The 72,089-nt window shown below is 39.4% G+C and overlaps 1 protein-coding gene and 1 pseudogene across 1 annotated transcript; both read right to left on the bottom strand.

The window, feature by feature from the left end:
- Positions 1 to 27,539: 27,539 nt before the first annotated feature.
- LOC147609063 (galacturonosyltransferase 8 pseudogene) lies at positions 27,540 to 30,371 on the bottom strand (annotated as a pseudogene).
- A 20,348-nt stretch (positions 30,372 to 50,719) lies between these two features.
- LOC147609062 (protein DMP7-like) lies at positions 50,720 to 51,557 on the bottom strand. The gene has a single exon (XM_086788439.1). The coding sequence runs from the start codon at positions 51,525 to 51,527 to the stop codon at positions 50,853 to 50,855; it is 675 nt and encodes a 224-aa protein (XP_086644565.1). The 5' UTR covers positions 51,528 to 51,557; the 3' UTR covers positions 50,720 to 50,852.
- Positions 51,558 to 72,089: the final 20,532 nt, after the last annotated feature.

The raw sequence follows: 72,089 nt of genomic DNA, 5'->3' as shown, positions 1-72,089 counted from the left end.
ACATGCGTGTTGTTGTTGTTATTGATTCTGGGACTGTTGTTGTTGCTGCTGTCTGCTGGCCATAATTCTGATTACTTGTTCGGCCACCTCCTTGACCGCGTCCACGGCCTCCTCTACCTTGTCCTCTTCCTGAACTCGTGTAGAAGGCCTCTTGCTCTGAACTGTGTTTGCTTTGTGAAGACTGTTGGTCTTCACCCAAGCTCTTCTCTTCGATAATCAGCATAGACGCCAAATTTGTATAGTTGGTGATGTTTTCTCGAGTCTGAATGGACGTCTTGAACGCCTTGTATTGTGGCCCAAGACCACGTAGACAGACTTCCACCTTGTCATCATCATCTACTGACACACTAATAGATGCAAGGGATTCCACAATACCCTTTATCTTCAGCGCATAGTCATTCACAGACATGCTCTTTTTCTCCACAGTATGAAGTTCATTCTTCAACTGTATCTTACGTGCCTTGATATTTGTTTCATAGAGCTTTACCAAGGTGTCCCATGCCTCCTTGGGGGACTTGGCATCCTGAATGTGCCCAATCATGGTGTCCTGTGTATACTAATGGATAGCCAATACATAACCTTCCTGGCTCCTTGGTTCCAGTCTTTAAACTCTTTCACATCTGCAGCAGTCGGATTTATATCCGGTATCTCTAGTGCCTCGTCATGCTCACCTTCTATGTAGTCCCAATAGCCTTTTCCCACCATCAGAAAATTTGTCAACCTGAACCTCCAAGCATGGAAGTTATTCTTATCAAGCTTCACCACAATCTGAGTTATCCCATCATTTGACATCTTGTCAAACACACAATTTTACCAGAAACTGCACTCTGGTTTTTCTGCACAAACTGTTGTATTTTCTACACAGCGGTACTGTAGTACTCTCAAATGTCACAACCAATGACTTCAATGTGCATACATACACCCAATGGCAACTGTAGACCTCTTTGCAACACCCACAGTGTCTGCACAGTCAATCTGTCTTCCTGCAGTTCTTAAAACAGAGTTCTGCAGAGAATCGATGACTTACCCGCAATGCTCGAAATCGCCTGCTTTCTGAAAATTGGAGGTCCAGATGCGCCCGAAACGCATTTTCGGCCCAGAAAATCCTATCCGATAGGACCATATAGTTGCCCTATAGCTTTACTCCCGCGAAGAAAGCTCCTCAATCAGAGATCGTTGCCGGTGCCTCCCGTAGAGCTCTCGACAAGGGTGTAGTCACCAACACAAATAGGGAAGAGTAGTTGAAGCTCTTACCCTCGTACCGCTTCCTGTGGTTCTCTTGCTTGTAGCTCAGCCCTTAGCACAAACCAGGCTCTGATACCATGAAAAGATGCAGGGGGAAGAGAGCTTGAGCTCTTGCAAACAAGCACACACACACACACTCACAAAACCCTAATAGAGGACATACAAGGTGAGAGGCTGAAAATCTTCTTCTTCTCTACTCAACACTCAACACACCATATACAAGAATAAGAGTACTCATAATATGAAAGGTACTCAACCAATACATACACGGGTTCTCTATAGTGTGAACTCGACTAAATGAGCTGGCGCTATAACTATGCCAGTCTCTAGAATAGTCTCTAGAATGGCTGTCACACAGCTTGTCATCCCACTGGCCGCATATCACCCAAGATCTAACCAACCATGCCAGTGGTGTAAGTGTGGGGCCTATCCCCCAGGCGGGTCATCAGTGGCCACCGCCTCACTAGACGAGCTCGATATCTCAACAAAGAGTGGATGCAACACTTGGGAGATTGAAAGAGTGGATGCCAACACCTAGGAGATTAGAAGAGAAGCCCCTAGAGGTGATGGTTATAACCAAGTGACAAGGGCATGTGTTGAAAAAGTCAAGAGAAACCAGAACCAAAGAAGCTAGAATGTGTGGGACATCAAAGGGTTTGAACTGAGGTCGCAGAGCTGGTTCTCTCAAAGAAGATCAACAATGGAACCCAAAAATGGAATTAAGTGGCATTGCTCACAAAAAAAAAGAGCAAGAGGAAAAGGAAAAGATTAGCAAGACCTTCCAGGAGTAGGAGAATAGTATCACAAAGAAAAAGAATATGTAGTAGGATACGAGCTTTGGGAAATGAATCTCAAAATTGCTTTGGATCGATTCTTGTTTCTAGTTCCGAATTACAGGCGAAAACTGCTACTTACCTAAAGAGAAGGTAGTAATATGAAGCTCAAAATCAACTTGGATTGATTCTTGTTTCTAGTGCCGAATTACAGTCAAACACTGCTACCCAAAGAGTAGTAAAATAAATCTCAAAATCACTAGAATATGGAGTCAAAAGCTGATGGCTGACTGTACATGATGGGAGAAGGGTGCAGACTATGATACAGCTATGCCAGAAGTGACGGTCAAGATGAAAGGAGAGGTCATACCTCATGTGATGATGGATGGAGGATCAAGGGTCAAGATACTACCAAAAAGTTTGGCCAAAAGAATGGCAAATGCGCCAGCAAGTCAAAATGGCAAACGTGAGGAGAGAGTGGCCAAAAGGGATAGTTAAAAGAAGAAATAGAGATGGAAGGATGTGTTTCTAGTGGCATCCATTGTAATAAAAATTAAGGATGTGTGTTTCTAGTGGCATTCATTGTATCAAAAATGAAGGAGGTGTGTTTCTCGTGGCATTCATTGTATCAAAAATGAAGGAGGTGTGTTTCTCGTGGCATTCATTATATTAAATGAAGGAAATAGCAGGACCCTACCCAAATGTTGTTGGGAAGGAAAGACCATGGTGAAGGAGTGGCAAGATCAACAAGCATAACTAGGAGATAGATTAGATTATGTTCCAAAAAGAAAAAAATAGAGTCTAGTCTCTATGATCAAAGCCAAGGATAAGCTAAATCTAGCTAGCAAACCACTCCATGCAGAAGGGTTAAATTGTCTGGAAGGTGTGGAAGATGACAAAAAGAAGAGAAAATCTTGAGGGAGAATCCCAACCTGATCTCATTATTTGACCTGAATATGGATTGGATCATGAGAGGTGTGATCCAAAAATCGCAACAATTTACAATTGGAAAAGAATCTTAGGAAACCGGATCTAGAAGATGAAGGAAAAAAAAATGGTAGTGAACCAAACAAAGGCAAGTCCAGACCGAACAAGAACATAAAGGATCTAGAAGCCAAGGATGCCATGTTCCTAGATTTGCAAGGTTGGGTTAGGAGGGAGGAAACTGCCAGGAAGGCTTTAGCACAAGATAAAATCTGGCTACTAATTGAGTTTACAAAACCATGGAGACCTCCCAAACAACAATGAAGCGTGCTAGTACTTGAAGGATTTGGTTGACCAATCTATGCATGCATGGCATGTGCAAACCTCCAAGAACTGGCTAGAGATCCGAGACTTCATGAATCAGCAAGAGAAGAAGCCCACATAGGGAAACCCCAAGGATCAAGTAGGATAGTCAGGTCGGGTAGTGACTTCATTCGTATAGAAACCCAAAAAAACTAGTTCTAGATCTGTCATTAGGAAATTTTTGAGCTCATTTTGGGGCCCTGTAAGGAAGTTTGACCGGAATATTCCCTCCAAAAAGGGACACTGGATAAAATTTTTGCAAACGAACTCTAAATTTGTCGGACCTCACATATTTAGATTCTACTCTTCAAAAGCTATCCATTGATACATAACACGATAGGGTTCGGAGAAGGGACAAGATAGATACCTAGAAGATTCCTTTTTTGCCTAGGAAAGATTCACGTAACACGATAGGGACAAGATAGATACCTAGAAGATTCCTTTTTTGCCTAGGAAAGATTCACGTAACGGGTTCGGAGAAGGGACAAGATAGATACCTAGAAGATTCCTTTTTTGCCTAGGAAAGATTCACGTTACGTGAATCTTTCCTAGGCAAAAAAGGAATCTTCTAGGTATCTATCTTGTCCCTTCTCCGAACCCTATCGTGTTATATATCAATGGATAGCTTCTCCGAACCCTATCGTGTTATATATCAATGGATAGCTTTTGAAGAGTAGAATATAAATATGTAAGGTCCGACAAATTTAGAGTTCGTTTGCAAAAATTTTATCCAGTGTCCCTTTTTGGAGGGAATATTCCGGTCAAAGTTCCTTACAGGGCCCCAAAATGAGCTAAAAAATTTCCTAATGATGGGGGTGCGATGTGGCATGTTGACTGTCTGGCTTGAGTGAGGAGGCAAGAGCTCACACAAAGAGAAATTTTGCTAGGGCCCCTCACTACCAACAACATTTGGTGGTGTAACAAAAGGAGAGTTGTTCTGGAGCCAACAAGAATCCTTGCATACAACAGGTGGGCATGGAGCAGGGATTTCATTAACGTCTTCACAATTTCGTGATCACGTTAACAAAACCTATTATATTAACATATTAAAACTTGTGATCACATTGTATATTCACATGACCTGAGCAATGACCTGCCAAAACCTACTAGTCCCGTAACCTCGCCGGGGTTCTTTTGCTTTCCCGGCGGGCCCACTGGGAAAACAAAAGAACCCCGACGGGGTTCTATCATGTTTATCAACTTTTGGGGAGGTAGTCCTTATTTTGGGTTGTGATATCTCTCCTCAAAGTACTTGTAGAGCTCTCGAGTTGCTAGAAGTGTCCTCTTGGTGGGAAGAACATCCTTATCTTAGGGGCTATCGTCTTTCCTTATAGGCATTCCTAAGGCTATTGAGCCACTCGCCCTTAGTTCTTTGAATTGGGGGCAGGGTGTGGTTCGTAGCTAATACTTGCAGAGATTTAGGGACAAAGTTGGTCGTTCAGCTTTGCATTTGAGCTACGTAGGTAATCTACCTCATTCTGCTTTATGAATCGTTTGATGGAGCCAAGAGTCCTGCTTAGGGGCTTGTATTGGTTCTTGATACTTGATATAGTTTAGAGTAGACAAGGGTCTATTGTCCTATACTTGATATAGTTTAGAGTAGACAAGGGTCTATTGTCCTATACTAGAGTATTGGGCAAGCATAGATCTTTGATTTTCTTTGTGAATGTTAGAGAAGGTCTATTGTCCTATACTAGAGTATTGGGCAAGCATAGATCTTTGATTGTGTAAAGTATCCTTAATTGGGTACAAAAGGCATCCTTCATTGGGGGTGCAATGTGCGTGATAGTTTTGAAGTAGTTTTGTAGTCAGACCTTGCAAGATAGTTTCGAAGTAGTTTTGTGTTATATGATGATCTTTTGTGTTATATGATGATCTTTTGTGTTTGTCAAGATAGTTTCGAACTAGTTTGTCTGCTGCTGATGTATGTTTTGTAATACGTGAGTGACTTTATTGTTTTTTCATTTGTGTATTCATTGTTATATGCTTGCTTGAATAGGTTATTTGAGATGGAGGACAATGTTGGATCCAGTGATACCTCCAATAGAGTCCAAATTACAAATAGTAGGAAAAAAAAGGCACCTGGGATAGAGTGGCAATATGCAATTAACGTCGGTGATCGATTCATAGATTGGGAGTGTAAGCTATGCCACGCAGTCAAATCAGGTGGGGCGCCTCGACTAAGAACACTTTTTAGGCAGAGCGAAGAAAAAGTCATGTACCCACCCCTCTGCACCTGCAGTGGCCAAATGCATAAGAGAAGAAATTCAAAAGAAAGATTCAAGAAAACATTACACTCCTACTGTTAATATATCAAGGCAGCAAGAACACTGTTGTTCTAATCATCAAACTCTGGCTACATCGCCTGCTTGTACTCCGAACGTCAATGTGCAACCAGAAAGTAATCTACCTAGTGCATCTTCCTGCAAGCGAAACTTTGATGTAGGAAATATACCCATGCGTCAAACTTCATTGCAAGAAATCCTACGTCAAGGTCGGCTTGATGATGCACAACTCACCCTTGTTGAAGCGATTTACTTTTCTGGGAGTGCTATGATGATGGTGGACAGTGAGCATTGGGAAGAGAGCATGGAAGAAAATTGGTGAGTTTGGACCAGGGTTTTCACTGCCTACGTACCATGCTATACGAAATGATCTATTAGAGAAATGTTATGCGCAAGTAAAAGAACGTGTACAAAGAATAATTCTTAGCAATATAGAGCTTTCTGGATGTAGTATAGTAAGTGATGGATGGTCCAATGTACAAAGAAAACCATTAATTAATATAATGGTTATTTCACCTAGAGGGGAGACTTTCATCCGTGTTGTGGATTCTACTGGGGTTAAATCAAAACTGGGGCTTACATTGCTCAAGTAATTGGCTCTGTGTTGATAGAGGAAGTGGGTGCCAAAAATGTAGTCCAAATCATCATGGACAATGCAAAGAATTGCAAGAATGCATCCAAAATCCTAAAGCGGCACTATCCACATGTTTTTCCCATAGGCTGTAATACTCATAGTTTGAATCTTGTATTAAAAGATTGGTATAAAAGTGATGATACCAAATGGTTTGCCTCAATCGTCGACACTGCTCGCTAGCTTGTGAGATTCATGCTCAAGAGACAGAGAGTGTTAGATATTTTTCGACCTCGCATGTCAGTCATGTTAAAGCTTCCAGCGGAGACTAGGTTTTGCACTCACTTTTACACTTTTGAGTCTCTTCTTCGAAATAAAGATGCAGTTTGCAAAACATTTACATGCATTTCATGACTGGGAGAGCACTCAACCTGAAAAAGTGAAAGAGAAAATCAAAGTCTTGAAGAAGGCAGCGCTTACGAGAAGAAGTTGGTGGAACAGTGTGATGGATGCATACCATGTAATGATGCCTGTTATGTATGCTGTACGAAGTCTTGATCAAAGAGTGCCTTATCTCGGGAAAGCATGGATGCAATGGTGGACTGTCCAGCGGAGTTTAGAGTGTCCTGAGAAATTAGAGCATTCAATGGTGGAAAAGCAATGGCGTGTACCATTCTCCAGTAGACAAAGAGAAGTCCTATTGAAGTACTTCCATCAGGGATTTCATTAACGTCTTCACAATTTCGTGATCACGTTAGCAAAACCTGTTTGTTAACATAAAAATTCTTGTGATCACAATGTATATTCACGGGCATTTTTTATGACCTGCAAAAACCTTCTCTGCCAGTAATCCCGTCAGGGAAATGGGATTTTCCGGCGGGCCCGCCGGGAAAACCCATTTTCCCGGCGGACAAATAAAAAAAATAAAAATAAATAAAAATAAATAAAAAAATAAAAAAAATAAAAAAAATAAAAAAAATCATGTTCACAGTCATTCTTACCATTTTTGGGCCTTCTGGACTCATTTATGATGTCAAAAGTTCAAAATTCTTGGCACAAAAAAGTTTTGTATAATTTGCTGGGCCTTAAGTTCAATTGACACACCAATTAAATCTAACTATACTTACATCAATTGACTCAATTGTCCATGACATCATTGCACTCAATTGAGCCCAATTGGACTCAATTACACTTGATTTACACTCAATTGATATTAATTGGGTGTCAATTGTGCCTAATTCGACGCAATTGAGCCTAATTTACACCAATTTGCATAAATTGGGTGTAAACTAAGTATCAATTGAGTCGAATTAGACTCAATTGATAATAATTGGATGTTAATTGATATTAATTAAGCCTAATTAACTTCAATTGGGTGTTAATTTATTACAATTAATGTCAATTAAGCTCAATTGAGCTCAGTTGACATCAATTGGGTGTCAATTGATATCAATTGGGCTCAATTGCACTCAATTGACACTCAATTGGGTGTTAATTGCATCCTATTGTGCTCAATTGAGCACAATAGGATGCAATTAACATCAATCGGGTGTCAATGGATCATAATTGATATCAATTGGGCTCAATTACAGTCAATGGATCATAATTGATATCAATTACAGTCAATTGTGTGATCGATTGTGTGTCAATTGATGTCGATTGAGCCTAATATGATACAATTGAGCTTAATTCACACCCAATTGGATGTAAATTGAGTGTCAATTGAGCCGAATCAGACTCAATTGATAGCAATTAGGTGTTAATTGATATCAATTAATATCTAATTAACATAATTAAAGTCAATTAAGTCTAATTAACTTCAATTGGATAATTTGGGTGTCAATTGAGCTCAATTGGACGTAAATGACATCAATTGGGTATCAATTAACATCAATTGAACCTTATTGACATCAATTGGGTGCCAATTAACATCAATTGGACTCAATTAACGTCAATTGGACTCAATTGACATCAGTTGCCAAATTGGATGTAATTGACATCAATTAGGTGTCAATTGATTACAACTGAGCTGAATTGGGCTTAATTGCACTCAATTGATATTAATTGGGTGTCAATTAAACCTAATTCCATGCAATTGAGCTCAATTGACATCAATTGACATGCAATTGACATCAATTGACATCAATTGACATGCAATTAAACCTAATTCCATGCAATTGATGTCAATTGACATCAATTGACATCAATTCACATCAATTGCTAATTGATATTAATTGGGTGTCAATTGATGTTAATTGAGCCTAATTCGATGCAATTGAGCTCAATTCACATCAGTTCACATCAATTGGGTGTCAATTGAGTAAAACTGAGTCTAATTGGGTGTCAATTGACATCAGTTCACGTCAATTGATGTCAATTGAGTAAAATTGAGTCTAATTGGGTGTCAATTGAGTCAAATTGAGTCTAATTGGGTGTCAATTGATATCAATTGAGCCAAATTGAGTCTAATTGAGCCCAATTAGACTTAATTAAGCTAAATTGAGTCTAATTGGGTGTCAATTGATGTCAATTGAGCCAAATTGAGTCTAATTGGGTGTCGATAGAGCCTAATTGACATCAATTGGGTGTCAATTGATGTCAATTGAGCTCAATTGAAGCTAATTGTGTATCAATTGACACACAATTGATATCAATTGGGCTTAATTGACATCAATTGGATTTAATTGACACACAATTGATGTCACATGGGCTCAATTGATATCAATTAACACCTAATTGATGTCAATTAATATCAATTGGGTGTCAATTGATTATAATTGATGCTAAATTGAATGAATTGAGTCCAATTGACATCAATTAAGTCTAATTGGGTATTAATTGATCAATTGGGCTCAATTGATATCAATTGAGCCCAATTGGGCTCAATTGGGTGTCAATTGATATCAATTGACACCCAATTGGACTCAATTGGGTGTTAACTGATGTTAATTGAGCCCAATTGACATCAATTGGGTGTTAATTGAGCTTAATTGGATACAATTAACAATAATTGGGTATGAATTGAACTCAATTGACATCAATTAGGTGTCAATTGAGCCTAATTGTATCCAATTGAACTTAATTGACATCAATTAGGTAAATTGCATCCAATTTAATTCAATTGACATCAATTAAGCCTAATTGCATCCAATTTAATCCAATTAGACTCAATTGAATCCAATTGGACTCAATTGAGATCAGTTAGGTGTCAATTGAGCCTAATTATATTTATTTGGACTTAATTGACATCAATTGGGTATCAATGAAACCCAATTGGAGTCAATTGATATCAATTGGGTGTTTATTGATGTTAATTTAGTTTAATTGACATCAATTGGGTGTTTATTGATGTCAATCGAGTCCAATTAGATGCAATTGGACTTAATTGGGTGTGAATTAGACTCAATTAATATCAATTGGGCTCAATTGATATCAATTAGGTGTGAATTGATGTCAATTGAGCCCAATTCGATGCAATTGATATCACTCGGGTGTCAATTAGACTCAATTGGCACCCAATTGATGTCAATTGAGTCCAACTGGATGTCAATTGATATCAATTGAGCCCAATTGATCAATTGACACCCAATTAGACTTAATTGATATCAATTTGACTCAATTAGGTGTTAATTGATATCAATTAGACTCAATTGGGTGCTAATTGATATTAATTGAGCTCAATTAGACTCAATTGACATCAATTAAATGCTAATTGAGTGTAATTGATGTCCATTAAGCCCAATTTAGCTTAATTGACATCAATTGGGTATCAATTGACTACAATTGATGTCAATTGAGCTCAATTGACATCAATTAGGTGTTAATTAATGTCAATCGAGTCTAATTAATATCAATTAAGTATCAATTAAGTCAAATTGATATCAATTGGGTATCAATTGAGCCCAATTCACATCAATTGGGTGTAAATTGAACCTAATTGGACTTAATTAACATCAATTAGGTGTGAATTGATGTCAATTGACTCCACTTGGATGTAATTGATATCAATTTGGTGTCAATTGGACTCAATTGGCACCCAATTGATGTCAATTGAGTCCACTTGGATGTCAATTGATATCAATTGAGCCCAATTGATCAATTGACACCCAATTAGACTTAATTGATATCAATTTGACTCAATTGGATATTAATTGATGTGAATTGAACTCAATTGGATGTTAATTGATGTTAATTGAGTCTCAATTGACATCAATTGGGTGCCAATTGAGTGTAATTGATGTCAATTAAGCCTAATTTGGCTCAATTAACATCAATTGGGTGTGAATTAACTACGATTGATGTCAATTGAGCTGAATTGAGATCAATTGGGTGTTAATTGATGTTAGTTGAGTTTAATTGACATCAATTGGATGTTAATTGATGTCACTTGAGTCCAATTAAATGTAATTAGACTCAATTGGGTTTGAATTAGACTCAATTGATATCAATTGGGTTGAGTTAATTGGGTGTCAATTGAGCCCAATTGACATCAATTGGGTGTGAATTGAACGTGATTGGACTCAATTGACATTAATTAGGTGTGAATTGATGTCAATTGAGCCCAATTGGATGCAATGGATATCAATTGGGTGTCACTTGGACTCAATTGGCACCCAATTGGATAATTGATGTCAATTGAGTCCAATTGGATGTCAATTGGTATCAATTGAGCCCAATTGATCAATTGACACCCAATTAGACTTAATTGATATCAATTTGACTCAATTAGGTATTAATTGATATCAATTAGACTTAATTAGGTGTTAATTAATATTAATTGAGTCTAATCAGACTCAATTGATATCAATTGGGTGCCAATTGAGTGCAATTGATATCAATTGATATCAATTGGGTGCCAATTGAGTGCAATTAATATCAATTAAGCTCAATTCGGCTCAATTGGCATCAATTGGGTGTCAATTGACTACGATTGATGTCAATTGAGCTCAATTGACATCAATTGGGTGTTAATTGATGTCAATTGAGTCCAATTAACATCAATTGGATGTCAATTGAGCCCAATTGACATCAATTGGGTGTGAATTGAACCGGATTGGACTCAATTGACATCAATTAGGTGTGAATTGATGTCAATTAAGCCCAATTGGATGCAATTGATATCAATTGGGTGTCACTTGGACTCAATTGGTACCCAATTGATGTCAATTGAGTCCAATTGGATGTCAATTGATATCAGTTGAGTCGAATTGATTAATTGATACCTAATTATACTTAATTGATATCAATTTGACTCAATTGGGTATTATTTGACTCAATTGGGTATTAGTTGATGTCAATTGGGTGTTAATTGATGTTAATTGAGGACTCAATTGACATCAATTGGGTACCAATTGAGTGCAATTGGTACCCAATTGAGTGCAATTGGTACCCAATTGAGTGCAATTGGTGTCAAATCGGCTCAATTGGCATCAATTGGATATCAATTGACTAGGATTGATGTCAATTGAGCTCACATCAATTGGGTGTTAATCGATATCAATTGAGTCCAATTAAGCCCAGTTGTGTCCAATTGGGTGTCAATTGATTGAATCCAATTAAGTCCAATTAAGCCCAATTGAGTCCAATGGGGTGTCAATTGATGTCAATTGAGCCCAATCGATCAATTGACACCCAATTAGACTTAATTGATACCAATTGGATATTAATATCCAATTGGACTCAATTGGATATTAATTGATGTCAATTAGACTCAATTGGAAGTATAATAAGATCTAATTGATGGTAATCGAGCTTAAGGTGATAAATTTAGAGATAACTTTTTTTGTACAAAGAATTTTGAACTTTTGACATCATAAATGAGTCCAGAAGGCCCAAAAATGGTGACTGTGAACATGAAAATATTTTGACCATTTTTTTAACTTTTTTTTTCGCCGGGAAGACAAAAAGCCCGGCGGGCTTCGGCAGGTTACCAGGTCACTGGTAACCTGCTATTTTGAGAACATGAAAACATGTGAACATGTGAATAACATGTTCACAAGTGTTATTAACAAAAAAAATCTTGTGATCACGTGAATATAAAATCATTGACTTCCATGCTAGATGGATTTGAGCGCATTCACCACTACACAGTGCTGCTTACATGCTAGATCCTGAATACTGGAATATGGATTTGATGTCCAGTGTTGAGGTGGTTCAAGATTTTTATAAAGTGGTAAACACTTTTTATAATAATGTTGATGATCGTGTAAAGTGCATAAAGGAGATGACCTCATTTCGATTGAAAGAGGGTTTATTTTCCAACTCCCTTGTTCAACAAATGGCTAAAGAGCAGCCTGCATGGAAGTGGTGGATGATGAATGGTGGTGAGCACTCTGCTTTATTGTGCAACCTTGCGATAAAGGTTCTAAGTCAGTGCTCTTCAAACTCAGGCTCAGAAAGAAACTAGAGTATGTACAAATATATTCACAGTACTATTCGCAATCGACTTCTTGCAGATCGAGCAGATAAACTTGTTTACATGTATTGCAATGAAAAGATCTTGCGAGACATTGAAAGCAAAGAGTATGAAGAAGATATGCCCAGATGGATGTACGATTGTGATGATATAGTAGACGAGAACTTTGATGTTGGACATACATCGTGCACTAGTCTTGAGATAGAAGACAACTTGGACATTGACTTAGATGAGCTTAATTTAGCAGACAAGAGGGTGAACGGTGAAAGAATTTTGGAGCAAGATACTGACATAGAGGAAGAAGCCATTTCATTAATTTCATAAAAAATACTTGTACAAATGATTGTATTTGGAGAAATTATCAATACAAAAGTAGGCTTTATGTCTTTCTTAGCTTTCATCTTAAAATAAATTACGAATTGCACTAGGAGTTGCATCTAAAGGTCCTGGTGGTTTATATTCGCTAGCCATGTCGAACACTGTATAAATACCTTGATTTATTGGGACACTGCACAATGCACATGTGGAAATAGTTTGCATTTGCCTCACTAAACATATTAAGTGGTAGTAGTGTCCACAGGGCAGTATATACTGGCCGCTCCACCCATCGAATACTTTGTAACATACAGGACATTGGGGGGTGGAGGAACTAGTAGCCTCAGCAGAAACTCCCACAAGATCAGGATGTACCAAAAAATGAGAGATGTGGTTCCCTTGGCACACAGGAGCTATACGTGAAGAGATGGTCTGTACATCTTGGCTGATCTTTGTGAGCTGCTCTTGAATCCCTCTATTGGCCGGGGGAGGAGTTGACGCTTGAGATAATCGTACAGCTTCTTTCTTCTTCTCTGCTAGCTGTGCCTCTAAGCTTTCTTTGACCTTGTTTAACTCCAATCTAGCGCCCTCCACCATGAGAGCAAGTTTCTCCCTTGTGAATGTCACTGTTTCTTCACGTATGTCGTGGGTGCTGACAGTGGCCTCTCTGGAGGCGAAGTCCACTGGAGTTTCTAGGATAAATTGTGCATATAGCATCTTAGCAAAATAGAGTGGAGCATCGGTATTATGGAGAGGATGATCGTACACCTCCAAGAAAATGCGCTCGGCATTAATTTTGATATCATTATGAGTGCAACGCCAAACCTTCCATCTTCCCTTCTTAATCTCGCCATCTGGACATGGCCATATTTCCTTTATCATCTTTGTGGTTACGCGTTTCTTTATGTCTTTCCATTGGGCATAAGTAGGATTTGTCCATTTCGACGACCTGCATGCTGTTCTCGTAGCTTCGCGGGCTGTCAGTCCATGTGCAAGGGCCTTCATTCGCTCATATGCCTTCTTGGCTAACTCTTGATGCTCGTTTGCTTGTGCTTCTGCCATATCTGCATGAACGTAAATGACTAGGATTTTAATGAACTGTAAAGATCAACGTAAGATAAATTGACCATTACCCTCAAAAACTTAAAGTTTAACAGCACGAGATGAGTTATGCATTGCAAAGACTCAATGAGAAATTCCACTTACTCAAAATATTTCAAACAATGTGCGCACATCAAATTTTGAAGAGAAAACATAAACTTAAACACCACAAGAGGAGAGAGATATTGCAAAGACTTAATGAGAAAATATACGAAACAGTGCGTACATATCAAATTTTGAAGAGACAAACAAAGAGCCATTCTTGAAACTAAATCTCCTGATTCTGTATCATTACAAAATTGGGATGAATGACACCGATAGCTCTACAAGAGGACGTTGTGCCCTCGTTGGGTCAGTATTTAGTGATCTAAAAAATTCCACTACTTATAAAACAGATTTTTTCACGGTTTTACCCATCTCACAGTTTTACCCTTTTCAGTTTTACCCATCTCACAGTTTTAACCATTTCACGGTTTTACCCATCTCACGGATTAAGCGGCTAACCCTTCTCACGGTTTTAGCCGTATATTTTGGGATGATCAATAATATTATTATTAAAGTTTATATTATTAATTTTAAAAAAAATAATTTAATATTTCTTGAAAAAATTTTATGTAGAATAAACCTTTGAATAAAAATTTTAAAAAAAATACTTTATTATCCATGGTAACTTTGTCGTAGGAACTATTGTCCATCCACAACTCTTGTACTTTCTGCCAAAAGTCATATAAAATTTGTAATAAATACCCTAAAGCAAAAACATCAGATGCAGGAGTGTATGCATCTGCCAAAAACGGATCATAAATTTCCCAGGCTAACCACGGTCGTTTATTTCGCTTTCTGTCTGCGTAGGAGACTGCCTGTGCCACCTTCTCAGGGTTCTTGCATTAGGGCCAAAAACGTCTCAAAATGGGCTGTGTAAGGAATTTCGCTAACTTGCTAATTAGTAGAATGTTGACGGTCAAAACGGCTCCAAATTTAGCCGTTTTGGGTATTTAAAGCGTATCTATCTGACTGAATACGTATCTAAGTGCATATTTTAAAATCTTAAAAAATAGATCGTTTTCATGCTACTCTTTAATGGCTCGTCTCGAAATTTGTCCTCTTTTAGTGACTACATGGCAAAATGACCATTCTCTCCAAACGCGCTCTTATCCATTCTCCAAAAAAATTTCACTCCTCTGCTTCTCTAAAAATTTCACAAGCTACATCTCATTCTCATTCTTCTGTGTCTCTCATGATCTAATAGCTCTGCTTATACTTTTTGCTCGGTTAGTAATGAGTGATACATCTAATCGAAAGTTTCATTTGAACATCAAGCTCAACCAAGAGTATGCAACTACACGGAGTGTCTACCAAAGATCCCTATCATGTGCAAATGAAGCTCAACATCTTCGCAACGAAGGAAAGAAGCATATTGACCTATGGACAGATGGAAGTCTATATCCACCGGATCCCAAAACAGGAAGGTATCCTTCTTTTCACACACCACATGATTTGATTAGATTTGTTGGTGATGGGGAGGATGGCTTACTTGGTTATAGTTCAAGACTATCTCAATCACATATTAATTATGCAGAATATACTACATATCTTCAAAATACTTCATCTTTGAATGCAACAAAAATTTTAGAACTTGAAAACGAAATAGTGTCTTTGAAACAAGAAAATGATCAATTGAAATCCTTAAAAGAAACTCCAATAGGATTAAGAGCACGAGTAAAACGAATGCGAGATGTAGTTAACTTAACAGAGAGATCTGGACAAAGAAAAAAAAGGTTAAAACTTGTAAGAGATCATGTTACTAACCTTCTAGGATTTGACATGTCTAATGCTCAGGAAAGGGTGAGATTTTTGAATGAGCTTATGAATAGGTCGGATATCTTGAAACTTTTAGAACTTCCTGAAAATCAAACTAAAAAAAAACTGGTCTTTCAACATCTATTAAAAGATATGGACTTATTAGTCCAGCCTTCTCAAATGCAAGAAGTTTGTGACACAGTGGGAGTGAGTAGAAAGGGATACAGAGCCATCTCTAAAACCTGGTTCAGGGTCCTTAAGTATTACAAAATCAAAGCTTTTGGGTTGCCTAGACCTCACAATGTTGGAAAATATAGAACTATGTTAAATGAGGAAATTTCTAAACATTTCGGAGAGTATTTCCATATTGAGGGAACAATGCCATATGAGAGACAAAAAAAAAAATCATCTTTTGAATACAACGTTTATAATAATATTTGGATGAACATTAGAAAAGTCCAATCTTTTATGGTGAGATATTACAACATAAGAGAAATAGATTGTGAAGGAAAACTTGTATTTGTTTTAAAATTAGATGAAGCTCAAATCCAAAAGTGTCAAAAAATGGAAAGAATATCTATATCCCTAATGAATAAAGCATTGGACTATAGTCAGGGTAAGCTTGATTCTCCATACCACAAAACTCAATCAGAAATGGAGCTATGGTGGATTGGATCAGCTCAGGTACCAGTAGAGAGTCATGAAACATTAAAGTGGCTCTTCTCAAAAACAGACATTCCTTCAGTTATTCAGAGCCAGAATACAGGTGAACACCTTCATGTTGATGACATAGGTGATTTCATTGTGGAATGGCATTTGAGTGCCGACCTCAAGGCGTTGAAGTGTATGTTTGGTGTATGTGGAGGAGCAAATACCAAATATCCATGTCTTTATTGCATGGCAAGCACAGGGACAAAAGAATGGCTTGCAGAAAATGAGATTGGAAAACCACCATCCAGAAATAATGTGAATATTGTCGATTATCCAACTTCTGTTAAAATATGGGATCCAATTCTACCAATACATTTGAAAAATGTGCATATATGTACACTGCATGCAGAGATAAGAATCTTGGACAAATTGCTCAGACTTCATCTGGACTATGCATATTCTATTAAGCCGACTAAACTTGCAGATGAGTGCATAGAAAAGTGCGAAGCCTTGCTCTCTCAAATGGGTTTTCATGGTGGGGAAGTGCATCTTAAAAAAGATCCTGTTCTTTCTGGAGGTACAGGTGATGTTCTGCAAGATGTTTCAATGGGAGGAGCAAAAGCGAGAAGATTTTTGAGCAACCATGACACCAAACAAGTCAACGCAATGTGGAACTGTTGGAAACAGCTGTGTGTCATCACCACAAATGTCAAAAGTAGACCAGATGTAGCCAACAAACGTATGGAAGTTTGGAAAAAACTCGACAATTTTTTCAAAGTCCTTAGACGACAAGTTGGTTCAAATACTTATGCAGATGATTTCAAAAACGCAATAAAGCTTTTGATCAAAGCTATCACAGATGCCTGGGGAGAAAAAGACATAACTTATTACTTGGTGAGTATTCAGACTTATCAAAACAGTTATATATTGGTGTGTCCAGACTTATTACTTGAAATTTCTTAAATGTACTAACAAAAATTTTCTTTGTAGCATATTCTTTACTTGCATGGACCATATTTTGCTACAGAAGGACCACTTGCAACATGGAATACACAAGGATTGGAAAAGTCTCATTATCAAGCGAGAACTTCCTTTTTTAGATGTACCCGCCGAAGAGGAGGAGGTGGACAAAGAAGAAGCAATGCACTAAACGAATTATTCAATTGGTTCTACAGGAGGCAATTACAAAGGATGAGATCAAAGACCCAGCAATCTGAAACTACACCAACACCTCAAGAAAGAGACTAATGATTACTAACACATTTGTACCTCTAACAAAAAGTTTTGCTGAAATAAAGTTGGTCCTTGCAAAATATTGTGTACATTAGTTTTTGATTCTCTTGGGACTTCTTGGCATGTCACCTCTGTATCTCAAAAATTTTCTCCTTCTATAACCTCCAAGGAGATTGATATCTGACACCTCAGCTGCATAGCTAGAGTAGCAAAGAAAGTATCCTGCTCTTGAGGCATTGAAACCTGCAGCATATCCAAAGATTCTAAGAGCAGCAGCTCTCTCTAGAAGCAAAACCTTGTTAGCATTTATTTGAAGGGGAGTATATCCCATAAACCTTGACAACATCTTGAAGGTAAATATTGGCAACTCAGCATCTTCAGAGAAGTTCATGTGGAATGCACAGAACACAGCCTTATCCAATGTAGGCAAGTAGTGCATGAGAGCAGATGAAGGCCTTCTTGACCTTGTTTCTGTAGATTTCACTCTGGTGCCTCTAGCTCTTCCCAGAAAATCATCCTTATCAAGCAATTCAATCTGCAAGACAAAAACCTCAATTAAAAAAAATTACAATCACAATAACATTTAACAAAGGATTAAATGGAAGGTACCTTCTGCAACTCATCCTCAATTACTACTTTGTCTTTCATCAAGTTGCAAGAGCCAACCCTTTCCACTTTATCAGAATCTGCCTGAAGCTTGAAATCTCTGCCAAAAGACTCAATACCTAACTCAATTAGCCTGTCCTCAAAATCCTCATCACTCAAGGAAGGTTTCCCCTCTTCCATTTTTTTAAGGCACAAGGCAAGTGCATCAGTAGTAGCAGGGATAAATGAGTTGTCAGATGTTTGCAAATCAAGTGCCAAAAACTCTTCCTTTGGCTCTACTTTTGTATCAATAAAGTCCTTGGCCACTTCACAAGCTTCTGAAATTGCTGCAATACAGTAGTCTTCTCTGATATTGAAGAGACATTGAAGATAGGAAAGAGGAATAAAATCTTTCTCATTGATATAAAAGAAAGGAAGGTTTGGAAGAGTAACAGAGGATTCAGATATACTTGCTACCTCTGAAGGCTCTTCAGTAATAGTGGAAGCCCTAAATTCTGCAACATCAAGATTTGCACTTTCTCTCTCCTCAGCTTGAACATCAATTTCTTCCTCTTCTAAAATTTCACATTTCTCTAACTTTGAAACTGTGGTGACAATTAAGTTTTCTTCCTCATTCTCTGCATCAATTTCTGGCTGTTGCTCTTTATCCTGTATTTCTGCTTTCAAAAATAGGAAGAAAAGAAAGGAGACATCCTTGGGGACAAGGTTGCAGTGTTTTTTATGGATAGGACAAGAAATGGATGAAGGGCATGTGAAAGAAGTTCTATTTGAAAATCTACTGAACCTCTTTGTTACTTTGGCTTTCTCCACAGATAGCTGTGTAAAATCTGTAAGGTGACAAAAATCATGGTCTCCGACACGAAAACAATGAGCTTGAATTGACATTTCAAATTCGTTGTACTCATCTTCAAGAATGTCCTTGAGCTTCAACAAAACATTTGAAAGAGAAAACCTTGGATTGAAAATCTCCACTGCATCAAAGTATACCTTCATATCATGACCATCTTGCAAAATAGCATTCAAGAGCTTCTCACTTGGGCTTTCTTCAACAAGCTCATGTCGACCCGCAACACCTTTACTCATTGAGATATTTGACAAAAATGCCTGAAAAATTCTGATGTGCCAGAACCAAGCGAAAATGAAAGGTCCAAAAAAATTGGAATGACTGTATCGCTTGGTGCGGGATTTACCAATTCCAAGGTCTCCAAATTAATTTTGATTTTTGCAAAATAGGGTTTGGAAGAGAAAACGGTGCACAATTTGATCTGACGCAAACGAGTGGTCCAAAACTGGGGAAAAATTTTAAAAACGCGTGACTAAAAGACATTAAATAGTGACCGTTTATGCCACGTGGCAATAATGATTACATACCACGTGTACTCAACGGTACTTTGTACGACATATCCGAGGTATAAAAACTTAATATTGTTAAAAATATTCATTTTTTTCTCCGTCACTGTATCAAGCGAAACCAGGCTACCTTTTGTTTCTCAACCCCACTTTTCCCATATCAAGCGTTCTCAATTCCCTACCCGAATCAAGCGATAACGAACATCCGATTCACTAGGATTTCCCTCATCGCTTCGTTCGGGTCTTCATTTTTTTCTCCATCCCGCATCAAGCGATAACACACATCCGAACCTCCCGGATTCTCATCATCGCTTCATTCGGGATTTTTCTTATTTTTACTTCGTGCCCGAATCAAGCGATTATCACCTTCCATAATCTTTGGAATCCCTATATCGCTTCGTTCGGGCTACTTCATTATTTTGTCCTATAATACAAATTGCTTGATCTGGTCTCCTTTTCTAGCTTCAATGGCAAGGACGAAGCAGACTGCAAGGAAAGTTTACCCACCATTGGAGACTGAAAAAGCTGAAGACATGCCAGGTCCTTCCGAACAGGAAAAGCCCCTTCCAAAGCCTCGTGCGAGGGCGACAGCAAGAAAGAGATTGAATTATCAGGTGAAGTCCTTAAGAGAGATAAGAGCAGCACAGAAATCTACAAGTCTCCTCATCCCTCGACTGCCATTTACACGGGTTGTCAGGGACATATCAGAAAGGTTGGTTGGTAAAATGAGAAACACATATCTTCAGAAAGTTCGATGGGAAACCCAAGCCCTCATGTGTCTTCAAGAGGCTGCTGAAGATTTTTTAATCGACTTTATGAATGATGGCTACATTGCTGCTGCATTTGCTCATAGGATCACTCTTATGAGCAAAGATTTTGTGCTGGTGTCCAGACTTAGATATAAGTTTGACAAAGCTTTGGAGCCTATTCCAAGTCAAGATATGAGAGCTTTTGAAATTCTTAATATCCCTCCAGCAAGGCAACCCAAGCAGTCTGTTGTTATTGAAGATATTTCTCATCCTTATGATACAAGAAAAGCTCAGGATATCAAAGAAGAAGTTGAAAAAGAGAGAGAGCAAGAGAAAATTTCAGAGGATGCACTTCTTTCTCAGCAAGCTGAGATTCTCCATTCATCCAATTCAGAGCTTATTCAGATGATAGTAGATGTGTCCATGCCTGGAGAGGATGAGGTGTATTGTGACATTGCCCCTGAGGACACAAGCATGCTTGTGAATCCTAATATTGAGATATCTGACACAGTCCTCTTCATCTGCCTGAGGTTTGTAGGGATTTGCTTTTGTTTTCTTGATGAATTTCCTAGGAACCATATTTTGTTGACATGTTTTGTTTGTGTATCCAGATGTCTTATGAGGGATCTTCATGAATCAATGGCTGTGCAAGTGACAATTCTTGATCCCCTTGTTACACAGTGCCTTTTCAATAGGCAAGGGGATCTTGCAAGTTTTCTCAAAAACTTTGATATGCTTACCTGCAATTACATTGTGTACCCTTATGTTGAAGTGTAAGACTCATTCTCAATTACCTTTTGCCTATTATAGACATGACAGTATTCATTACTAATTTCAGTGCTCATATTATCACAGAGGCCATTGGAGTCTTATTATTATCAATCTATTGGATAGAGATGTGATCTTTATGAACTCTTTGGCATCCATCCATGGGAGAAGTAAAATGTAAGAATCAATTTTGCCATGTGTTGACCCTCAAATTTCTTGCATGATTTCAATTATTTGGTTGACCCTCAAAATTTTATGTTTGCAGTGCTGCCAAACTTATCTTGAGTTTTCTAGCCTCTACCTATGTAGACTACAAACTTGAAGATTTTAAGTACTTCAATCAGGAAGTTCCCTTGGCAGAAAGACTCAACATCTTGTGGATGGATGGTTCTTGCTAATGCTTGGAGATTTCTTGAGTCAAGATTCAGAATGTTAACACTTCCTGTAAGTTCATGTATAAAAACCATTGATTGATTTAGTGAATACATTGAGTGACCTGTTTTCTTACTTTCTTATTTTCTTTTGTCTTAGTTGCATGAGTATACAGATTCTTGGGTAAGTTGGGTAAGGGAGAAGGCAGTGTCCATGGTTTTGAGCAGATCCATCAATCCATATGATCCTGATTCTCCCTTTCCACCTGGAGCCAAGGATACAACTTCAAAGAAAAGGAAAAGGGAGAAGAAGGAAAGCAAAGACAAGGATGACTCATTCAAGAAGGAAAAGACCTTTGCCAAAGAGAAGAAGAAGAGAAAGAAGAGCCCTTCCAAGAGCAAGTCTTCCAAGGGGAAAAAGAGCCATTCTAAAGAGAAGAGCCATTCTAAATTAAAGATCCCTCAGGCTACAGAGAAGATCCCTACCCCTCCTGTTAAAGAGAAGAGCCCTAGCCCACTTGCTAAAGAGAAGACCCCCAGCCCTCCTGCCAAAGAGATGAGCTCTTCACCAGCTCAAGGGAAGACACCTATCAAAGAGAAGATCCCTAGTCCTCCTACCAAAGAGAAGAGCTCTTCTCCAGCTCAAGAGAAGACACCTATCAAAGAGAAGACCCCTGTCAAAGAGAGGAGTGCTGCTAAAGGTCTTCCTTTTCACTCACCAGTGAAATTTAAAATTCAGAAGCGTCGTTTGTCCAACAAAGGTAGTAAGAGGGCAAATGTTGGCTCTCCATTTAATTTCTTGTTCAAGTTCCCCAAGAAGACTGCCAAGTCTCCAAGGCCAACCTCCAAAGAATCTTCTCCAAAACCAGACCCCACTGCCAAATCTCCCTCGCCAACACGTGAAGGTCTCAAAGAGGAGCCCAACTTACCACCATTAGGGGAATCCACTCTAAAGTCTTCCTCTCCAACACCTCAAGTGCTGAAAACTCCAGAACTTGAACCTCAATCAGCAAAATTTGATCGAAGCAAACAGAAGAGAGAAAGAATCTCTAAAGATGCAGGGTCATCTCATGCCAAAAGGAAAGTTGATTTTGCAGAGTGATTCCACATATATTGGATTTTGTTTTGTTCATTTTGTCCATATGAACACACATTTTTTGGGTTAATTTTCTGTAAAATTCTGTATCAATAATTTGATATCAATCTGTTAAACCTTGTTTTGTGTCGCGAACAATTTGTTAACCAATTTTGTGAAGAAGACGAGACGAAATCTAGCAGAATATATTGATTACATTATCATTTTCAACTATACAAACTTGCCCTTGCAAGTGGCTCAAATACAACTTTTTTTGGGGGGAGACATGTGATGCATGAGGTTACACTCTCCATCCTTGTACGGATAACAATATCATCTACTTTGAATCTATATTCAGGTGATATTTCATCCAGAAACTCAAGCGACTCTCTAACATGTTGTAGTCACCAGTTTGATGTTACTATGAGTTTCCTAGGATCTATGAATGGATGGACTATGATGTTAAATTCAAACTCTGGACAATTCTCTTCAGAGTCCAAAGGGACCCAACTACCAAGCTTGCTTTTCCATCTCCTATAGTCATAGCCCAAAACTAAGGATTGGCGACACAGTTGGTATGAGATGGACAAAGAATTTGGGCTTACTCTACAACTGATATTGTCCCCCATATGAAAAGTTTCCTTGGTACTCCATCCTTCTCCAAGTACAGTGTCCAGATCAGTCAGAGATAGTCTTCTATTAAGCCACATCGTTCTTGTCCTCTCCAATTCCATTGTTTTGAAACATGCCACAAAGACATGTATAGGCAAGAACCATTGAAGTTTAATCCTTCTTGAAATCCTTCCAGGAGACATTGCTTTAAGAATATCATCTTTGATTTTGGATTTGAAGCTTGTTATGGTATTTGGATCAGGAACTTCCCATTCTAGTGACATTATTGTGGGAATAGGTATGTCATACAATTCTCCATGAACACCTTCTCTTGATGGAACCCTGTATTCTGCAAAATACACAAATAAATCCACTGATTTGTAAAATGAAGGTGGTTTGTCTGCGTACATGACATCTGCAATCCCCTTGTGAATTGCCTTGAATGTGCCACTTAAGCTCTCAACAGGCTGCCACTCCACAGCTGTTGACGGAAAGATAACTGAAATGAAACAAACAACAAATATATCAGAAAGAGAAATATTGTGTTGTGTCAAATAGATAAAGGTTTGTTGAATTACAGTAAGAAGGGAGAATTGGATGTTCATCCAAGTTCAACACCATGTCTTTGGCCATGTAGACATGTTGAACTTTTGCAAGCCAGCCATTGTCGGTCACTTTGAATGCAAGAACACGACCTTTCCAATGGGATTTCACTTCATTTCGCTTGGTTCTTTTCACCCTGTGGGCACCTTTGCAAGAGGGAAGCATTGTTACCCAATCATTCACACGAAAAGACATGGGTTTCCAAACACCATCTTCTCTCGTGTTATGAAAATCACAAGAAGTAATATTATGAGAAGGACGACGTGAGGACGCCATAGAAGCTCACAGATAAGAGAAAAATAGTAAATCTTTTGAATAGTGAATCTTTTGAATAGTGAATCTTTTGAAAGTGCAAAGAAGAAAGAATAAACCATATGCCAAAATGAAAGGAAGGCAGAAAGTAGACGTCTGATGTTTTGTCATTAATAGCGTTGTTTTCAAGGCCTGAAAAGAGGATTTCGTATCTTAATGCTTGAATTTTTTAAAATAAAAAATGGAACAAGATGTCACTATTTTGGACCCAAACTTTAATGTTAGCCATCGTAAACGTCTAAATTTAGCCGTTTTAGCCGTTCGCCACTAAAATAGAACCGTTAAGAAGACATTTGGAGGAGACAAGAATGCCATACTTTTGTATACGTGTCAATTCACAATTGGACAATTTTTTAATCCTTGGATTAACAAACAGCCCTTTTCTAGCCGTTTTTGGCCCTAATGGTCTGCTTCAAATACAAAATTGAGAGACATCCGTTTCTTGGGCACTCTCAACAGTAACCCCCAATCGATAATACCTACGTGTGGCTTCAACTCTTTTGTAAAATCCAACACTACATTGAATGGATGTAGGTCGGTATGTACAATTCCTGCCAAATGTGCTACCGCTAGGCCTTCCACCAGGACATGCATAATATGTGGCATGGACCCATGGTTATTACTATTTGTTTTATTAAAAAGAAGGAAAAAGTTTGCCAATGTTTAGAGGGAAGCAACACAAAATTGTACACGAGAAATCCTTGCTAAGTAAGCATGCCAGTACCTCCAACACATAGCTACCCATGCCATGCATGGTGAATGCTCTCAACCATCAGGTTGGTTGGATATAAATAGATTTATGAAAGAACAGGTAGAAAAGACAATCCCATAGACCCAAGAGTAGGAAGTGACCAAAGAAGGACTGGAAGAGTTTGTCATAGACCGTGTGGGGCATAACACGTCGAAAAGACAATCCCATAGACCCAAGAGCAGGAAGTGACCAAAGTAGGATTGGAAGAGTTCATCACAGACCGTGTGGGGCATAAGCCAACTGACCTCACCCACATTCCTCGATGGAAGAGACGACACATGATCTAGAGTCGTGTAGGGGAAATGTCATGACTTGTGGACCTATGTGAGGAGGCAGAAGCCCAAGCAAAGGGGCAAACAATTTCAGTGCCACTCACCAACGGACCAGGTTGGCAGAAAGGGACAATAGAGAAGAGATGAGGTGCCACCCTAACTAGAGATATTCGGATGGTCATCCTACGGATGGGCATGGAGCACCGAAGCTAGTAGGAGAAAATCCAAGGAGCCAAAAACAACTGACTTACTACTATGATGATGCCATTGGTCCAAAATTTACAGAGCCATTACGTTTGCTCTACTGAGATGATAACAGACATGAACATGACAAGCCTTAACTTAAGTGGAACAAAGAGGCAAGAAGAGAAGGCAAGATTAGGACATGCTCCAATTAGTAGAGGCACCGAAAAGAGTACGAGCCCACATATACAGTTCAAGAACAAAGATAGAGCCCACATATACAGTTCAAGAACAAAGATAGAATTTGTATTGGTACCACCAATGTATCCATTGAATCGAGTGAGAAAGGATGGGACTAGAAATGACTCTTTCCTCATAATTATCCAGATCTACATTCTTTTTTGAAGTCAAGATTTGAAGTTCAGTGAGTGGTTCGACTGCAGTCTCACAGTGTCCACTATGTGTGCCAAGTGGGGGGTGAACATCCCCACAATGTGCTGCCCAATGGAGTTGTAGTGGCCTCACCTGTAAAAACAGACTCATCATGAGGAGTGGATCTTTCATTTTAACAACATTTTGTAATGCGTAGTACCAAGAAGAGCGAAGATGGACAAAAAGTAGCTCATAGGATAGAAGAGGGGCTTACTCCTGCTCGTAGAATAGAAGAGGGACTACCTTTTGTAACAGACTTTGTAAACGGTCTTTCATTTTAACAACATTTTGTAACCGGTAGTACTTGGATGGGCGAACATGGACAAAAAGGAGACAAAACTTGATAGTTCATAGGATAGAAGAGGGACCTACTCTTGTCCGTAGGATAGAAGAGAGACTTCCTTTTGTAAAACGAGTAGTACCCGGATGAGCAAAGATGAACAAAAAGATAGTTCATACAGTAGAAGAGGGAGTTGCTCCTTTTCCTAGGATAGAAAAGGGACTTACTCCTGTTCATAGGATATAAGAGAGACTGTCTTTTAATAAGAGGAATAAGAGAGGAAGAGTACTATACCGAGTAGTGTGCATGGTGCCATTTTGCTAATGAGACTTACTCCTATTCATAAAATAGAAGAGAGATTTACTTTTAAGAGGAATGAGAGAGAGAGTACAGTACTGAGTAGTAGGTATGTTGCCATTTTGCTAATGAGATAGGTCCTATAAGGAGTAGTAGATATGTTGCCATTTTGCTAATGAGATAGGTCCTATAAGGAGAGTTAAGGCCATGACTTATGGCTATAACTGTTTGATGTTGCCTAAGAAGGAGAAGTGGACGTTAGACTATGTATCTAGAAATAGACTCTAGTCTTTACTTAATGGATTCTATCTGTCTGTGCATAATGTAGGAGAAGTGGAGGTTAGACTAGACTGTATCTAGGAATGGACTCTGATCTTTACTTAATGAAGGATTCCGTCTATATGTGCACAGAGTTCTATCTATATGATGTCCATAGTGCAAATGTGCATCTCATGTGTGGTTTACTTTAACATTGTTGAGCTTTCATTTATGTACTGTAATAGTAATTTTGGCCGGTGAATTTGTTGATGCTTCTACTGTCTTGCTGATTGTTGTGTAGGTGCTGCCATTGCAGGTGCTAGGGTGGTTCTACAGAGTGGATGCGTGCAACTAAAGAAGAGCTTCTTGGCGGCGGCGTGATGTGGGCCTATAACCTATGTTGGTGTGAAGTGTAGAGTGGCGGAGTTGCAAGGTCTAGTGAGAAGGTGCAAGGGGCATTACGTGTGTAGACTGCAGTCTAAAGATGGTTAACACAGTCAACATAGAGATACTCAAGATTACTCACACATACGGGTGGTGCTCACAACTGCAATGTGTTAATTAATGTGCCAGAATCGATTACATAAAGAAAAACCCCTTTTGTTGGACAAAATTTCTGGTAGTCTTCCACTAGCTAACTCCACTGACTGAGTAGACTTATAATGTTTCACCTAAGTGGAAGGCTCACCAAATGGATGGTAAGATTAAACAAACTAGAAATGCACAGGCTAAAAAAACTCTCATTTCTTGTAGTAACAGAACAAAATTAATATACACAACAATTTGACACGAGAATTATGCCAGTATTGGAAGATCCTCAACATACTACCTTCAACATATAACTCCTCAGACTTCCAGAAAACTCAGAATAGTGGAGACCTGCTACCTTCAACGTACTCCTCTTCCAGAAAACTCAGAATAGTGGAGACGCTTCAGGCTATCATCTAGTGCCCAAAATTACACATCCGTACGAATACCATTTCATAATCCACATACTTCGTCCAGTAGTCCCTGTACTGTTTCATTGCAACGTCGAGCCATGGCTTCATGTTACCATTGTAGTGGATAACAGCCGCTTTCTTGATTTTCTCTGTGCTGATATTTGGGTTGTAGCCGAGCCCAAGGACATGCCAAGACTTATCCAAGGGTTTGGTGGTCTTGTAGAATGTGATCAGTCCTGGTGGGAGGGTTCCAAGTTTCCACAGAGTTCGATTTTGATTCTGCAACACTCCATAAACAAAAAGAATGGATTAATACAAGTCAAATCTGTTTTCAGCTGATTTCTTATTAGTTTTTATGGATGAGTAGTCCTACAAGGAGCCCAATCAATCGTTTCAGATAATTCCAAGGATGGGGGAGCAAAACCACTCACCCGGGTTTGCCAGTAATGATACTTCTCAGTGCACTTCTCCTTTCTCCAGGCATCCAGGTCGAACATGTTCATGCCATAAGCCCATGCACACGCGTTGGGGTTGAGCTTCTTCTTGATGAGCGGATGGGAGAAGTTCATGTAGTTGCTGTAGCGATGGAAGGACCCAAGGCAGGTCTCCACAGCCGCATTCACTTTAGCATCCATGTCAACATCCCATAGCTCTGTGAGATCCTTCTGTATTACCACATCATCATCGAGGAAGAGAATGCGGTGGAGCTTCGGGTACATTTCAGCCAGGTAGAACCGAAGGTGCTTGAGCATGGATAGGTACGTAGGGTTCTGGAACTTGATATTGTGTGCATCTAATTTGGTGGCATTCTCCATCTGATTCTCAAAATACAACCTCTGTAGATTGGCTGATTCGATCTGCTGCAGAACTGGCACATAGGAAGAGTTGAGAAATGGGTAATCCTCTATAGTCTTCACCTCGATGTGAGAGACGTTGTTGGGAGGGCTCATTTTGAACCAGACCTTCATTGTCCACAAGTTCATCTTGTCGGTGACCACATGGAAGACATGCTTTTCAGGTTGTTTCGCGTTTCTGGCAGCAGAATTCACCACCACAGAGGCGGCGAGTACGTTGTCTGAGAAGACGGCATAGTGGTAGAGGTTGGGGTTCTCAAGCGGTTCCGCGGGAGATTCAAATTTCGAATACTTGTGCTCGTTTGAAATGCGCTCTTGCAGGAGGCGCATGGAGAGGCAGTGGAGGGCTGTAGGTGTGGATTTCGCGGCTATGAGGCCGGAGAAAGCACCTTTCTTTTTGGCCCGGGTGAGCTGATCTTTGACAGAGAAGATGGTGTCTTTGAGCTTCTGGACTTTCGGCTGGGTGTCTAGAACCTCCTTGGCCTCGGCCATCAACTGTCTGGTGAGCTTGATGCGCTGCTTGAGCTCCTTCTCAAACTGATTGAGAGCTTCTTCGTCTGCCGTAGTCGAAGCTTCTAGAGCCTTGAACTGCGGACGGGAGAGGAGAGCGGCTATGGCGTCCGCCTGGCCTGTGAGGCCGCGCAACTGCTTCAATGCCTCCAGCTTTGCCCTGCGAGCGTAGGAGGCGTAGGCGTTTAGCAGCGCCGTCTGGTCCCTCGCCTGCCCAAACAGCGCCTCCACCTTGGCCCTAAGCGGATCTCCCTCCGACCTTAGCGCCTTTATCGTCCACGCCACATACGATCGCAGATGCGAGGAGCCCATCTCCTGCTTCACCGCTTTGCCCATCTGATCCCACAAAAAACGCAAAGAAAAAATGTTAACTCCGGTTTAATCTTACTGAAACCCGCCATCAAACGTGCTTCACTGCCAACGTAAACAAGAAAGAACTGTTAGATCCTGCTTGATGCCCCTTAAATCCGCCATAAAAACCCACAGAACAAGAAGGAACTCTTAATCCTTGCGTAATCCCGCTCAAAACCTGCTCCGATTCCCAAGGAACTGTTAGTTCCTGCTCGATCCCGGGCAAAGCCATAAAATCTACCCGAATGCGCCCCACTTAAACAAAAAGGAATGGTTTATGATCACTAGTTTCCATGCTCATGCACTTGCCAACGAGAAAGTAGTGTTAACCCTGCTTAACCTCGATCAAATCCTTCATTGCAGAAACAGAAAGAAACTGTAATCCCTGCCCAACCCGCCAAAAAACCGGCGTTCAAACTACTAACCAAGCAGATTTCAAGCACATTATCACTCAAATACGCCACTGTTTAAGCTTCAATTATGAAGAAACTGATCATGGTTGATTATGTCTTTCAGTTTCAATAACCTTTAGCTTAAGTACACTCTAGCCTTGATTACTTCTGCTCTCATGGCATCTAATTCTAAACCAACTATGACTCGAATTCCGCTGTTCAACTCTCTTTCCGTCTGTATTTTGCAAATTTCAATCTGGATACCACCGTTTCCATGCTTGTTAATCCGAAGCGCCGAGTTTCAGTTGACCTGGCGCCATTGAGCCTGCCAAGCCCACCCTTAAGCCTGCTCTCATGCTTCACGCCATTAAAATTGCTCCTAATTCGGCATTTCCAAGAAAATAATTGCCAAATACGGCTACGTCTGGTTCAATTAAGGTGCGGCCTGAAACGCGTTTCATGTCGAAGCTCAATTACGCTCGGAAAACACGGTCTGTTTTTGAGAGACAACACACACACACACACACACACACACTCTCTCTGTGTCTCCAAGAGAGAGAGAGACTTGTTTTACTTACGGGATGCAATACGGGCTGGGAATGAGCGATGTTGTAGAAGAGCAGCGCAGGCGCTGTGACAAAGATCAGCACGAGCATTGTGGACGCAAAGAGGCGATGCGACGAAGCCTTGCCCCTGCCGTCGCCTTCTCGACTACGCATCATCGCCATAGCCAAATGCGAAAGAGAAAACTTCTAGAGAAGCGAGCTCATTTCTTTTTTGAAAATGTCGGGATTCAGACCGAGTCCGCGGACAAGGTACCTTAAAGCCACTTGTCCGGGCATTCTTCCACAAAAGGCCGGACCCTTCAAGATGTTTCTCGTGTGTCTTCAAGAATTTTCTCATAAGGCTGTCTATAATAAGGTCATGTGTCTCTCATGTACATTTAAAATGGATAGTACCAAGGAGACGAATTCAAATAACCTAGTTAGTCTAGTCACAATGAAGTCACTTGTATTATGTTTAGAAATACCACAAGGGTATATGCATGAATAGGTGGACCAAAAACATGTCTCCCAGACATTAGGTCCTACACATTAGTTTACAATCGGTTGTGAAACACTTCTAGGCATAGTTAGAGAATCAAAACATGTTCATTAAAGCTTACTAAACATTTGAAATGTCTAAAAACAATAAATAAGTTACTAAATATGACTTATTATTCTATTATATGCACAAATAGTGGTCTTCTTCAATTAGTTGAAACCAATGAGATGAGCAACTGGTTGAAACTGTACCACCTTATCATGCTTTCACCCACAAATATTTTTCGTGAAAAATCAATCCATATATGCATATGACACTAACAAGTTGGGCAATTCATTCTTAACGTTACTATGAAGAAACATGAACAACGACACACAAAAAAATGATTTTGATTGTTCTTGAACATGAAAAATGCTATTAGACATGCAAGGGCTATAATTATAAGATAATTTTTCAAGAATAATATGTATGATCATCGATCGTTGAATGTAGATGAAACCTCACACAAAATCCTTACACAACATATTAACCAACATCGATGTTTGATTAAGTTAACCATTTTGATTGTTGAATGTAACACACACAATCCTTACACAACATATTAACCAACATCGATGTTTGATTAAGCTAACCATTTTAACTACAAGAACAATTCTCTATGCATGTGTGTGAAAAAATATCATACATAAGGTATGGTGGAGAGATGACACAATTCTCTCCTCAATGGAGGAATGTGCCCTTTCCCCATTTAGAAAAATCACTTTCAGTGTTAAAAGTGTAGAGAATGGATTCTCCACAGCGCTACATAACATGGAGCATTATACTTATGTTGTATAATCTTGCACTTGTTGTTTTTTATGCCTTTTATTTTCCATGTAGTCCCTTCTTCTTGTCTCGGCGGATGCTTAAAGATGTTGAATTACAAAAAAATAATCTTGCACTTGTTGTTTTTTATGCCTTTTATTTTCCATGTAGTCCCTTCTTCTTGTCTCGACGGATGCTTAAAGATGTTGAATTACAAAAAAATATAATAAAATTAAAGGAAGAGATTTTTAGACTAATTGTAAATTATGGATCCTAAAGCTAAAGTAGTAGAAGATTAGAAACACATAGTGCGGCATGGTGTATTTACATCACATGAAAATCCACCTTTACCTATTTACATAAAATAAAGTGCATGTATACATGTGTAACCAAATGAGACACACATTCTACATGAACAATCCTAAGGATGTTCATGAAAATCCACCACTACCTATATACATGGACCACGTACAAAGTGCAAGTATATATGTGCAACCAAATGAGACACATTCTACATGAATATTCCTAAGAATGATGAGTGTCATGAATTAAAATCATAGGGTCACGCTAGTGTCGTGCACATAGTAGGAATTTGGTGCAAGTACAGTGCAACCATTTTATGGCAATATGCTAGGGCTGGGAACCCATCAAATACAATGCCATCCACCCATGAGATCGTACAAAATGAAAACATAAAACCATGTGGGCACAAGAATGTCCACACTCCACTGGCACAAGACACGGGGTAGGCCTAACACTGCCCACCATCAAAAAGATATGTCGATGAAGCTCCAGCATTTGCTACATGCTAATGTACTCGAAATGGCACAACACCTCAAGAACTCGAAATGATGAACATGGCACATTATCTCCACACTACTTAGATTGAGACATTCACATTAGTGCCATGTTTGTGCATTAATATGTGTGCGATATTGCTTACATAACCAATTTGACTACAATAACAAACAAAGGACAAACATTAATACATGTGTGTGTGTGTGTGTGTGTGTGTGCATTAGTGCTTATACATAAGTTCTTAGACGTTTCGGTTCTGCGTTTCGTTTTGTCTTTGTGACGGGGTGAAACGTTTCATACCAAAACTTTATGTTTTGACATGAAATGTTTCGCGGTGACGTTGGTGTATCCACATTAATACATGAAGACAATAACACACAAAGGATGTGAAGACAATAACAAACAAAGCACAAACATTAATACATGTGTGTATGTGTGTGCATTAGTGCTTAGACACATTAGGAACTCAATGGAGTCTTCTTGGGCCCTTTAATTTGGACGTTTAGTGAAATGCTTAAAATGCTAATCCATCTTTGACCAAGCCTAGAGGCCTAGTCCTAAAAGCATATATTTGATTTTTCACAAAAAAAAAAAAAAAAAAGGAGATATTCCTAGATCTGGCCACCTAGGTGACTTTAAAGCTTTGTAATGGGCTGTCAGTCAGTAATCATAGCCTGCAGCAACCTTTTCGAACTCCAAACATTCCAAAAATTTGTCACTTTCTTCCCCCCTTTTTTGTGTGTACACCAGATCTCTTTCTCTCTCTAAATCTTCTCTCTAAAATGCCCTGCACTCCTTCTCCATGGAAAAAAGCGTCTTTCTCTACTCCAAAAGCCATAGCTAACAGATCTGCACTCCTAAATGAGCCTTCTCTCTCCAAACCCACAGTAGTAGCCATGGCTTGCAGGGAAGAAGCTTACCATGAGCATTCTCTCTACAGTACTTGGTCCTCTCTCCATAGCTAGCAGGTCTGTACTCCTAAATGAGCCTTCTCTCTCCAAACCCACAGTAGTAGCCATGGCTTGCAAGGAAGAAGCTTACCAGGAGCATTCTTTCTACAATACTTGGTTCTCTCTCCAAACCCACAGTAGTAGCACAAAAGAACCTTTTCATGAAGTATTCTCTCTCTATATTGCTTAGCAGCCATAGCTTGCATTAAAGAAGCTTCCCATGATGCATTGTCTCCTTTGCATTTTCGTCTCACCATTGCCAACCCTCTCTATGTTTCTTTGGCTCCCTTTCTGGCTTCTTTCTCTATCCACAATGCAGCTCTAGAGAAGCAACCCTCATCTCCATTCTTCCCATTATTTTTTGATACCATATCCTGCTCCTTCCACTCCTATTCAACCCAAGCTTACAAGCCTACTTTCTTGTAGATGGCACTACAAGACATCACCAATAAGCCTTCTAAGATCCGCCTTCAGGTTGATTTGGAGACAGAATACGCAACCCTACGCAGTAGGCATGTTGCACCCAATATTTCATACGATCAGCTTCGAATGCAAGGAGCAAAGGCCATTGATCTTTGGATTGATGGAAATCTTTATCCACCAGATCCAATATCTGGTGCCCCTCCACCATTCAAAAGCATTACAAGTTTTCTTATGTTTGTTGGTGATGGTTTCAATGGGCTTCTTGGCTATTGTAGGAGATTACACATGTTGTGGCTAGATGAGGCAGCTGAAAAGAGGCAAACACAATTTGTCTTCGACCAGCTTCAAGCGGCATCGACTAAGCAGATCAATGGTTTGATGCAGAGGATTAAAGAGCTCTCAGAGGAGCTTGAGGTGCAGAAGAATAATCTAGCGGATCGTGTGCGCACAATAAATCAATTTATCGATAATTATGTTCGTCTTCAACACTCCATTCGTAATCTTCGGCGTCGTGTTCACCATTTCACTCACCTTCCCATGGGATATCACGCAAGGCAAAGAAAACGTAAAGCTGTTGGGTTGCTTTCAAAGACAGCAGGCGTATGCAAGAGGCGTAAACAAACAACCAGGTAAAAATTTTTGTAGGAATTATAGCAGCTTTGAGAAGCAATTAATGAATAAAGCATCTCTCATGGTTGACCATTGTGATTGTAGGGCTTGTGCAACAGCTATACTAGGATGTAACAACGCTGAGGACAATGTTAATGCCTCCCTTCTTCAGCATGTCCTTCAGGAGAAGGATATTATGGAAATGATAACAGGTTCTGGTAATGATAAGCTGCGGGAGACCCTTCGTCAACATTTCTTGAAGGAAATCAAAGAAATTATCACCCCCAAATAGATGCTTGATATATGTGACTCAGCAGGTATTAGCCAGAAAGGTTACAAAGCAATGTACAGGTCAATCACTTTAGGGTTGCGAGCAAAGGGAGTTATGCAATCCTTGCTTCCAACACTTTATAGCTTACAGATGGCAAAGAAGTGTGCTAATGGTGATATTGCATCCATGTTCGAGGGTGGGTACAAGTGGGTGGAGGATATTATGCCAATGTACAGGTCAATCACTTTAGGGTTGCGAGCAAAGGGAGTTATGCAATATTACTTTAAGGTTACAAAGCAATGTACAGGTCAATCACTTTAGGGTTGCGAGCAAAGGGAGTTATGCAATCCTTGCTTCCAACACTTTATAGCTTACAGATGGCAAAGAAGTGTGCTAATGGTGATATTGCATCCATGTTCGAGGGTGGGTACAAGTGGGTACAAGTGGGTACAAGTGGGTGGAGGATATTATGCCAATGCCAACAATCAAACCCTTTGAATACAATGCATATAACAATGTCTACATTGACATGGAAGTGCTACAAAAAGCAATGATTCAGTACTATGGCCTCACACTTGAAGAGACAGGTGGAAATGCCGTGTTTGTCTTGAAGCTGGATGAATGTCAAGTGGTTAAAGGTCAAAGATTGGAGCGTGTTAGTTTAACCTTGATGAGCCGAGCACTTAGAGGAAGGCCTTTAGAGACCCAAGAGTTGGATGCAACTGAAGACAGCAACAATAGGGGTCAAGGGCATAAGCAAGACTACTACGGCATTCAATCAGAGAAGAACATCTGGTGGCAAGCAGCATGGGTCCTCCCAAAAGAGAACCATGATACCTTGAGGTGGTATTTTGAACGGTCTGGAATTCAACATGTCGTCTCTTGTCAGGTCAATGGTCAGAAGCTTGATGTTCCCGGAATAGACTGCTTTAACGTTGAATGACACTTGGGTGGCGATCTAAAAACCTTAAAGTGTATGTTGGGTTGTAAAACAGGTGCGAATACTATATTCTCATGTGTTTACTGTTGTCATTCCAAGACAGCAGTAGACTCAAGAGTAAAAGGGAAACAACCTAGCAAAGGCAAAAGTCAAAAACAGGTGGGTGCAAAAAAAGCAATCGTTTTTGATGCTGAACAGAGGAAAGGATCAAAGGTATGGCATAATGGCATATTAAGTTGTGACCAGAGCAAGCCACCTAGTCGTGACCAGGAGGACAATGCTTGGAACCCAATCTTGGAAATTCCACTATGTCAAGTGCATGTGTGCACATTACATGCAAGACTCAGGATTTTGGATAAGCTATTGATGCTCCACATAAACTATGTCTGGAACATGGAGCCCGAAGATCGACGAGAAGAGTCAATACGTGCACTAGAGGGTGTACTTTCCTCTATGGGATTACATGCTGGAGCAGTGGTCTTGACAAAGGACAGAAAATCAAACCCTACACAAGACAACCCTAATAAAATTTGCATGGGTGGATCAAAGGCAAGACACTTGCTATCAAACCACTTGGGTTCTCATAGCCACACTGACTTTGAAATTTGGAAGAAGATATGTGATGTCACAACATATCGAGGAAATGATGCCAGGCTTGGCCTAAAACGTGCACATGTATGGGAGGTGTGTAATAAAATGGTCGATCTTCTAGAGCAACCTCACCTGGATGACCATGGTATTGAGGCACTTAAACAAGCCACTTGTAGATTCACAGAAGAAATGGTCGAGGCATGGGGAGAAACACACATTACTCACTACATGGTAATGTTGTATTTATTGTGTTCTTGTAGTATGTTCTTCATACTGTTTGTTGACTTTTTGTAATTTTCTATGCAGCATATATTGTATGCACATGGGCCATACTTTCTCGATAGATATGGCTCTTTAGCACTTTGGAGCAATCAAGGCATGGAGAAATCACATTACCAAGCAAAGGCCGTGTATTTTAAGGGCACTTGCCATGGTGGTGGCAAAGTCAAGAGTAATGCACTCCATGAAATGTTCAACTGGTTCTATCGCGTTCTGGTTGGCAAAAAAAGGCAGAAAAGTCACGATAATTTGTCTCTTAGGCGTCAAATAATGAAAACTGTTAATGCAAGAAGAACTGAAGGATACAACAGATCAAATGCTAGGGAGAGACTACGACAGTGGGTAGCAAGCAAGCATCGGTGTGGTTCCTCATGGGCTTAAACTCTCTGATTATAATCTTTTTGTGTTTTTAAATTTTCTAAAAGTTCTAAAAAATTATATTTATAGACATATTTAAGTCATTTTTCATTTATAGCCACCACATTTCAATTTCTTCTAAAATCTTATAATATCTTATGTCTTATATATATATATATATATCCTATACATCTTTTATATATATATATGTATATATATGTATATATATATCATTCAATAGCCCCAGAATCTTATATATATATATATAGGTACACACACACACACATATATATATGTATATATATACATATATGTGAGTGTGTTTACATCTATAAATACAATATATGTATGTATATACATATATGTACATATATGTATATACATACATATATGTACATATATATATACATATATGTGAGTGTGTTTACATCTATAAATACAATATTTTTTCATACCGCTCTAACCCAATCTCGATTACTTTTTTTAATCACGATCTCAATTAAAATAAATCCTAAACAATTTTTTCTATGAACACATGAACAAAATCTTAAAATTGCGAGGCTTGAAATGGTATATCACAAGTACGCCAGGGAAAATCACAACTTACAATGCACAACAAAAAAATTTTATTAAACTTGGAAGAGAAGTTTGCATTACATCTTTTTAATAAGCTCTTGGAAGAGCTCAGGAGAGAGAGTTCTAGAGGCTGGTTTCTGGCCTAAGCTTTGGAATACATCACTCGGCTCATTGATTCCTTGAGCCTGAGAAAGGGCACAATGGCCTAAAACTGAGCCGGGATGGTTGCCCGTGAAGCAATACAAGGCAGCTTCCCTAGCTACCAAAATACATTTATTTATGTTCGAGGCTAAGGGGTTCTCCGACAAGACTGCACTAAGTGCTTTACATTTTAGGAGCTCGGCATAGGCGATCTCTGCATATTCTAAATGAAAAACCCGCACTATGTCGGCTCTGAGGGCAAGTATGTAGTGCCAAAGGGATGCATCTCGACCCTCTGACTTTGGCCGCGTTTCTCCTACGCGCATAGCAAACTTGTCCACTTCAAAAGCAGTCTGTCAACATGTCAATATAGAAGTTAGGAAGCGTGAAATGATACAAAAAATAATTTGCTTTACAACTAAGAAGTAAGGACATACCTCAGTTGCATCGTCACTTGCAACTAGTTGCTCATTCGTCAAGTTTATGCTTGCTTGGTCTTGAGCATCGCCAGCAACCAAGGGCATGTGTGGTTCAAAGGCATGTGTGGTTCAAAGGCAGCTACGCTCTCATAGAATTGCACTTCTTGCTTTATTTCAACCAACGAGCGCTTTGGCCACTACAACTTCCAAGGTACTGCTACCAATATCATATGCAAGCGCTTTTGTGAGGTTGTCATCTTCAAAAGAGATTTTCACTTTTCCTTTATCTTGACCCCCAGCATTCACGGCAATAATAGAAAGTGCCTTATCCTCACGAAACCCGAGTGTCTTGGCAATGTCATCCAAAAACAAATACTCTTTCCAATCAATAATGATTGGATGCAAAGACATGATAACAAGGTCTGGGACCTCCTCGAGTACTTCATCGCCCTCTAGAACTAGGTCCGCCGGAACCTCCTCGGGGACATTATCTTGTAGAGCCACCAATGCCATTGAGGCCTCCCATTGTTCTGTAACATTCTCTTCCTCAGCATGGGCCTCTTGGACCTGCTCCATTAGCTTTACTTTGCCCTTTTCTTTTTCCTTGCCACTTTCTTTCGCCACACCCTCTTGTAACAGAAGGACCAAAACCATGTCCCAGCTTAGGAAAGAAGTGCCGATGTTGCCCATTTGTAGATCTAGGAGTAAGTCTTCCTCCTCATTTTTGTAGTCCTTTTCTGTGAGGGATTTTAAAAACCTGGATAGGCGAAATCTAAAATTCTTGTCTTCCCTGAATATGTACTTGATGAGGTCAACTAGAACCCATAAGCCCTCATCACCCTCAAACATGATGGAGTACGTGCTGATGTGTTCATCCATATACTGAATGACATCTGTAAAAGCATCCGCGTGTAGATGCATTGTTGCACGTACATCAATTGCTCCCTCAAACATAGGGACGATCTCATCAACCCTATGAAGTAACTCAAGCTTTCCTAGCTGTGCAATAAGTGCGTCAAGTAGAGGTGCCATGTCTATGAGTGATTGGAGGAAATAGAGAGTGTGTGATACAGAAAGGTGTGCGAAATTAAGAGCAAGTGTTAGGAGAGAACGATAATTGTCAATTGATGTAAATGAGTAAAGTATCGTTTATAAATGGGCGACCTTGTTATAAAATTTTTAAAAACTTTTAAAATTTGTAAGTACCAAAAAATTTTTAAAAAATGGTATGCGAAAGCAAGAACGTATCCTTCCATCGCAAGGTCATTTCCAATTTACTAGTGGCTCACGCCACAGATGCTTGTGTGACCTTCCATCGCAAGGTCATTTCCAATTTACTAGTGGCTCACGCCACAGATGCTTGTGTGACCAACCTTACACTATCACAAAAAAATAAAACCGCACAAGACAATTGAAAAACCTTAATAAGACAGTGAGGCAAAAAAATTGAAATTGTATTTACTTCAATTCAAGATTACATATCCAGTGGTTATCTGATAGCTACATAGCCAGGGAAAGTAATTTCTCTACAAAGAAAAGATCGTTCCTGCCTTTTGCGCACTACTCTACCATTGATTATCAAAGCAAAATCACCACTGAGTGAGAATCGAAGAACTAAGTAGTCACGTAAGTTGGCAAGGGACCAGTCATCATTCACAGTAACATCTTCTACATCCCCACCTTGCATGGATATATGTAGCACACCCTATTCTGTAGAGGTTGTGTCGGAGTCTAACGCCTCCCATTCTCCATTTGTAAGCTTCCATCGCCTGTAAGGAAACGCAATGGACAACTGTTGCTTGGCAATATGATAGCGCATCACAACCTTCTCAACAATTACTCCGCATCTGATGGTGTCTCCATTGTGTTGAACAACTTTTTTATCCCATGCAGGTGATAAGAAACAAGTCAGAGCTCTCTCCCCCTTTGCAATCCATAAAGTTGGGGTACGATGTGTGTCACTTGTACGGAACAGGTACACAAAGAGGTGTAGAGGTATGAAGCAGGTTATGGTTGCTTTGTGAGATCCATATGTGCACTTCATAGCATTTTGCACCTTGCTTTCGATCTGCAAACAAGCCATGGCCACTGAAGCATTGTCTGGAATCGGCCATTCAATAGATGTGAGAGTTGGCGTAGGTTTTGGAACTAATTTTCCAGTACCATTTGCTGTCGTGGGAACCACATATGTATCCTCATAGAAGAAGATGTTTCGTGCAAGAAGTTGTGCAGCTGGACACCCTCCAAAGATTAAACTACCAAGCTCCACATGGTATGCTTCAACAAAGGTTCCTGAAATTGCCTCCATAGGCTCCCATTCACTATAGTTTGAGGGAAAAATATCTACGCACAGGAACCCAAGAACAATCGAAGCAATGCTCAGTATACCATTATTAGCACACAATTGATTTAAAAACAAGAATATAAAGTGGTGAAATAACTTACAATTTGCAGGAAATCGTTGACGTTGGTCATGGTCTGCTAGTTTCAGCTCTGTTGCCTTGTAAACATGTTGGACCTTGGCTAGCTTTTTTCCATCACGATCTTGTTTGAGCTCCAATATCCGCCCTTTCCAATGGTGACTTTGTATATCAACGTATCGCTTTGACACCTTGTGGGTTCCTCTTGTACTAGGCTGCATCGTAATCCAATTCCACTTCTCGTACTGTTTGATGTTCCAGTGCCCATCCTCATCTTGACCACTGCTACAAGAGAGAGATTGAATACTGATCGGAGGCCTTCGAGCTCTAGAAGAAGACATCAGATGTATATATTAGAGAGATTATAAACCTTGATGGCAAAGAAAAATAGAATGGTGAGAAAAAAACTTAGACTAGGGAGATGTAAAAAAGAGGAGTTGTAGAGCAAGTTCCAAGCGCTTGGCTGTGCTATTACTACACTTTGAAAGAGGATATTGGAGGGGATGAGAGGAGACAATGAGTAAGATTATGAGAGCCAAAGCATTTGCAACTCAAGCTTCCATAGCTTGGCTCCACTGTTACACTCTGTAAAAGGAGGTTGGACAAGGTAGAAGGATGTAAGTGAGGATCAAACTTCCCTAGCTTCTGAGAGGAGGTTGCAGATCAAGCTTCCATAGCTAAGCTCTGCTGTTACACTCTGTAAAAGGAGGTTGGACAAGGAAGATGGATGAAGTAAGGAAATGTAAGTGAGGATCAAACTTCTATAGCCTCTGAGAGGAGGTTGCAGATCAAGCTTCCATAGCTAAGCTCTGCTGTTACACTCTGTAAAAGGAGGTTGGACAAGGAAGATGGATGAAGTAAGGAAATGTAAGTGAGGATCAAACTTCTATAGCCTCTGAGAGGAGGTTGCAGATCAAGCTTCCATAGCTAAGCTTTGCTGTTACACTCTGTAAAAGGAGGTTGGACAAGGAAGAAGGATGAAGGAAGGAAATGTAAGTGAGGATCAAACTTCCATAGCTTCTAAGAGGAGGTTGCAGATCAAGCTTCCATAGCTATAGATCTAGGTTTCTGAGTGAAGAGAGAGGTAGATCAAGAGGTAGATAGCTAAAAGAAGTAGTCTAGAGAGTGAAAAACGCCTTGCTATGAGAAAGGGGGAAGAGCGAGCGTTTTGGAGGGAACGTGGGAGAGAGGGATAGTGGAAAGTGAAGGGGAATGTGCATTGAATGCATGGGAACTCGTTTTTGGGCCTCTATCACTTTAGAGACCTTAGTTAATGATGGCTGCAGGCTGCTGGCAGACTGCAGCTATCCTTTTCTATATAAAATAGGGGAAAAATGCATATACGTTTTAAATTTTTGAGTTTTAGTTGATTTTGAAAATTTAAAAAGAGCCTATTTAGCCTATTATTCTAAGTTTGACCACTACCTTCTAGGCTCTTACAAACCATTGGTTTCAGTCCACATGTAATCTCCCTATTTGTCTATTTCTTAATCACCTCCATTAGGCAATGGCAAATTAAAGGGCCCAAAAAGACTCCATTGAGTTCCTAATGATAAGCGCATATATGCGCTAATATATGTGTATACACATAACCAAGACAAGACTCAAGAGATGAAGTAAAATGGGTAGAATAGTCAATGGATATGTGGTATATATAGTCAATGGGTAGTAGAATGGTGATTCCACCATAAATATACCTAAGCTATATAGATAGGAGATAAAGAAAACTATGGATATGCCTAGTTTCAAAGCTATATACCTAAATCTAAAGCGTGATAGAATCATGAATGTTGATTTCACCATGCATGGCTATGCAAAATCTTATCATAATGAATGGAGTGAAAGAGAGGATCAAGCTAGCTGAGCTTCGATACCACCTGTGAAACAGTGGCACAGACGTTCGACTATCTCAACACTATCTCCCCCTACCATTCTTAGGGAACATAAGTGCTCAAAGGGCCGTTTGAATCAGTGGCACTGAGCACAAATGCTTGGGTTGTTCTAGCAACAAATCTATATTCTAGAATCTATGATATGGGAACCTGGAAGTATAACAATGCCACCCGAACTAGTGACAAAGTTGTACACAGGTGGTGCCTAAAGAGAAGAGGGAAAGACCCGAAAGTGATACATTGCCACCCGAAATAGTGACAGAGTACTCACACGGGTGAATACAAATAAAAACCTGGAAGTGCACAATGCCACCCAAATCTAAAGCGTGATAGAATCATGAATGTTGATTTCACCATGCATGGCTATGCAAAATCTTATCATAATGAATGGAGTGAAAGAGAGGATCAAGCTAGCTGAGCTTCGATACCACCTGTGAAACAGTGGCACAGACGTTCGACTATCTCAACACTATCTCCCCCTACCATTCCTAGGGAACATAAGTGCTCAAAGGGCCGTCTGAATCAGTGGCACTGAGTACAAATGCTTGGGTTGTTCTAGCAACAAATCTATATTCTAGAATCTATGATATGGGAACCTGGAAGTATAACAATGCCACCCGAACTAGTGACAAAGTTGTACACAGGTGGTGCCTAAAGAGAAGAGGGAAAGACCCGGAAGTATACATTGCCACCCGAAATAGTGACAGAGTCCTCACACGGGTGAATACAAATAAAAACCTGGAAGTGCACAATGCCACCCAAAACAGTGCACAGTGCACACATATAGCAAACAAAGAAACCTACAATCACCACCCGTCGCATTTCACATAGCAGTGTGGTGAAGTAGGCTGCAATAATCACAACAACGTTTGATTCAACGTTGCAGTGACACTGCAATGCAAATGCAAATGAAGATAATTTTTTTAAAAATTTAAATATGCATGTACACACAAATTGTTGTCCCACAGCGGTATCCGTAAAAACAATAGCGGAGTGGGACAACATAAGTAATACAAATGAGAATAATGCATTTTTGAAAAATTAAAAAACAAATTCTAATTTGAAAACACATTTGAAAATTCTAATTTAAAAAATCTAAAATTTAAAATTTTGTTTTTTTAATTACCTATGCAAATGGTAAGAGAGAGAGAGAGAGAGAGAGAGAGAGAGAGAGAGAGAGAGAGAGAGAGAGAGAGAGAGAGAGAGAGAGAGAGATGGTGAAAATAGGGGGCGATTTTGCACTTTTTATTCGATCGAATGGCTTTTCGATCGAATGCTTTTTGATCGAATGGCTCTCATTCGAATATCTTTCGATCCAATCAAATGCTAAAAAAACGTTATTCCTTGAATTATACATTTATTCACTAATATCCTCGTATTTTTCGGTACAATATCATTATGCGAGGCGTATAATGCAACTTAGCAAGGAGTCAAACATTAGCTTCTACCAATTTTGCTTAAAAGGCACTACCAATATCATCTCTCAGTATATCAATTCACCCTTAGATATAGATCCCCATGTTTCCCACTCTATATAATTCACATCTAGATGGCCGATATCCCCTACCATTGGAGATGCTTAAAACTAAGAGAACTTGAAAGCACTTGTATATGCAACTTGAAAGCACTTGTATATGCAACTTGCACTTGATGCTGCTTGCACATGTTGTGCAATGAACTATAAAATCTTGAAGAATGGCATTGTGAAACTTTGTGAACCCATATCCAATAATGAGTGACCCACTAGTGCATCTTTAGCATATTTTAGCTTATCTCATGTAGCACTTCCATAATCATGTGGAACTATATCTTGCTATAGGAGTAGATAACAATCCATAAACTTCGCCTTCAGTCAATTGGAAATAGTTCAACCAACTGATGATGATCCCTCTTGGACTACATAGACATGCTACCTCGACCCTCTACATTACTATCTTCAAAACACGCTTCAAATAGTACATACCTCCCCAAAGCTATGTGTAGGCCAATGCCACACCATTGGGAAGCAGCTCGCGTCGATGCATCATTGCTTCCCAATGGTGTGTCCTTGGACTACACATAGCTTTGTTACCATGGATATAGACATGCACATAGACATGGCTTGGCTACCATGATTCCATATCATGTGCAACGTAAACCGCACAACATAAACCCCATGATTCCATACCATGTGCATCATAAACCCCATGATTCCATCTCATATCAGAAGCAAAAACCGCGCAACATAAAAAAGAATTAAAACATTTTGTTTATACACAAGGCAATATATTATTGTAGAAACAATTTAACAAACATGTAAAAAAGGGGCTCGAAGCGTATTAGACCACCTTTTCCACCATGAGGAGAAAAAGGTCTTGTGTAGAAAGTGGAAGAATGCAAGCTCGGATGTTGCGGCGGTAAATTATAAACAAGCTTTACAGTAGTGTTGGAGAAATGGACATGTTGTAGAGGGTGAGCTGCCTTCAATGAAAACATGGCTTGCATGGTGGGAAGTGCATGGTGCGGCGGTAAATTATAAACAAGCTTTACAGTAGTGTTGGAGAAATGGACATGTTGTAGAGGGTGAGCTGCCTTCAATGAAAACATGGCTTGCATGGTGGGAAGTGCGTGCACTACATTGGAGTTCTTGGTTTTTGTCACAAGACAAATATGGTCCTTGCATGCCGACCACGAACCTTTCTGAGAGAAAGCACAAAAGCATGCGAGCAGCTATTGGCTATAAGAAGCAATTGTATTTGTATGAGGCTTCTGTAGTTGACCTTTCCCTGGCTCTGCAGAGTGCACACAATAATGCATACTTGGTGGGTGGTTATACTAGGATTGGACTAGGTCTACAAGAAATAAAGGAGCGTTTCCTTTCAAGGAATGTTGGGGCATCAACGAGCAAAATACTAATTGACTTGATCCATAGCGTAATGGCAGAGGCTAATTTGGGTAGCTCTAAAGTGGACTATGAACAGAAATCTGTGCGACGTAAAAGACCTATCTTGGCATTTCTAGGTTTTGTGCTAGAGAATGATAGCCATAGGCCATAGTATGTGACTGTGACAGTTAACAAAAGAGGACTGGCTGTTCGGACACCTCTAAAATCCATGTTGCCCAACATTCAAGAGAAGAAACTAGTGAAAACACTATCGGGGATAAGACGGATAGAACCTAAGTCTAAAGTTACATGCTTTGGATTTCTACAAGACACAAAGCAGCGCTGCAGGGCCTTGATTAGTCCACAGGGTGGACCATAACAAGGTGGTGTGCCTACGCCTTGTTTTTGGGGTGCCGTACTTACTCGGGACATGATGGTTCCTCGAGTGGCATTCGGGAGGAATTTGTATGGTTCTGTGCTAATGTGAATACACGTTGCTAGCACGTGGACACCAAGTGGGTGATTGCACCACCCAGACCCACTCTAGGTGTTTGTCTAGTTTGCAAAAGTATAAACCTTACAGCAGAGGAGGTGGTTAATCTGGATAGAGCAGGGTTTCTATTGGAGATGGATAGCACTATCCCACCGAATCGATAGTAGGGTCAGGCCTACCACCAATACATGCAAGCTCATGTAGGCCTAAGTACCGGGCTGGTAAGGTTGTGCATTGGTGCAAGAGGCCCACTAAAGAATTCCAAGCGAATGTATAGAAGGTCGTTCGATCTCAGCTTGCATGGTTCAAGAAGACATTGTCATCTGCAATGAACTACACATGTTTTATGTGAGCACAAAGGGGTCGCGTGCTGCTGGAGTGAATTATGTGGTGAATGTGTCTGAGTACCCAGGCTGCTCTTGTTTGAATTTCCAAAAGAGGGAAGCAAAGCATGAGATGTACCTTCGCGTGCTGCTGGAGTGAATTATGTGGTGAATGTGTCTGAGTACCCAGGCTGCTCTTGTTTGAATTTCCAAAAGAGGGAAGCAAAGCATGAGATGTACCTTCCTTGTAAACATATGTATTATGTTTTTTTTATAGGTGTTGAATCTTGATGCGGTTGTGCATGAGTTTATGCACCAACAAGCTTTGACAAAAGTGGAAATGTTTTAAGCACTGTCTGGTAGTCACTACCATGCAAATGTTCCAAAGCCATAGGGCATTGTCGTATGCATTGACAAATTTTGGGATGCTAACTACAAACGCATGGCAAATGTTTCTGGTCACCTATTTTTTTTGTCTTGGGAGGTGAATATGCGTAGCATTTAGTGTTGGTGTTCTGTTTTTTGGGTTTCTTGTTGTCTTCAGACTTTTTCTTCAATAGAAGTTACAATTCACTGTTTGAAGTTTCCTTTTGTGGTCGAGCATTTTTTCCCTTCATAAAATTAAGTTTGTGGTTGGAAGATCCAACAGCGATATATTCATGAAAAAAATACATGTGTCTTCATATTCATTGTTGCAAATCAATGCCCCATCGTGTGGATTAACACGCTCCTCGTTTCTTCTTGCTCGTGAAATGGCCATCCTCGCATACATTTGGTTCATCTTAGGTATGGGCTTCTTTCGGAAGTGATACAGCGTCATCTTTATCAGGAAGAGGGACAGACTAGTCATTCAGCTTATGCCATGTACCATCACTAACATTGGGAATATAATCAATGTGTTGTTGCTGATCATTGCCATGCTCTTCAAGTACATTCTGGGTAGCCCAAAGCTCGTCATTTGGAGCTCATTTGTTGGATGATCAATCGTAGCCATATCTGCTCTGCTCCATTATCATGGCAAACATAGTCAGCATCCGAATCAACATCAAAAGCCTTAGAGTCACTCTCCGAGTTGCTATTCGAACTACTGTCCTCATTCTCGAGGTCTGCAATTGCATGCTTGATATCGGACAAGAGGTGGTGTCCTGTTGTAATTACTGTCCATGCCATATCCTGTAACAAGGGGCCTCCTCTTCAAGGGTGTTGGAAATGTCATTCCACGGTTGAGGCAACATCTTTAAGAAATTGCTTTAGCTCCTTTTTACTCTTTAGAAGGTGGTCAATATCGCATGTATTCTTCCGCTTGAGCCATTGGTGATACACATCCTCAAACTACGCACAATGCATTTGGGTATACCCGAGAGCGATGACCCTGGAATCTGCATTGGCCACATACATGATAGAAGAAGTCATTGGTTCCATGGCCATGTTGGCCAGGTTACACATTCACTAGACCGATGGTTCTTGCTGCCACAATGTTTGCATGCTCTTCGACCCATTACCCAAGTCTACCCAGCTTTATAGGTTGGAACACAACACATACTTTGCATCCACATCTGATCGAATCGGGTTATCCACCTTGGCTTGCAATGTAGCCAATCTAGTCTGCTCCAGTCAGTCTTATCTCGGTGGGTGCCGCATCCTGAGTGATGGCTCCTCGACAATCCATGCAGCAAAGCTAGCTCAGCTAGCGGCGAGACAGGCAAGAGCACGTTCAGACCAGCGATGGAAGGATCCCTCCGAAAGCAAGAGCAAAGTGAGTGGGTGCTCCATTTCATCTCATTTGTGAAGAGAAGAGGGCTGCTTTGGATTAGATTTGACTAACAGAGTGAGTCTTTGTTGCGCTCGAAGTGCTACAGACAATCCCAAGGGCTCACGATCTCCTACACAAACCCTCCAAAAACAAAGCACATGAATCACTAACCCACAACAACAATTGTCTCATCACGCAGGCTGTCAAACCTGGTGAGCTCGGCCATGCCTTCGCCCTCTACCAGATGATTCAGCAGGAGGAGTCTTTACATCCAACTGCTATTAATTTTATCCGCTTTCTAGGTTTATCAAGCGGCAGCTGAACTGGGTTGTGGGTCTCATGTTTGCTGCTCTGCTGTCACGTCTGAGACAGAGATGAGCAGCGGTTGCCCTGAGTGTGTGTGGCCCTGGGCCTGGAAGGCAAAGATTGACGCGAGCAAAAAGCAAGGTGTCCGTGGTCGCATTACTGCTGCAAAAGAATACCTCCCTGCTGCTGCAGACGTAGTGGGGATGGACAACCTCACTATGAGGTTTGAGAGGGATTTAGCCGTCTCCTCAGTGAGTATGTGAATCGATGTGAGGCCCTACACTTATATGAGATACATAAACTACCCTTCCAATAAAGATCTAAAACATGCCTCAGATAAATTGTGACCACCTTGAACTTAGCTAGACAAAAACCGAATAACTCTTTAATATTATATATAATCTTATTGTAATTATAGAATTGTTATCCACTCTTAAGTAAAAGAGAATAGAAAAATATGCATGCAAATAGAGGTTTTAGAGTTTTATCTTCTTGTGGAAAATTTATTGATGCACTTGTACATACATTATATGTAGGTTTTTTTGGGTTATATTTCTTCAATGTTCTTAGCAGTTACATGGTAGAGAATGCAAGACACAAAAAGAGAGAGTGAGAGAGAGAGGTAAAAGGAAGGGAAAAGAGGGGAGAAGGAAATTGCAATACATGAGGAGAGGCTGTGCAATAGGAAGGAGAAGTTGAGAGAACAAAAGAGGAGGGAAGTGTTGGCTGAGGGTAGAAGTGCAGAATTTGAGGTAAGGAGAAGGTCACTAAAGGCAATTCAGGGTAGGGTTTAGCCAATGTGAAAGGGGATGGGGAGGGGGGAGCAAGGATGAAAAAATCTTAAAAGTAGGCTAATGAAGCTTGGAAATCTTAAAAAGGAGTTTGGTAGGAGATTATGGAGCTAGATTTGAAGTTATGGAGACCAAAAAATCTTATTTTAATCGAGGGAGTGTGGACTTTTACAAGGCTATAATAGCTTTATGAGGGAAACACATAATGTATTTTTTTAGGTCACATTTTGGAAGAGCTACTGATGTGGGTGTCCCACAAGGATAAAGATATAAAAGGATTAAATAAGCTCTGAAGTAACACAGGGGAGGGTGGGGGGAATTTTGAGAAAGGAGACAAAAGGTACAAAAAGATATGGGAAATCTACATTTTACATGGGATTGTATCCCCTTTTTTAATATACCAATCACTTATTTAGACTTATTAACCCAATCCTTATAAGTTCCTTTTTTAGTCTATATGAAAAGGAAGCAAATGCCAAAAATGGCATTCTAAAAACCAAGGAAGAACACTTGGGTCATACTATAAAAATAGAGTTGTTTGAGGCCACATGTATATAGCCATAGTTGAATACCAAAATAAGGAATGCAATATTATAAGATGATGCTTGGATCATCGATAGTGGGGCTTGTGAGGAACATGTTAACATAAACTTTATCAAATTATGGATCATCAAATGTAATCATTACTAAGGTTATATGATATTGATGAGTGATATGAAGAAGACGTATGTCTATGTATGGGTGATGTATCATATATGAAGGATATATAGCCATTTGTGCCTTCTCAAATCTCATGATGGTGGGTGGTTCATTTGTGCCCCTTCCCTTCTTGTATTAAGGTTATTTAGTCATCCTCAATCAATAAAGATAGTATACTCTTGCATCTAAACGGGAGCAAGCCATTATTAGCAAAGTGGGAAAGTGCTCTATGAGGAGCCCACTTCCAATCATGTATTTGAGTCATGTGCCGAAGTCATTTTATCTATGTATTTGGAAGAAGAAAATGTACGGGTAAAGTCATGAGTCTATAGAAAGAAAGTGCAAAAAAATAATAATCACAAATGAGTGGATAAGAGTTGGTGTGTTTTCTCTCAAAAAAAAATTAAAAGTCCAAAAACAAATAAGATGTTATGAGTTTTGAGTTATATCTCTAAGTTGTACGTTTGAGTCGCATGTGTAAAGTCATTTATCAACAAATTTTAGGAAAAGAATGAAAAAACACACATAAGTGTGGGTGAGAGGTGGTCATTGGACAAGTCTAGATCTATGCTAAGCAAGTCAATTCAAACATCTTTATGACTATTGCCTAGGCTAGTGATTGAAACAACATATTAACCACAATACTTCACCCTTCACAAGAGAAACCCCTTCAAATATTGTGTGACTGAGTACACTAGTTTTCTTTTTTATACTATTTCTAGGATGTGTAGATGACCTAGGTGAGACCTTCATTTTTATACTATTTCTAGGATGTGTAGGTGACCTAGGTGAGACCTTCCCAGGTCACCCATCCTCTCCCACCCATAGGGTGACCTTAGGCTTGGTTGTATAGACAAGGGTTCTTATAAAAGTAAGGATGGGTAGGTGACCTAGGTGAGACCTTCACCACACGACACTCCTCCAACCCCTAGGGTGACCTTGGGCTTGGTTGTATAGACAAGGGTTGTTATGAAAGGAAGTATGCAATGGTGTTATGTCACATAGTGCAAGACAATGTGACTGCATTTGATTATGTGCCTCCTCTGAGAGCTTGACTAGATGCTTCCTTGAAAAATGGTTCTGGGTTGAATGATGTGTAAGGTTTGCACCCACATGAGGTATCAATATTGAGCTTTGGAGAACAATAAAAGAGCTAGTCTCTTAGCGTTGTGCAATAAAACAATTAACATAGTAACATTTAGATTTGTGCATGCGTATGCAAGATGAACAAGAGTGGCAAGAGAGATAGTCACCCCTATGCAAGTTACATTATGTCAGAGTAGCCCCCATTTAAGCTTGGAACTTTTTTATAAAAAAAAAAGGAATTGGTTCTATTATTATTCAAATACTAGTAAGTATTATATATTACAAAGCCAGATGGAGGGAATGGTTGTCGATAATATTCTGGCAGTCGGATAATATTCTTTCGTCATTCCAGTTGATCTGCAGTCAGATAATATTCTTTCGTCATTCCAGTTGATCTGCCAGCCTCTCTAGTAAAGGCTGGTCGAATCCCCTTCTCCTGGACGGGAAGAGGATGCAGACGAAGCTGGCTACGAAGCCGACGACTAGAGGGAGGGAATTCTGCAATTGGGAGGGAAGGGTGTCGGCGGGAAGGAGGCAGTCGGTGACGTTGGGCGTGAAGAGGGCGGAGGTAGCGAAGACGGCCACAGAGAGGAGGGCGTGGAGCAAGTCCAGGGGCTGGAGTCTATAGCGGCGGGTCACCGTAGCGTGGACGGAAGGACGGGCGGCTCGCGGGAGCCAGAGGCCGCGGGGAGTGGCGATGCCGTGGTAGAGCTTGCCGTCGGGGGCCTTTAATGTATCGGTGAAGGAGAGAAGGAAGCACCAGAAGGCGCAGGTGGCCAGCAACAGCACAGTCATTGCCGTCTCGGCGGGGCGGCCGCTGCAGTTGCCACTGTCGGACACAACGGGCAGGAGGAACTGGAAGAAGAGGAAAGTGCCCGTGGGCAGCAGGTTGGTGAGATGGCCGGCGCTCTTCACGGCCTGGTTGATTGCCTTGACGATCCGCGCCTCCTCCTCCTCCCGCATCTGCGCCACCTCTTCTTCGCTAATTATGTCGATCTCCTGGCCGGCGTCGCATGCCGACGAACGATCGTCACCTGGAATGAGCCGCTCGTCCATTTGTTGTAACTGCCTAAGTCAGTCGGAACATCATCGTATTATACACCTGTTGTTACCGGCCCTTTGAAGCTACTTTTTTCTCCTCCTCCCTTGCCTATCTCTTGTTTTTAAAAAAAAACTACCTTTCATTTTCGACGATGGAGACCTATACTCTCCTAATCTCTGAGAAAAGATTGGAGAGATAGTGTTCCACAAGGCATGCATGCCTCAATTCTAAGACAAGACTCACGAGACTTAGCTAACTTGCCTTGACCTTACCTGATAGGAAGAAAAAAAGCAAACAATTTTTTTAACTTTTGTTTTATGGATGTAAGAATTTCTTGAATTTTAGATATAATAATCGCAATAAGAATGGGGTGAAGGGTGCCCATTTTTGAAACATTAATGGTGTGTGTGCTTCACAACAAATAAGTGAGGATCTATTATGGTGTGGGTGTGAAAGGAATGCATTAATTTTCTTTTTTCTAATGTTTAAAGATCTCTCCAATGTATAAATTTGCATATTAAAAGGTCTTTGAATGCCTAATTTTGCAATTGAATGTTTTTAAAACCTTAAACTTTTAAGGTCTTTGTATTTGTAAAAACATTTTTTGTGAACATTAGTTAGATGACATTTATTTTGAGATGCCTTATTTTACTAAGGCATTCAAACCTTCATAGTTAAGCAAACGTTATTTTGGTTGATCTCTCTCTCTCTCTCTCTCTCTCTCTCTCTCTCTCTCTCTCTCTCTCTCTCTCTCTCTCTATAACTAATGAAGGTATTTATTACTGGAAAGAAATTCTTACATATGCCCATCTAATTTTCCTCCACATGAAAAAAAACCGTTTTTTAAAACAAATATTCATGATAACAACTTTTGGTTTCATGGTTTTGCTTGAAAGATAGGATTTTTAGAAGCATTAAAGAAATTAAACTTGGATTGCTTGGGCTCAATCAACTAGTTTTTAAATATATTAATATTCCAATTCGGAAAACATATATATATATATATATATATATATATCTCCCTCCCCTACAACTAATGAATGTATTTATTACTGGAAAGAAATTCTTACATACACCCATCTAATTTTTCTCCATATGAAAAAATGCATTTTTTAAAACAAGTATTCACGATTACAACTTTTGGTTTCATGGATTTTCTTGAAAGATATGATTTTCAGAAGCATTAAAGAAGTTAAACTTGGATTGCTTGGGCTCAAGTAACTTATTTTTAAATATATTAATATTCCAATGCGAAAAACATCTCTCTCCCTCACACACACACACACACACACACACACACACAAGTTTGATATATGTCTTGAAACTCAAGTATCAAGAAAGGATTTTTTTACTTCTCCTTTTCCTGCTTTTATGCAATAATGCAATAGCTGAAGATTCGATATCTTCTCTAAAGCTCACCTTGCTTGTCTTGTTGACTTTCCCTTTGCTTTCTCACTCCCTTCAAATAAACCTTGAGTGAAAGTAGTTCATAAGTTTCTCCTTGCATCCTTGTCCCTTACCTGCGTCTCCCCTTGTATCCTTGTCTCTTACCTACTTCTTATTCCCCTGTCATCCTTGTAACTTGTCCCTTACCCCTTTTAACCACATTGTTTAACATTACTCCAAGTCTAAAAACTTCATCAAGCTATATTTTTTGTATTGCATAATGTACTTCATGTAAAATGATCATGTGAAATTTTCAAGCTTATGACTTGTAATGTTGAAAGATAGTCAAACACCGAGCTTACAACTTGTGTAATGCTAATGACGTACATATAGACTAGGAAATTAGCATAAACTAGTTTATTGGGCTCCTAAACATTGGTTGGGCAGTCGGGCATTATACAAATGAGTATTATGTATAAGAAATTTTGACCAATGAGAAAAGACATAATCCCATTCTCACAATTGAGTTTGATTTTTCTTACTCTTATGATTGAAGTTTCTTATATGTTTTTTTCTTTGTCTTGTTGCATACATGCTTAGGGATTTTGTGGGTGAGTGATGGTGTTGATGTATGCTCTCTTCTCTCTCATGAGTAGGGATTGTGTGGGTGAGTGATGGTGTTGATGTATGCTCTCTCTGTCTCTCCTTCTCTTGTCTACTCTTTCATGCTTTCACTGACTCTGGCATAGAAGTAGAGGTTGAGCTTTCTATAGTTCTATCTTTCTTTGCTCCTCACCCATTTGCAAAGCTCCTTTGTGGTGGTGACAAAGGAGGCAAAGTTGGAGACCCTAGCTCTCCACAAGAGAGAGCTACTCTACCAAGAGTGGCTTGAAGTGCAAACTGGTATGACCCTTGCATTCTCCTCTCCTTCTCTCCCCATCTTGCAAGTCTTGAGTGTTCTCTCTTGTGAACATCTTTGGCAATCCTTGCTATACTTTACATTAGGAGTATTAACATATTCGAGTTGAAGTGCAAATCCACCGGTTTCAACTCTTGCTTGTTATTGTTTTATGGTTTATTTTTCTTACCTTTAACCTTTGTATAAAGAACATTAGGATGCATTGTGCACATTATTAGATAGATTAGGAAAAGCTAAAACATGCTATTAAATCAAAAATTTGAAAATAAACACCATTAAGGAGACAAATTTTGGATTTTTGGACTAAAACTTAGAAAGTTGCTCTCTGGTTTACCTACATACGTTCTCAACTGGGCCTGGGTAAGCACATTTGCAAGTCCAAATGCACGTTCACAAGTCTAACAAGAAAATTTTGCACAATATTCCCATTAAGGAAGAATCAAAAAATATTCTTTACATAAATGCTTATAATGATAAAAATGGTTGAAAACTGGCCATATTAGAAAATTTGGAAAAATCCCAATTTCCATTTTCATATGTTTAGGACAAATTAGCCAAAAATAGGTCAATAAATGTATTAACTTCTTTTCTCCAAAGTGCATATTTGTGATAGTGAGGCTTACAATACCCAAATTATATTATATTTAAGGACAAACTTATAGCAATGCTTCATTTAAAATGCACACTGTATACCACAAATTTTGTGATCACATTCATCATGTTGTCTCAACAATACATCAAAGAAATATAGAAAATGACTTTTTGATTAATTCATCAAAGTCATTAACTAACGACAAATCCTTTGCAAGAATAACATGTCCTACCCCAAACTCAAAGCTCACAAATATCTTCATTTCCATGAATTCAAGATTATATCCACACGAACATTACTCAATCATTGAGTGTATCAACTTGATGACATCCTTATGTCTATTCATATAGCTACCAATATCCTTAGTTCACAAATATCTTCACTTCCATGAACTTAGCATTACATCCACAAACATTACTCATCATTGAGTGTATCAACTTGATGACATCCTTATGTCTATTCATATAGCTTCCAATATCCTTAGTTCACAAATATCTTCACTTCCATGAACTCAACATTACATCCACAAACATTACTCATCATTGAGTGTGTCAACTTCATGACATCCTTATGTCCATTTATATAACTACAAATATGGTATCAATTATCATATTGTTTTGTATGTTATCCAAAGATAATAAAGGAGATAAAAAATGACGTTTGAAAATCTTAGAAAAATACAGCTATAGACAGACTGATCATTAAAGGTAAGACCTTAACAATGATAAACATCATCTCAAACCTATTTGAGCTCTATGTCATGCTACAAACCCGATGAACTGCATCAATCACCACTTTGCCAATGGTAATTGGTTCCTTGAATGTGTTGCATATGAACTCTATCCCTTCCATGTCTAGTCCAACCTATTATACACTCCAATGATACTTATCAGAATGCAAACTAGTTCCCTCCTTTTGGTTTATAATCCATTGAATGTATGTGTGTGCCAATGGAGGCAATGCATCTTTATGATCTCTACGAGCAAGCTTCTTTTTTAGCCATATTTGACTCGATCCAACTATCTTTTCATAGTATTCTAGTTGGATGTTATAGTAAGTCACACACTGATCCCATGGCCTATCAACCTTGTCACTTGAATTTTCCTTGAACTAATTCACAAGATCTTCCTGCAACACCTTATTCTCCTTTATTTGATGTGCTCTTTCTACCATATCCATCTTGTCTATATCATGTTTCCCCTAACTAGAACAATCTTGGAATCCAATATTTCTCCTTGAATGATCGTAATATTCCCCTCATCTAAACCTTGTAAACACTTGAACATGCCAGCAGTCGGTTGTCTCCCACCCTTATTGATATCATTACTATGCTCAGCATGATAGGATAGTGATCCATCTCTATATGCATCCATAATCCTCATCCATGTCTCAAACATGTCATCTGGCAGATTATCATGTGTGCATCCTTTGTTGCAACACTATCACAAAATGCAACTCGTGTTAGCTCAATAAATTGCTGCATAACATTCTCAAAATAAATTGATCCCTTACTTTCTTTAGATTATCATGATATGGAGACTGTCGCATTATATTTTTAGATTCTAGGTTTTCCATTCGAGATAATTCCACACTCTCCTTTGGAGGGAAATTTTGCACTATCGTCGCCACCCTTTCCATATAATACTTCTTTCTTTAATTCATGGCTTCATCAGTCACACTCTCTGTGAAAACTCTGGTTGCATAAATGGAGTGTTGACCAGAAAATATCCAATACTTGTATTTATGAAGATGGTCCCTCCTCACGATCTCCAAAGGTATCCAATACTTGTATTTATGAAGACGATATTTTCTCACCATCTCCAAAGGTTTGCCAGTGGCCTCATCAAAAGGCATTAGATCATCATATAATATAGGTGCTCTAGAATTCAATCCAAAGTAAAGAGCTAACTTTTTGACATGCTTTTTGCTCAATTTTCTATAGACATATATTACAGGAGCTTGTACACATTTCTCATTGAGATGTGTAAAGTCTCTTGTAGTCCAAATGGGTAGTATTTCTCACAAGTCGCCAACCCAGAAAGGCCTTCACTGGTCTTCATCTTTGCATCATCATAAGAAAATTCATCCAACAATTATGATTTATTAGAGCCTCTAGTATCCACACAAATGCATGGAACTCCTTCTTTTAGTATAATCCCCTCAGATAATGTATGTACTACACCAAGCTTTTTATATGTTTCTTTCTTGGGTTGTAATGTAAATAGTTGCACATGTTTCATTGGCTTCCCCTCTTCATTATAGAAGTCAAGGTACGAAGTCCACTTGTCATCATTAACGCCATAAAAAATTTCAAGCCTTGAGCTTCCCTTGGAACTTTTAGTAGTAGATAATGTCTTCCTCTTTGAATAGGAGTGAGATATGAATTGTTTATAGATTTGGATAATTGTCTAAATCTATATTAAACGGTTGGTCAAATCTGTAAGAGGAGCATTAGGTGAGTCCCAAATAAGAGCTATGAATTGTATATATATTTGGAAAATTATCCAAATCTATATTAAATGGTTGGTCAAATCCAGTGAGAGGGGCATTAGACAAATCCCCAATAAGGGTTAGCCTTAGGTAGGTCTCCAATATAGGTGAGGTCTAGTGAGAGGAGCATTTAGGAAGTCCCCAATAGGAGTGAGCTATGCATTGTAGTTAGATTTGTACAATTGTCCAAATCTATACTGAATGGTTGGCCAAATTTGGTGATATGAGCATTAGGAAAGTCCCAAAAAGGGCTATTCTTAGGCAAGTCCAATAGGGGTGATGTGTAATGAGAGGAGCATTATGGAAGTCCCCACAATAGAAGTGAGCTATGACTTGTATGTAGACAAATTTAGAAAATTGCCCAAATCTATATTGAATGGTTGGCCATTAGGCAAGTCCCCAATTAGGGTGAGCTATGAATTGAAAATAGTAAGAGAAGAATTAGTCAATTCCTCAATAAGGGTTAGTATTAGGCAAGCCCCCAATAGGGACGTGAGGTCTAGTGAGAGGAGCATTAGGCAAGTGCCCAATAGGAGTGAACTATAAATTGAAAATAATAAGAGAAGCATTAGGAGAATCCCTAATAAGGGTTGGTATTAGTAGGCAATCCCCCAATAGGGGGTGATGTAAATTGTAGATAGATTTGGATTGTCCAAATCTATCTTGAATGATTGGCCAAATATAGTGATAGGAGCGTTAGGCAAGTCCCCAATAGGGGTAATATATGTTCTTTAGGTATGCTTGGACAATTATACAATCAACATTTAATGGCTGGCTAAAATTGTTGATATGATCACTAATAGGAGTGATCCTTAAGCAAGTCTCCAAAAAGGGGTGATGTGAAGTGAGAGGAGCATTATGGAAGTCCCCAATAGAAGTGAGAGGAGAATTATGCAAGTCCCTAATAGAAGTGAGCTATGAATTGTAGATAGATTTAGACAATTGTCCGAGTCTATATTGAATGGTTTGCCACATCTAGTGAGATGAGCATTAGGCAAGTCCCTAATTGGGTTAAGCTATGGATTGAAAATAGTGAGAGAAGCATTAGGAAAATCCCTAATAAGGGTTAGTATTAGGCAAGCCCCCACCAGGGTTAGTATTAGGCAAGTCCCCAATTAGGATGAGCTATTGAAAATAATGAGAGAAGAATTAGGAAAATGCCTAATAAGGGTTACTATTAGGCAAGCCCCCAATAGGGACATGAGGTCTAGTGAGAGGACCATTAGGAGAGTCTCCAATAGGAGTGAGATATGAATTATAGATAGATTTGTATTTTCTAAATCTGTATTTAAATATAGTGATAGGAGCAAGATAGTCAAATCCCCAAAAGGAGTTAGGTATGATTGTAGGTAGATTTAGACAATTGTCCAAATCTACATTTAATGGTTGGCCAAAACTATTGAGAAGAGCATTAGGCAAGTCCCTACTAATAGGAGACTTGAGCTATGAATTATATATAGATTTGGACAATTGTCCAAATCTACATGGAGTGGTTAGTCAAATATAGTGAGAGAGGAGAATTATCTAAGTTTGTGGTTAGGGTTATTAGGAAATCCTTTAATGGGGGTGAGGTCTAGTCAAAGGAGCATTAGGCAAGTCTCCAATAGGAGTAACCTATAAATTATAAATAGATTTGGACAATTTTCTAAATCTATATTGAAAGTGGGAATGGAAGAACAATTGATTCAAGACTCCTTGGATGAGTCACAAAATGATGAACCCACTAAGGAAGAGTTCGTTCACACCAAGCCTTTCCAAAGGTATCGATGAATAAGAGAGGCCTATACTTTAAAAGTGATGACATGAATGTCATCCTCCCTATGGAATACAAGGATAGCCAAGTCACTACCATCTTAGATTGAGGGGCTAGGGTCAAGATCATTACCAAGCAATATTGGGAAAAATCAATGAAACCATCAACTGAAACTACTTACCTGATAGTAAAGCTTATTTGATAGATCCATTGAAAAACCCATGGGGCTATTGAGAAACATAAGAATTAAAACTTTTGGCCTAAGTTTCTGCCACACTCTTTTGTGTAGTGATGAACTTTTCTCAACAACCTAATTTCTTTGACTGCATCATGAGAGAGACCCGAATGGTCCATGATTGGGAAAATGACCACATCTACATTTAAAAAATAAATGAAACCCTCAAAAGTGAACCTACAAACATGGAAAATTCATCCAATGAGGGGTTGACCTTTTTCAAAAGACTCCATAACAACCAACAATAACACCAATGAGCTAACCTATCATAAAACATTAGATGAGGAATGTGAAAGTTTGGAGTTTGCCTCAATTTCATAATTAAAAGACTTAGAAAATTGGATGCATATCCTTGCAACTATGGAAATCCTCCGTAAGATATGCCATAGTAAATGGCAAAGAAATCGCTTCCATATATATGCTGAGCGTTGTAGCAATGCAAAATGCACAAGAAATTGAAGGCAATACCTTTGACTGAGTTGGTAGCTTGGGGCCCAAAATGTCAAAAAGGGATGACCTATATATTTTCTAGGGAGGGAAAGAAGACCATTGGCTTTAATACATCGAAACAATAGACTCCCATTTAGACTTCTACCATCAATGGGCAGAAGGAGCTCAATCTTTCTAAAATTTTGGCCAAGTGAATGGCAATGGAGAGAGATGAACCCTTAGGATTGAATGAGTCCATGAAAATATTTCTCTCTATAAGAAGGGTAAAAAACAAAGCCTCATTGACTTACTCATAGAATTCCAAGACTTCTTTTCCTGAAAATATACTGGCATAAGGGGAATACCCCTCAAGCTCACAATTCCCATTACAGAAGGAGCACAGCCAGTAAGGCAATATAGGGCCTACCAAATGAATCCAAACTACTCAAGAATGGTCAAGGATAATATTGACAAACTCTTTGAGGCTAGATTCATTTATAAGATAGAATACATGAAATGGCTCCCGAATAGGTACCTAAGAAAAATGGAAAGATCTGTGTTTACATATTAACCTCAAAAAGGTTAATACAGCCACAATGGAGGATCATTACATGCTATCATTCACTAAGAATTTGCTAGGAACGAGTAGCATGCCTATTTAACACCCTAGGCATTTTCCAAAGTCTTATGTGCATGGCCTATAAGAAATACCTTAGGGAGTTCCTTGAGGTTTTTATGAATGACCTTTGCATTAATTCCAAATGGAAAGCACATCTTTAGTGCTCGAGAAAGGTACTGAAAAATGGTAGACTATATCAAATATCCCTTAATCCACTCAAATGCCAATTGTGAGTGAGATGTGGACTAAAATTGGGCCACATTATTTTTGAACATGGTATCTCCACCACAACAACAACAAGGTGAAGCTAATTCTTGAGCTTCCACTACCCACTAACTTTAAGGGTGTCCAGCATTTCATGGGACATGTCAAATACTATATAAGATTTATAATCCTATATGCTGACACCCTTGTACAAGCTATTTGTCATCTTTGAGTGGACTAAAGAGTATCAAAAGGCCTATGACACTCTCAAAGAAGCCCTAGCAAGCACACCAATTTTAAGATCTCCCAACTAGGATATTAATTTGCATGTGTACATAGATGACTTGGCTTTCACAATTGGATGTGTTTTGGTAGCATAACATGGATTTCCTTGTTAACTTTGCTAGCTGCTGTCAGTTGAATGATGTTAAACAAAAATACACCAGCACTGAAAGAGAAGTACTCTCAATGGTCTATGATGTAAAGAAGTACTACCATTATCTGCTAGCGAACAAATTCATTATCTGCTGATGTAAAGAAGTACTACCATTATCTGCTGGCGAACAAATTCATGTCCTTCATAATAAGCCTTGCACCATACAAAGGATAACTCGATGGATCCTAATCGTTCTAGAGTTTGATTTCATGGTGTGACCATGCATAAAGGCTCATAGCATGTGTATGTCAATCACTTGTTGTTTATCCTTAATAGAGAACCATCAAAATCGGAGTGAAGGATGAACTTCCTGATGCCACGTTGTTCAAACTCTATGTTGTTCTAGAATGGGCTGAAGAGATCGTCCATTATTTAGCTAATGGTTTTCCCTAGAAGAGCAAGGAAATAAGGAGATGAATCCCCACGAAATCAAGAACAAGATTGTATTTTTGGTTGGTTAAGGTACACGGGTGCGAGGTGACCCTAGCAAAGAGGGACAATCCAATTTTTTTTCTAGGATGTGGTTATAGTACATGTATAGTCACGTAGATAGCTATGCAAATAACCATGCCACATTCAGTACCTCAATTTAGTGTCTCTGGTGTCATTGTTGGGCAGCACCACTCTCTCAGTACTTTCTCTCACTATTACATGGCTACATTTAGTAGCTATACCCTCATACTATTGTGATTTGGGGAAGAAGATTCTTGTGTGATATGTCAATTTCTCTCTTACTAGTAAAAAGATATTCCCATGTTAGTGGTATGAAAGCATAGATCTAGAATGGGAGACCATGAGATAATTGAGATTTTTAATATTTTATCAAAATTTGAGTGTGTTACATACCAAAAGATCAAGAGTTACAAAGGAAAATCCCAAGTACTTCTCATGTCTGCCTATCCCTAATGAACCCTGAGAACAAGTCTCCATCTACTACTAATAATGATATGATTTGGACCATTGTCTTTGCCTATCTCTAATGAAACTTGAGAACTAGTGTCCATCTACTACTTCTCATAATGATATGGTTTGGACCATTGCATTGTTATTCCAAACAAGCTTATAATTTCTTGCTATACAAGAAAACTTTGACTTCTCATCAATCTTTACGCTATTGGAAAAGCATTTGCTCAATGTTCCACCCTCATGTTATATTGTGGGTGATGGAGGTGCTCTATTTTGTAATGCTTCCTATATGACGAGTAGCCATTGTGGTGAGCACTCCATCACCGATACTTGATTTAGACACTGGTGGATGGTGGGCCAATGGATGGCAGCCAAATGTTGGCCAAATGGTTAGAAGGTAGATAATCACTTTGCCAGGTAGGATGCATGGTTGTTGGGTTATGTGACCACTAGATATTAAACCAACACACTAGATATCAAACCGAGGACACACTATTATGGGGCTCATTTCAGGGTATAGATAGACTGGCATATGGTCAAAGTCTCTATGGGACTTTATTATGGTATAATATGATCCATGTTAGATGATATGGTTGGTTGGTCATATGATATGGATGTGGGTTTTGGCCGATATGGTCGACCTCCATCCATGTTGGAATATAAGCTTCATTACCTTCCCCCCACTAGAATATAAACAATATTTTTCACTGAAATATGGACAATCTTTCTCACTGGATTATAAACAACTCTTTTCATGTTTATCTTTTGAAATATTTCAAAGGTTCACTTCCTTCCCATCCTTCCTTCTCATCTTGTATATGAAGAAATACCACTTATCAAAGGATAAGAAGAAGTTAGAACTTGAAGCCATTATTGACCAACAAATTACCGACAACCTACACTTGCAATACCTATGTCAAGTTGTTTTTCCTTAAAAAATCACGCAAAAGAAAATGCTCAATGGTTGCTTGAGTGATGTTCCTATGTCTATCGTGAGATTTTTGAACTCTTATAAGCAAATTTGTAAAAACTAAGGTTAGTTGCTAACTCAAGCCAAAGGATTAACACATGATTTCTCTCTTAGATCCCTCTTATATATCTTTGGGACACCTAATTTATCTTAATGCCATGCTACATTAAATTAATTCATGGGTGATTCCATGTTTAAATAGATACAAATATAGTAAACTCCTCAATCTACCTAAATTTTTATTCTAAGAATCATATTATATGTTAGTTTATGACTAATATATAAAGGCTATAAAAATCTCAATCATCTTGCTTTGTACTAATCTATAATATATAGTAGTCAGAGGCATTGCTACAATAATATTGTATTAGGTAGTTATATGTAGCACTTTCTTATAGTGAGCTCATAGTACTATACCGTGAAGCATGAGCAGTGCTATATGGCACTATCTTAGACTTGCTTACACTAATATGAAGCATAGATAGTTCAATATACTCTCTCACATACTACCATATAACTAATATGAAACATTGGCAATACTATATAGCACTCTGAGTGCTATATATATACTGATATGAAGCATAGACAATGCAACATAACATTGTCTCTTAAACTGTCATTAGCAAATTGCCACACAAGTCAGAGTCTTATGCCACTACTTAGTTGAAAAATTATAACAAATCGTGAAGAATGCATGGGAGATAGTACTATACCTATGGACCAAGGTTCGTCTTTAAATGTGAAAGAGTGCTCTAAGTATTTTCCTTCCATTTCTTTAATGGCACATCCTTCTTATTAGGTGACACAAAAGTTTTTTCATTCCAAAAGTTTTCTCTTAAATTGTTATAAGTAGATTGCCACAAGGTAGTCTTATGCCACTTCTTAGTTGAAAAATTACAACAAATCATAAAGAATACATGGGAGATAGTACTATACCTAAGGACCAAGGTTCATATATACCTAAGGAGGTAGTACTATACCCTCACTATACCTAAGGACCAAGGTTCATCTATAAATGTGAAAGCATATTCTAAGTATTTTCATTCCATTTCTTTAATGGCACATCCTTCTTATTAGGTCACACAAAAGTTTTCTCATTCCATAATGTGATAATGAGGTCTTTTAAGTGATAATGAGGTCTTTTAAGTGTCTATCTCTAAATATCTATAACAATAATACCTCACTTGTAAGACATGATAGTTCTCTAGAATCAACATGATGATGGTTGTTGACCATAGAATAGAGGCTGAGAACAACAAGATACTAAGAAAGCTAAAACTTAAGAACATAAGAAAGGAAGCCTTAAAAAATGATAACAAAATTTAAAAAAAAACTTTACTTTTGGTGCTATATAGCACATATGTCCAAAACACGGCTTTTAGGTCATTGACTTTAGCATGCTTCAATCCATTTAGCAAGTGCTAGATATACACTATAATTTTTACAACTCAATAAAAACACATTAATAACTTTGTCAAACATCAAGTTGGTAAGAATGCACATTAATTATTGATATTCAAAGTTGAAAAGAAAAAAGGCTGTTATACACCATGTTTGCAATTATTTACATACAAGAATGATGTACATCAATTATCGACATTAGAGATAGATATACAGATTTTGTGCACCACATTTGTAATACCATGTACAAGGTTATACTTCCACATAGAATTGTCTACATATATAGTATTCGAGGCAAAAACATTCCATAGAACGAACTGTTGTAGAAAAAGTTATGCTTGTCATGTTAGGTTGGATGCCAATTTATCCATAGAACTTTCAAGGCTCACAATTCTTGGGGGGTTCACCTAAAAATATGTAAGTGTAGCACGTGAGTTCATAAGGAGGGGTATATTAATTCAAAAAAGTTATAGAACTACATTTATAGGAGGGGTTTTTTAGATAAATTTTAAAGAATACTGTAAGTTTAGAAGGGTATATTAATTCAAAAAAGTTATAGAACTACATTTATAGGAGGGGTTTTTTAGATAAATTTTAAAAAATACTGTAAGTTTAGAAGGTCATTTTATTCATAAAAGTATGTAAGTGTAAGGGGTTTTTTAAAAACCCCTTGAACGCACGTGATACATAAAATTTCTTAGAGGTGAGTCCCTCGAGTCCCAATTTTGCCACCATTAAATCTTTCATTATTTAATATTAACTTAAAGAGGTATCACTTCATTTGGATGCCTCATTTGGAGGATTTGATAAAACAAGTGTCCTAATGCATCACTATAAGAGAAGGGGGTTCTAGCCATAAAACTTAATCGCATAATCTAGAGAGAGAAGGGAGTGTGATAAGTGGTTGTCATCTCGTGGTACAAACATGGTTATAAATGTGGTCATACACATAGATACGAATGTGGTTATAAATACAGTTATATAGAGGGTAACACATGTGACCTAACCATGAAAATATCCACATACATAGGCGCATTTTTGGCCACAAAACCCTAGGAGAGCATAGCCACAAAACCCTAGGATAATCTTCCAAACTCGAGAGAGAAGAGAGAATGTTGCAAGAAATATATGACAATTATTATTATACAACTTTTTCTTAAATATTTCAAGCCAAAACTTATGAAAAAATGCTATATAACAATTAAATAAATGTATTGGTGATTAGTTAGGGTTGCCCTTCATCGATTATGCCTTGAGTCAAATCCATAAATGCCCATGAGTTTATGTCAAGATCCTTGGTCCCAATATTAATAAAAAGGTTTATTTCACTAGAGTCGAATCAACATCATGCACATCACCAACATATTCTGATGTCTTTGCTTCATCATCTTGGACTGGAAACCATCTACTTGATTGGTAAGGTATCTCATGTTCTCCTACTTCATCTGCATCTTGATCTAATTCCACCAGCTCATCCATGAGATCCTCAATATCCTCATTTTTAAACATGAATTTTGATTGAGTAGCAATTTGTATGAGATACCATCATTTAGGTCTAGTTAAAACACAACCTAGTTAGAGGAACATGAAGAGCTTTAATTACATACACATAAAGAATTTTTACTCAGTTGAAATTTGTTTGATGGTTACCTGTTCATAATGTTGAGGCGTCACAAATGTGTCCACTTAACATCCAATATATAAAATTTTCAAGTTGTTAATGGAACCTTCAATATGTTTTGAATTGTTCCATAGTAATCAAGCTTGTTAATGAGAATATTGGTATCTTGCACACTTGGTCGATTCTCTTGCTCACAATCTTAGATTTTTGCTTTGCATCCATGTGCTCCATGCAAAACTGTCTTCCCTCATACCACATCATGTTGAAGACCTTATACTACTATAAAAAACATACACAATTTATATATAAGAGTTCACGAAGTCTATAAATCTATTCTTCCCCAGCTATGCTTGTGCAAACCTTCATCATCTTTTACTACATTGGTGAAGGGGTCGAATGTCACCATGGTACCTGCACATGTGATGTGCTAATTGGAGAGTGTGGAGTTCTATGCGAGCAGAATAAGATGCAGCTCGTAGTGTGGTTGCAAGAGTAGATGTGATGGCTCTGTGAAGCTTAAGGTAGAATTAAGAAGGTTAGGACACGGTGCAAGACGTTCAACTACATGCAAGAAGGTAGAAGAAAGTGAGAAAGTAACGACATTCACAAAGAACCTAAAAATAGTTTTTTTGCTCTATGCTATTGATGAATGCCATGCTGCCCTCAAGTTAACATGCTTAATGAGTATTAAAAAGATAAATTCTACAGAAGAATATGCCATGATGGTTTCTTAAAGCATGCCCTTATTAATTTGATTAACCTCTAGGTAGTGGATAGCTCGCGTCGCCTCATTAATGAAAGGATTCGGTGGCATTGGTCCTTTGTACGGTTGAAGGCAGTAGCCATTCATCGGCTTCTAGAACTGCTCCCTCGTGAGTGTTCTAAGTAGGAAGGTTTTGTCATAGAACTTTTTTACTATCCAAAACAATCCACTCCATCGGAGCTTCAATTTTCCCGAATGTGGACCCATCCCCAGTATGAGGATCAAGTCATCTTCTTCAAATAGCCAAAACCTAGAATGTCTTTCCACCCACTTCTTCCTCCTCTTCTAAATCACTGTGGCAATGAAGAAATTGGTGAATCTGTCCTCATCCAACTGCATGAGCTAATCCAGTCATTGCTGGAGGGATTCCTCCGAACTTAGTTTTTCTGGTTTGTCACTCCCCCATATGGATCAGCCATACGTTCACCTCAACAATGCATCAAAGCTCACCAAAGTTCTATATAGGGGCAGCCCCAACAAGGATAGTGTTGAATAAGGGAATATTGCACAGGATGATCTTGGCATGCCTGCATGAGCATTACATTTCTTACTCACCACCAGGTGGACATACTGTTTCAGTCACCCTGCAGCATGTCTACTTCGGCTCGGGTCCACCAAGGCCAGCAGATGGTGAACTGGGCGGATTACCTTTTCAGCGAACTGCATGCAGTTTGCTCCGATCCCCCCAAGGGAAGTTGGCAACTTCTACCCTACTTACCAAAGTACTCTACTATCAGTAGAGCAGCAGCCAGCCGGATGGGAGAAGTTACCTTGGGAAATCTAGTTGAGCGGCCCAGATATTGCAGTCACCTTATTACCCTCTCCATCGCCCTCATCTGAGCATCAGAAGGTCGACCCTGTGCTCAACCCCCTAAACTTGGACCGCATGGAGTTCGAGCAGGCTAGAGCCATCCTACTTGGTTGCCAACTCTAGGTTGAGCCACTTACCTGCATCACCGACCGCCTTGACATCAACTTCCTTTGCCCATACCTCGAAGCGAAGCATCATCAATGGTGGCGTGACCACCCACCCCGACCCCATGGGCGATTACCAATGGCCACCTGCTGCTACTCGACCCATAACATTCGATCTTATAGTCAAGTAGCCAGCCTGGCGACAACCATTCCTTGCCACACTGTGTATTTGGGAGACCTATTGCCATGCGCCATGCGCATTGAGGATCAGCCCCCCCCGACTATCTCCCAATTCGCCAATGGTGGTGGGCCTAGAGCATCTTTCATCAAACAAGAGCAGCAAAAGAACCCGAAGATAAAGACCAACTTTTCATGGTTCACCCCCCATCTGCGCAAAATCCTTGCATTGAAGAGAATATGGTCTGATGCTTCCACGAGTTCATCCGCCTATGACCAGGTCCCCGACCAAGCCGTGATCACCACCATTCGGTTCGTCAATCTTGTCATCACGTTGTTGGAGTCGTTTTCTTGAGCTCTCCATAGCTCCTTCCCTCTTGCTCTCTACCTAGCATTGGATCTCTTCTTGAGTGACACAAGGAGAGTGTGGAGTGAGCATGTTTCCAGTATTAGGAATTTCTTCTTCCACCCTCCACTTCAAATTTGTGTCCGTCGCACCATCCATTGGTAATCCCAGTGCATGATACATTGCGAGCTCTAAAACTTTTATATAATCCTTGCCCTCTATGTGACTGTGTTTGTCTCTAGGAACTGATTTATCAATTTCCCCTATCTTCGGGGTCCTCCAGCTCTACCCACCACCACTGGTGCTCTAGCGGTTTTCAAACCCACACTTCCTTGCCCAGTCATTATGCTCTTTCTTCCTCATATCGAGGATGATCATGGGCATGCAGAGGCTTTTCTCAGGCCTTTTGTCTGGCCTCTAGGACTTGTTGATCTTTGGCATGGTGATATTTTCTGAGAAAGTGCTGTAGATGGGTGCGAGAGTTGTGAGCAAGAGGGAAAATTGTGAATGTATGTTTTTAGACTCCTTGTGTTCTTTTTTACGATGTTTTCTTCTTTTCACTTCCTTTTTTGGGGCATTGTCATTTTCAGCTTCCCGATTTTTGATGTGATGTTACCCTTGATTCATATCATTGTTGCCACCATCTCGTCTTAATGGTATTAAAGCATTCTTGATGTCTTCTCGTTGTACCGTGTGGCGAGTGGGGTTTTAATGATGTTGTGAGACCTATCCTCCATGTGTAGTTGCTTATGCTAACATCATGGCCTTTTGAGTTGTTGATGTGGATCGGGCTAGCACACACTTGGCTACTCGCTTTTTTAATGTGCTGGCTTTGATTAGTTGTGGAGATCTGTGGTTTTGTGGTCTTGCCACCCTTGCGGACTGACGATCCTTCCGCATCTTTGTGGTCTTTTGAATTTTCCACATGCTTTGGACTGGCTCTCCTGGTCTTCCCCTTTTGCTTCTTCCAGTGTAATCATCACTCGGTAGCCTTTTTATTTTCTCATCACAGGGTAGCCTTTTTATTTTCTTATCATGAAGCCATTTATTGTCTTTGGAAAAGGTGTACCATCCAAGTTTTCTAAGGTGAAGGCATTTTGGCTGATTGTGTCTTTCACTATGAATGGTTCGATCCATCGGATTTTGAATTTTTTCGGGTGAGGCCCAAGTTTGGAATTGTACACCAATACAAGATCTCCTTTCTCAAAAGTCATGTGCTTGAGATGCCCATTAGTCCAATCCTTTCTTCTTTGCTGCACTATCTCTGCCTTTAGAGAGTTGATTTGCCTTTCTTCCTCTAAGGCTAAGAGTTCTTGTATTCTAATCTCTCGAGATTCTTCCATTAGTAGCTTCTCTTGAATGGCCACTCTCAGACCGAGTACCACAAATTCCATGGGCATAACTGCTTCCAACCTATAGACCAGCTTGAATGGTGTTTGCCCAATTGAGACTTTGTAGGATGTGCGGAATTCCCATAGGGGCGCATCTAGCTTCTGGTCCCAGTAATTTTTGTTAGCATTTACAATTTTCTTTAGGATCTTGGTCAAAACCTTGTTGGTTGATTTCACCGCTTGGCGTTGCACTGTGGGTAGTAGGGTTAGCACTTCTTGTGATTGATCAAGAATCTCTCCATCAACCTTTTTATTACTTTGTTCATGAAATGTGTGCCCTGGTCATTGACTATTTCCACTAGCAACCCATGCCTAGCAATGATGTCCTTGAAGAGGAACTTCACCACCTCTTTTCCAGAGTTTCTCTTTACCTCTCTAGCTTCCGGCCACTTGGTAAAATAGTCAGTAGCCACGATGATGTATTCACATTTGCTTTTTTTTTTGTGGGTCGCTTAATTGGTCCAACAAAATCCAATCCCCACTTCATGAATGGAGATAGCGGCAATATGAGAGATGGGAAATCTATCGGAATCTCTAGGTTGACCCATTTCATTGACAGACATTATAGTTCTTTTCTTCATTGTTGGCATCCCTTAATGATAGTTGGCCACCACAAGCTTGCTTGCAAAATTTTTTGGGCTATTATTTCTCCGCCCATGTGTCCACGGATGGTGTCCACGGATGATCCCACAATGTGTTTCTCTTAGCACAGCTTGATGCTCTCATGATTCGGGACACATCTACGTAAGATTTGGTCTATGCCTCTTTTGTAGAGCTGCCTAATAATCATGGTGAAATTTTTGCTTCTTAAGGAAATTCTCTTTTTCTTGTCAGTGATGTACCCTTCCGAAAAAGTCCCATCTTCCAAAAAACTGCATCATGTTCTAATACAAGTTTTCTTCCACTTTAGCCTGCTAACTACTGTGAATAAGCTGGTGTCTGGGAGTTGATCTTCTACACCTCCCAAGGCAGGTTCTTCGGAATCTAGTCTGGACAAAAAAATTTCCACTGCATTTTCTTTTTCGGGTGTGTGCTAAATGGTGAACTCAAATTCTTGAAGTAGGAGCATCCATCTTGCCATTTTTCCCACCAAAAAAGCTTTGTTCACCAGATAAATGAGAGCTTGATGGTCCATATGGAAAACAAGTTTGTTTCCCCAAGAGATAGTGCTGGAACTTGTGCACAACATAGATCATTGAAAGGGATTCTCATTCTGTTGTATTGTATTTCCTTTCTAACCTTGTTGTAAGGGCTTTGTTGGCATAATGGATGGATTGCATATAACCTTTTTGTTTTTCCTGCATCAGTGTGTTGTCCATCGCTTTGTCTAAAGCATCTACATAAACATGGAACATTAAATTCCATTCTAGGTTGATCATCACTGGTGCATATGACACCATGCTTTTCAACCAATGGAATGCCTTCTGACATTCCGGACTCCATTCATACTTTGTATCCTTTTTGGTAAGTGCATATAATGGGTAAGCTTGAGATACTTCAAAAATCTTGCATGGAATCTTTTAATTTGCTTAATGTTTTAGGGAGCAAACATTTTGGATACGGCCTCCGTCTTAGTAAGATATATAGCTAATCCTTGGGTTGACACAATGTGTCCTAACAATGTTCCAAATTTTACTACAAAAGCACACTTGGCTGGATTCAACCTCAACCTTGTATCTCTGCACCTCTGCAAACATAGCCTTAAATGATAGATGTGCTTTGCCTGATCTCCGCACGTGTTGAAATTATCCACAAAATCTTTCATGAATTCTATTAAATAGTCATAGAAAATCTCTTGCACCATTCTCTGAAAGGTGGCAGGTGCATTTTTTAAGCCAAACATCATAACGGTTGTTAACCTGAGACGTACTATGTTTTACGTCATGTAATTAGTTTAACTATTCTGAGTCATGGGCCGGGCTTGTCGGCACCATATGCAAAGATTGGGTCATGATCGCCGATGAGAGGCGCACCTTAAATATCAATAGGATAAGGGTTAGGATCGGCCGGCCATGTATGGGCGTCCATGTGTGAACGGCCAAGTCACCTATAAGAGTCAAATGTAACCCTAAAACCCTCTTTCTCATGTGTTGTGAATACAAGAGTGCTCTTGCCTTATCTCCTTGGTTTCCTTCTCCTGCGTGAGAGAGAGAGAGAGAGAGAGAGAGAGAGAGAGAGAGAGAGCGATCGAGCACTGTGTAGCGGCACGGCGGCGGAGAGGCGGTAGAGCGGCGATGGCGGCTCCTTCTTCACGGCGACGCGGGAATCCTTCACGGCGACGGTTAGAGCGGTGAGTGACACACCTTTGCATTCTGTTTGAGCTTGCTTTCCTGGTTGTATGCTTGCAGCCATTCGTGGCTCGCATACGGTGTTTGGCAAGTCCCCAGCTACGACCTGTGCGGTAAAAGCACACATTTTTGGCGCCGCTGCCCGGGGAGTTGCCTTGCACCAAGCTCCAGTTTGCAGCTCTGGCTGCTGCGTGAAGTTTAATTTACACTGTAGGAAAGCGACTGTGTGTTTGTCATTGAGGTGTTTCCGTGTTTTGCAATCTGTTTCTGCAATCTGTTTCTGCATTTCTGTTTCTTTTGTTATTTTTTCGCTCCGCGTGTGGGCGTGCGTTCTGTTATCTGGTTTTCTGCGTGTGAGGGGGAATTTCTGAATCCCCAGACCTGTGCTGTGTGCGAACTGCGCCGCGGCCAAGGCTGAACCCTAGAAAACTTATCTCAAAAAAAGAAGAAAAAAAAGAAAAAATTAATTTCGAAAAATAAAAAAATAAAAAATAAAAAAATTAAATTTTATTTCTAAAGAAAAAACCAAACGTGTGGAGAGGAAAGATTTTTTAATTGGAGAAAAAATTTTTGAAAAGAAAAACCCCCAACAACCGACCCCGACCCCGGCCTCGGTCTCGGCGGTCATTTGATATATATATATAGGAGAGTGAGCCTCCATAGCTTTCTTTCAAGTGAGAGCTTATGGGAAGTTGTGCCCTATATGTAGCCCACTCCCCAAGGAGTAAAGTGAGC

Source organism: Cibotium barometz, chromosome 52 (genome assembly GCF_041138505.1).
Source record: "Cibotium barometz isolate CiBa-2024 chromosome 52, ASM4113850v1, whole genome shotgun sequence".
Taxonomy (NCBI): Eukaryota; Viridiplantae; Streptophyta; class Polypodiopsida; order Cyatheales; family Cibotiaceae; genus Cibotium; species Cibotium barometz.
Note: the sequence above shows the minus strand (reverse complement) of the source record. Positions and strands in the feature narration are given on the sequence as shown.

Coding starts and splice junctions, on each gene's coding strand:
- LOC147609062 (XM_086788439.1), bottom strand. CDS start 51,527: ATGGACGAGCGGCTCATTCCAGGTGACGATCGTTCGTCGGCATGCGAC.